At 42.7% G+C, this 72,089-nt stretch overlaps 2 long non-coding RNA genes across 2 annotated transcripts; both read left to right on the plus strand.

Moving 5' to 3' along the window:
• Window positions 1–2,920: 2,920 nt before the first annotated feature.
• LOC120098190 (uncharacterized) lies at window positions 2,921–22,756 on the plus strand. Its single transcript, XR_005496257.2, has 3 exons — window positions 2,921–3,097; window positions 6,817–6,883; window positions 18,677–22,756. It is a non-coding gene; the product is annotated as an uncharacterized LOC120098190 (long non-coding RNA).
• A 6,280-nt stretch (window positions 22,757–29,036) lies between these two features.
• LOC108348808 (uncharacterized) lies at window positions 29,037–44,405 on the plus strand. The gene is made up of 4 exons (XR_005496283.2): window positions 29,037–31,181; window positions 31,658–31,795; window positions 33,488–33,562; window positions 37,733–44,405. It is a non-coding gene; the product is annotated as an uncharacterized LOC108348808 (long non-coding RNA).
• The last annotated feature ends 27,684 nt before the right edge of the window (window positions 44,406–72,089 follow it).

Below are 72,089 nucleotides of genomic sequence, written 5' to 3' on the forward strand. Positions count from 1 at the left end.
CCCCCAAAGTTCACTTGCAGCATTGACTTCGTGTGGTAATGAAAGCTACTGGGGCAAAGACACCTTGGACTGTGAGACGCTATGTTCCCAAGACTAAAGGCAACAGACCTTGGCCAAACTGCAGAGTTCTCTCTTACGGTGGGTAGAGGAAGGTTCTAGTTTGTCTGCTCCACTGGGCAGTTTCTTGAAGTTGTAAAGAAGGACAAAGGAATTCCTGCTAATGTGAGGTCACATTTCACACTGTGAAAGTGATGGGGCAATATGAGACAAAAGCTCAGACATCTGTCCCCTTCAGTTTCAAGGATGGCACAATAAAGTTCTGTCTGAGAAGGACCAAATCCACATATTTATTATATTCCGTTGCCACTGATTTCTCTGATTTGTTCCATTATCGTTAATCTCTTACTGGGCCTAATTTGTCTATTAGACCCTGTTATAGGTCTGTGTGTTCAGGAAATGAACACAGGGAAATACAAGGTTTGGGCATTCACTGGGGTTCTGGGAAGCACTACCTCTAGAGGAGGCAAGGATACTTCTCCATGATGGGTGTAAAGACAAGATACAGTGTGGCAGAAGACCTTGGCTCAGCCAACAGAGGGACCCTCAGAAATTCTCCTTGCTTCTCCATAACTGAGTTTTCTTATCATCAAAGTCACCAGCTTGGCTTCTGCATAAAATCTTGTGATTGTCTTTGACACAACCTATCTTGTTAAGTACTTCAGTGAAACTAGGAAGGTATTTAAAAGAATAGGCCTCCGCCTACCTAGCACTGATGTTTATGGACCACAGCAGTATGGCACAGTAACCCTGAGGCTGCAACAGTGGCACCACCCTTTATGGTAATCATCAATCGACAACCAATGATCTCTAATTGGACTCAAGACTTGCTAAGCAGGAGGGAAACCATGCCTGGTACTGGGAATCTAGCTAAGTCTGCAGTTCTGTGGAAGTCGTGATTATCGGAGGAGAATCTACAGTCACTAACTTACTAACATAATCCCTGACAAAAATCTATAAACATTTGTCCTTGTACCCACAGATAAGTGTAGTTTTTCATCCCTCATCAAGAAAACTTCTCTTTACAGCTGAGGGAAACGATTATAGTAAACACATCTTCAAAACATTCCTGTACATGAGGCTCAGTGAACTTTGTAAAGGAGGAGGAAGAAAGATTTTAAGAACCAGGGTTTTAGGGATTTTGCTGGGAGATTGTCTCTCCTAGTAATATTAGAAGCTATACGTATAAAGTCTCACAGATAGGCTGCTCAAATGTGAGGTGACCAAGGGTGACACCAGTGGACACACCAAACCGGACAGAGACAAGCCTATGAGGCCTTGGCCCTATGCAAAGGACTATGGGTAACTGAGGAAAGCTGGGAATAGGAGAGGTGTTCCTGCTCAGGGAAGATTCCACCAATTGGTTGTCCAGCACCAAATGATCAGCCCTGAAAACACACTTACAGGTAGCATGATATCCTATTCAATCGGTTATACATACGTGTGTATGTCTGTGTGTGTGTCTGTCTGTGTGTGTCTGTGTCTGTCTGTGTGTCTACCTGTGTGTGTCTGTGTCTGTGTGTCTGTGTGTGTGTGTCTGTCTGTGTGTGTATGTACTAATACACATGCAATAACAATTAGTAAGTTAAAAAAAGGCTGTGAATTTAAAGGTGAGCAGGAGGAGTATATGATGCATTTTTAAAAAGACATAGAAAAAGGAAAAATAAAATGCAAACTAAAATTAGCTTAAAAAACAAATTGCAAAGTGGTTGGGGGATTATGGAGGAATAGATCTCTGTACTGAGTTCTACTTTCTACGTCCCGAATCTCCCTTTTCATTGGATGGCAGCTCCCCTCCTTGAATTGCTCTCCTCCGAAGCTGTCCCTGACATTAGACTGGAGGGAGCTTCCTCCTGGGTAAATCCAAGCTAAGTGAGCTTTGCATCTTGAATGCCCCATAATAAAAATATCACTAGTCACGGCAATAATCCTGGGCACTGAAAAATTCTTGCATGACAAAACCCTTTATGGTTTCGGGTTTATTAATTAATTTATAAAGCAGAATCTTTGAATGATTTAATTAAAAGAAATTATAAACAGTACCTGCTAAGAAAGAGTTGATTTGTGTGATAAAGTCGGATAACATAAATAATAGCCCCCAAAGGTATCTACAACCTTATGCCTCAAACCTTTTGTGGTTCTTTCATGTAACAAGTGGGACTTCATAATACGATTAGGGAGCTTGGAAAAAATTATGTTCTGGGCAAGTAGAGTGCATCACAAAGATTCTCAGGAAAGATATACAAGAGGCATCAGGGTCAGAAGACAAGGGCATATCATGACAGGAGACAGGTGGGACTTCTGTAGCCACAAACCCAGAATGCTGACTGCTTTGGGAGTTGGTGGTAGCAACGTGTGGATTTCTTCTGGAGTATCCTAAAGGAACCAGTCCTGTCTATACTTTTTTAGCTCTGCAAAACTCAGTGTAGACATCTCCTTTCTAGAACATAACAGTAAATCATATTGCTTCAAGACATGGTTTATGATGTTTTTGTTACAGCAACAATAGTAAACTAACACATCCTATGTATTTTAAAGCGAAGATTTTTTTTTAAAGCTAGGGCTGTCAAGTATCATGGTACTACCCTGTAGTCCCAGTACTTAGGGGTCTAAGCTAAGGGTTTACATGAGCCTCTGAGTTTGTGATCAGCCTGGGAAAACATAGCAACATCACCTCTTAGAAAACGAAACGTTCCTTTTTTTTTCTTTTTAAAAAATACAGCTAAATTTTCAAATACATATTTTCAGAAAAGCTTGGTTCATTTAGATTCCATTTGAAACAGGTCTTCTAATGAATTTTCTATATAGCTGTCCAACTAGCTGTAAGAGTTCATAATTTACAACTTTTTTTCCCCCTCAGATTTCTGCCAGTCCCTAGAGATTTCCGTAACACACTTCCCCTCCACGGGTAAGCAACCGGCATGCACGCAACAGGATTGCCCAAACTCTCTTCAGAACAGCGGTTCCTGCCCTCAGACTAATGGTAACTTGCAATAGGGCCTCTGAAGAAGCCTCTAAATCCTTAATCTTCAAGCTGCAGGTAAGAAAATTTGGCCTCATTAGACTCCCAGAATCCCCTGAGAAACAGAGGCAGGCGGCATCATTAAGTTCTCTGTTAAAGAGAGAAGGAAGAGGATGTGTCGTGAAGCCGAGAGCCGTCTTTCGGATGTTTGCTTCTTACTTTACCATCCCCCACACTTTATAAGCTATTTCCAATGCCCCTTCCTAGGCTCTTGATTAATCTCAATGTGGATAAATCGCGAGAGTTCACTGCGTGATTTAGGATTGGCTATCAGAAGACGACATAAAGGCCGATGTTAAAATAACTAAAGAGAAACACATTTTAAAAGCGTCCTCCCTTAAAATTCCCAAAGGTCGGTGCCCTTAACCAGAGAGGCAGGTGTTAGATGACAGTGGACGCCTAGAACCCTTTGCAGATGGCAGCTTATAATTCTGGCAGTGCAATTTTCGGTTAATATGGGCTTTGAGATGCAAGAGTTATGTCCGACAGCCTTGTGGTTGATTCTAAATGTGATTTTTTTTTTCACCAAGCTGCACACAAAGTTCACAGTTGATCATCAGAGTGGCTGAAATTTCCTCCAGGAGGCTGATTCTGGAGCTTACTATCTTTGAAGACGCGTACTAGAGAGTGACAATATAATTAATTTTAATAATTATATATAAACCATGGAAATTATTGCTAGCTGAAAGACCTAAGTGTCACTTAGTTGTTTGGTTGGTGTAAACTAGATGCACAGAACTAAAATTTGAGGCTATTTTTTTATCCATTCCCTTCTCCTTTTTCCCTTCCTATCTTTCTTCCTTTCCTTTAAGGCCCTTTGATGTTACAATACCTGTTACAAAGTAGCAGTCAAACCCCCAAATTACAAATTAAAACAAACAACCTTTCGTCAGGAATCTGTGGACTGGGCTCAGAAAGGTGTTTTTTCTTCCCACCTCACACGAGATCTCTCTTACAATTGAGCTCAAAAGGTTTCTGGGGATGAAATATTCTTAACAGATCTTACCATCATAAGGCGAGGAGGTTGGAGTAGATAACTGGAGGAATTTGGTGCCCACCCCGGTCCCTCTCTCTGTCCTTTTTCTTCTCCCGGGTTACTTTGTGTCTCTTTGCTGGGCTGCTAGATTCCAAAGGTGAGCTCAGGTAAAGAGCTAGCTGTTATGAGTGAGGAGTCAGTAACCTTCCACAAGCATTTGTTTGTTTCTATACCACTGATTCAACTCAGAGCCAGTACTGGAGGGGGGCACAGCAGAAGGACAACTGGCGTTGCTTGTGCCCTGGCCACCCCATTCGACCTGCCCTTGGGGGTTGGAGGTGAGGTGGTGCAGACTCAAAGATGCAGACTCCGGGAGCAGGGAAAAAGCAAGCTCATCTGAACACCGCCGCAAGCTCCTTTAATACCCTCCACCTGCACTCCCATTGGTCCCAAGAAAACGTCTCTTCTAAAGAACAGTTCCTGATTGGCTGACATTGTCTGTACCAGATATCCTTGGTCACTCAGGCAGTCCTCAATTAGGTTCTTCTGTAGCGGATGTTTTTGCGGCTGCACGCCCCCGTGGATACATAGAGGTGGCCCTGCCACTCCTGCTACAAACTGGGAATCGTGACTCACTGAGACCCACAGTCTAGTACAGTAGCTCTTAACCTGTGGGTCACAACACCACAGGGATCGCATATCAGATACCCCACATATCAAATAGGTACATTATGATTCATAACAGTAGCAAAATTACAGTTGCGAGGCAGCAATGAAATAATTTTATGGTTAGGGGTCACTATAACATGAGGAACTGTATTAAAGAGTCATAGCATTAGGAAAATTGAGAACCACTGGTCTTCTGCATAAATGGGGCTATAGAAGAAATAAATCTTATTTCGTGCCTCACAGTAAAGCTATATTTATAATATCTGTTGGAAGGAGGATAATTTAAAGTCCTGTGTCAGTATTTAGCTATGTGACTAACATAAATGAACAAATTAATTTGCATTTTAGTGGCCATGTCTTATAGTTGCTAAAACAATAATGTTCATCAAGTTCATGGACGCTCCCCTGATTCTACTCATTTCCTATTAGAGGAAATTTTCTTCTTAGCCTCTCGATTTTTAGCGTCGACTCTTCACAGACAACATTCTTGGACACTGCCTATGAAGCACTTCAGGAGATGCCTATAGCTTGGTCCTCCTCTCAGCTGCGTCCAAGAGAAGTCTTAGAACCTTGCAGTCGTTTATTCTGCCCATAGCACTTTACATAGACTTGTATCATCAAACAACTACCCTGGTACAGAATTTGGGATCAATCCACACATCCTTGACTGAATAAGACAGTAGATGTCTTGTCTCAATGCAGATTTGATTTTCCCCTTAATTTGAATCAGCAAGCCACGTTTATCACATCAAATCTACTTTGACAATATTACTCTTTGGGTTCACCTTAGGATATGTATTGTCTTAAGCTAGAATATGGCAGAAGAGTGAAAATGTGTAGCCACATAATATGTTTGGCTTGAGGAAAATTTTCCCTTTGTCATCAGTTAAGGCTATTCAAAATAATCAAGCAGGAAAAAAAAATCTTGTTAAATTGGAAAATAAAAGTGTCACCCAAGGTAAATGAAGTGACTTAGACTCTGCTATTAACTGCCTTCTGTTTGGGGGCCTGCGAGTGGTCGCTACACAAAAGAAATTGCCAACCGCCATGGTTTTCATCTGTGACTGGAATATACTGATAAAATGCACTCGCATTTTCTTTTCTTTCTTGGGTTATTGGTGTAATTCTGCTCCATTTGTAGCTAAGTTCGAGCCAAATCTATAAAGTCACTTATTCTAAAGAAGCCAGGTCTAAGAAACAGGAAAGTTGACTACACCGATAAAATGTAGCAAACTCAAAGTACACACAGGGAATGGAGTGAAGATTTCATTTGTACTCATTGCAGAAAACTTAGTAAGCAGAAGCAAAAGTTTTTTATTGTCTTGTCTATGAATGACTATTCATAAGTACAAATTAATATTTATTAAAATGAACTTAGCACTTCAGTGTAAATATGGCTATTGTAAATAACGACCCTTTATTATCTTCTCCTTGCCTTAATACCTTTCAAATTTTAATCACCGCTGTAAAGTAACAGCCTCAATTTGCCAAGACTATATAAAAATAAATATCCATTTATGAGTCCAAGTTATGCTTTACAAATTGCTAACCACGTAAAAGGCTTTTGTCTGTAGAATGGATGAGTACTAATTGAGAGAGTGGGGGAAACCCATGATTCGGTTTCTTTACTGTCAGGAACGGTAAATCCATGGCTACCGGATAGCATAAGGGTTTAGACCTTGCTATGTCCTGTCCATGCCAAGGGTGGTGACATTTCTTTGTGGGGGGAGGGACCAGCTTCTAAGATGGTTTATAAGAAAAATGATTCAAAGGGTGATGGGAATTTCTTGTTGCAAAAACATCTGTCTTGTCAAGACACTAAGACATTTGGAATTTTTCTTTTGAGTTCCCTTTATTTGAGTGTTTTTTTTCCTTTCAATTTTCCTCTGGAAGTGGAAAAAACAAGTACCCAATAATCCTGGGAAAGGGAGCATCAAAGTAAAATCATTTTAAATAAATTGTATAAATTTTAAAATTTGTAAATTTTGTAAATCTTTATAAAACCAATAATGGAAATTACTTTCTCAAAAGCCAAATTAGCAATTATTTTTCACTAAAAATGTATCTTATTTTTTCCTTTTGTTCCTAATAGAGGAGAAAAAGACGAAATCTAGAGAGTTCCAGTGGAACCAAAGCTGTGATCAATAACAAGGAGGCAAGTATGTCTTTGCCACAGGTTCCCAAAGCTGACACTGTACACTGGTGCGTCACCTTGGTGATCATACAGAGAATTATGACACATGGGAGCCAATGATAAAAGGAAATGTAATATGAAAAAAATCTTCCTAAATATTTCCAAGTAGTGCTGTTTAAAGAAGATTTAGAACTAGTTTTAGACTTTATTTCAAGTAACAGATAGATGCTGCCTGCAGTATTAAGCCCCAAGGTCTTTGTCATAAGACAGGATGTGGTTGGGGTCAGACTGACCTGGAAGTCCTGACTGGCTACCACAAAAGCTTGCCTTATGATTAAAGTAGAAACTAAATGCTTACCTCATAAGTAATCATAATATTTAATCTTTATGGAAGCCAATAATGAAAACCAACAAAGCCAAATTATTTATCACTGAAAATTTACCTTTTTCTCCTTTTTTCTAAATATACCTACAGTAGACATAATCACTAAATGCATCAATGTAGACATAATGACCATCCTTGTTTATGAATATGACTTATAGAGTAATTTACAGAGATCAAACATATCTCTATCTTCTCTGTTTTTGCCTTTCTGTTTTGTGTATGTATGTACTCCTGTGTGTTCCTGCACATGAACTTGTGGAGAACAATGCCGGCTCTCAGTCTTCTCCCACTGTCCACCATTTTTCTTCTTTATATTTGTAAACTGGATTCCTCACTGTCTTAAAACTCATCATGTTGTCTAGGCAGCACCTCCAAAATGTTCCCAAAGTTGAGGAGCCTTAGTGTCTCATTTGATTTTATTTGTATTTAAACTAGAGCTCTAGGAGTCTGACTCCCTACCTTAAAACAAGGAGGAAGTATGAGCCAATGGCTTTAAGTCCTCAGGATCTCCTTAAAACATGTGGCTAGACAGACAGGAGTCTTATTAGCTACATAATTTAAAAAGCCAGTCTGGGGTTCCCCTTTTACCAGACTAGGCCTCTCCCCATTAGTTTCCCCCACAGTTGTTCCTTGTTTATAAGGCCATTAGATCCCCACAGGTGTTCTGCGTCCAAGGCCATTGACTGTGCTTCTTAAACGCTCTGAAACACTTCTGAAATCAAACGGTGGGGTGCGGCAGCCTTCCATTTTACAGAGTGTTCAGCCCATCAGTTGTGCTGAGTGAGAGACAGAGCTCATGTCTTCCTGCCTCAGGAACCCTGGGGATTGTGCTCCTTCCAGGCTGCTCAAGAAAGGCCCTTAAGCAGGAAGAGATGGTGCTTTCTTCATTTCCTTCTCTCCTTACCCAGGACCCATTTTGTGAGGTCCAAGAATGGATCTCAAGATTGTCTCTGTCAAAATCTACTTACTTGTAAAATTTCACCCCTGTTCTCCTTCGATCTGTCTTGTCCAGAGCCTATGGACACCAGTAGCACCAGGCAATGGTGGCTCTCCCATTTCAAGGCTAGAGGCCAATTCTCTTTGTTCCTCTACACCACTGATTACCTGCATTACACATACTCTCTCCTGGACAACAGTTTTACCTCAGTATTCACCTCACAATCTTCTCGTTCCTAATATTATGTTATCTCCTTTGCTAGATTCTTCTGGAAACAATTACTAGTAAGACACTCCATGATCCATATCTGCCCCTATTTTCTTCCCTCTAAAATTCTCCCTAGGTGATCTTGCCCAGGACAATGGCTTTAACTATATTTGCATAGCTTGTATTTGCATAGCGTGTATTTGCATATCTGACCTGAACTTGTTCTCCACCCTCAGAATTCTTCCCAGCTGACAATTTTGCAACTTGCACTCTAAATACGTCCTCAACAGAATGCTGATTTCCACCCTTAAACTGCACCTCCAGCCATTGACTCCATTTGGATATTACTTACCTTGGGCAAGTTCCAACACTGAACTAGTTTTGACTTTCTTAGACTGAGTGCCCAGGTCCTGTTTGTCCTACTTTTACAATATCTTTGGAACACAACAGCTTCTCCATTGCTGGCAGCTAGTGTTCCAGTTCATGCCTCGTCCACCCAGCTTGCCACAGTAGCTCCCTAGTTAGCTTCCCATCTCCCACACATCACATTCCTCCCTAAAGAGAAGCCACCCATCCCACAGCCCTGTGACTCAAGATCAGGAGAGCCTTGTAGTAACCTAATTTATCTTGAATCTGTTTCTCCACTATGCTTTTTTCTTGAAAAGTAGAATCTAAACATTTTAAAATCATTTTTTCTGTCTTCTGAATTACTAGGCTTATATGGGAATCATTAATCATGCTGAATTAAGAGATTAATTTATTCTGGTTAGAAATGAAATAAGTGTTGTCTTAGTTTGCTTTTTATTACCGCGGTGATACACATCATGATCACGACCAAATGCAACTTCGGGCGAAAAGGGTTTATTTTCAACTTACACATTACAAGTCGTCACTAAGGGGACTCAGGGCAGGAGCCTGAAGACAAGAACTAACACACAGACCATTGGAAATTACTACTACTTACTACCTTGCTCTTTCTGCTTTTTCAGTTTGCTTTCTGCTACAACCAGGACCACCTGCCTAAGCATGGCACCAAGCACAGTGGGCTAGGCCCCTTTACATCAATCATTAGTCAAGAAAATGCACTCATAAATTTGCCTTCAGGTCAGCCTTAGAGAGGAATTTTCTCAGTTGTGTCAAGCTGACAACTAGCTATTGTGAAAGGGTTGAATGGGAATACTTGTGTGTGTGTGTGTGTGTGTGTGTGTGTGTGTGTGTGTTAGGAATAAGCCTTGTCTTTGATTTATCAAAGGCTACTTGCACAGAAGGTTGGATGATTTCTTTAGAAAATCAGTGTGGTTTTTCTCTGCGACTCCTTTTGCCATCATGACCCCAAACAAAGGGGCCCAATAGGTATATATCTGTAAAAGTGGATCATGTTGTAAGACATTTTGTTGCAAAAGGAGTGGGGGGGGGAGTGTACTAGTTAGTTTCTGTTACTATGATTAAAATTTTCTACCCACAGCAACATGGGGACGGAGAGGTTCATTTCATCTTATATTCTTAGGTGACAGTCTGTCACTGAGGGAGATCAAGGAAGGAACTGAGGCATGATAATGGAAGCAGGAGCCAAGAAGGAATGCTTCTTCCTGCCTTACTCTCGACTTACTCATAGGTTCCAGCTCAGTTTGTTTCCTTACACAGCCCAGGACTGGCTGTCTAGGGTTGGTCCCATCCACAGCAGGCCAGGCCCTCAAACATGAGTCATCACTAAGACATTGCACACAGACCCAGGCACAGGCCAATCTGATCTGGGCAATCCCTCAGCTGAGACTCCCTGAGATCACTGTAGGCTGCGTCAAGTGGACAGCGGAAGCTCACAAGCACAGGAAGAAAAACTTCCATTGCTTTTGGTCCACCATGATTTGGATGAAGGCCTGAGAGAGAAACAGAGGCTGAAAAACAAATATGCCGGAGCCTCTTCTGTGTCTCCTCATATCCCCCAGTGGAAATCACACCACTTCTGGGAGGACAGGGCATTCCTTCTGTTTGTTTTGTGAGTCTCCAAGAAGATACTGGAGCAATCCACCCTGTTTCCATGGATCTAGACAGCAGAGTGCAAGGGCTGGTAATGAAACATTGATGAAGTGAGTGTCCTAAAGCATCTCATGGCTCTGCACTCCTTCAAAAGTACTTGGAAAGTCCAGCATGCCTTGTGGAAGGACATGCACGCAGGGTGATGGTGCTTCTGAGATTTCGGAGCATCGGACCCATTACTGTGGCCTTCTGAACAAGTTGCCTGAGCCGAATCCCAAAGGAAAATAACTTCCTGTCTCAGCTATGAAGGGCGCATCAAAGACGGATGTGTAGCTAAGTCACCTGAGAGGACTGAGTTCAAGAAGGAATGGGGCAAAAGGATACCTGCTATAAGTTTCCTCTGGGGATGCCAGCAGGATGCTCACCAACCAGTTTAACGATGAGAGAGTCACAACAGCACTTACAGTTAGTTCACTTGCTAACTGAGTGTCCCCTTCAGCTCATAAAATCCCAAGTTTATATGACTTTCACCATGGACCTCGAGAGTACCACAGGGGGTGAGGTGTCTTGCAATGGTATAGGGTGGATGTTAATGGCCATTTGTAAATATTATTGGTAAGTCAGAAACCAGCCTGTGAGTTGGATATTTTGAGTCTTTCCCTCATACTATGCTCCTTGCTTTAAATTGGCAAACTTAGTCCAATAAATATATTGGCTTGTATAGTGACAGGCGGACATCTCATCTCTCCAGTTTCTTAATAGAACTACAATAGCTTGGGTTGAGCATGAGAAAAGACGGTTGCTTTTCCCACACTAACAGAAGGGAAGTCGAACGTGAGAACCTCTTAAAGCTTGATGCTCAGATCAAGGCGTTGGCATTGTGGCCATACATTTTGTGACTAAACACTAAGCAGTCATTCCGCATCTACGAAATGAATCCAAGTTTCCAAAGCTTTAAGAAAAACGATTAGCGAAATCCCTAGCTTTCTACAATAGGCAAACCAGAGTTTCTCTTAATTTGTTGCTCATCGTTGGGGCCTATAAACTCAAATACTTATTAACGCTGTAAATATGCCTTTTTACTGGCTGGCTGACAGCTCCCGTGCTTTCTGCACTGTCTCCTTAAACATTTATGAGTGCTCATGAATATGCAAATGTACGATATAATGTCTGCAAATGGTTGCAAGTACAAATGCTATGTTAATATTTCATACGGTGATGGGGCAAATCAACAATCATAAATTTTGAACAAATATGCTGCCTCTTTAATAACTAATGAGGCAGTCCGTGGAGCACGAGATTTGGCATTTAAGACTAAAAATGGTAGTTCATGACAGCCCACCCCTCAATGCTACCACTTCTAAAGTTTCTGTAGGTTGAAGTCCTTCCAGGGTGATTTTGGCTAGGAAGTGGAAAAGGTATGTTTGAGGAGAGACAGCTCCTAATACTTATTTGAAAGACAAATTCAAACTCCATGCCAGGAAATGAAAGGACATACTCAAAAGTGGACACAGGCATATGCTGATTTGGTGCTCCCACCAAGAGAGCTGATGAAGGTATGAACAGCAAAGGAGAGAGTAAATGTCTAAAGGAAACAGAGATGAAGACAGTAATCAGGAGGTTGATCTCCTTGGTCCTCCAAGGAATCATACTATGCCAATGGTTTGACATTAGTGTGAGGCCTGCCTTGGGGCTCTGAGCTTATAGTACAAGACTTCAGGGGCAGGTAACTTTAGGGGTAGGTGCCCATGGAGGTTGCTCAGACATAAAAATGCTTTAGCAAACCTGATGATCTGAACTTGACCCCTATGACCCAACTTCACCAGATTGTCTATGATCTATGTACATAGCTGTTCCTCTCTGTCTCTCTGTCTCTCTTCTGTCTCTCTGTTTCTCTAATACAAATATAAAACACACGTATGTATGTATGTATGTATGTATATATGTATGTACATACTGTACATACGCACATACGTATGTATGTATGCCACTCCATACGGTCCTTTCTTTAGACTAACAGTTTTTTAAGAAAATAGTAGTTTGGTCAATAAAACATTGAAGCTAAAATTTATATTATGGGTCATCTGTGAGTCTCTCTTACTTTTCCCGCTGCTGTGAGAAAATACCCTGACAAAAGAAACTTAAGGAAAGGAGGAAGGGTTTATTCCTGATTTTTGACTCCCAGTCTGAGGTATTGCCCTTCCTGGTGGGGAAGCCTAAAAGTCAGAAGCTTGAAGTACCTGGTCTGTAAAAACCCAACAGAGCATTGAATGTGTATGTCAAGTTTTCTCCTTTTGATGGAGTCCTGGATTCAAGCCCAGAGTGCAGCTGCCTATTTTAGGATGGGTCTTTCCTACCTCAGTTAACCGAATCAGGATGATCTCTGCAGCCATCCTTGCGACTTCACTCCTAGGTGACTCTAAATCTTATCAAGTTACTGATAACTTAACTACAACACATCCGTCAACTTGACACCCAAGCTTATCACTTTGTGGTCGTCAGCTTCTCTTTTCCTCATAAGGTCTTGGCCATCTCATATGGGAAAAATACATTCATCCAACCTCAAAAGTGTGAATAGTCTTTCAGAAATGCAGGTCAGATATTCAAAACAGATCGAAATATCAGAAAGAGGCTTAGAGTCACACATGTCTCCCTGATGTTGATCTATGTATAAATAGAGTGTAGTAAGGTCATTTCTGAATTCAGATTTTAAAAGAGATCATGGTCTTTCCTTTGGATGAAATTCAAGGCGTTCAACAACCTTTCTGCTTTGTTTAATTATTGGTAGAGCATTAGTGGCCATTTTGTAGCTCTGACAAAGCAGGATTTACATTAGATTCGATAAACCAGTGTCTATTGGTTTATAAACTATCATGTGTAGCCCGGAAGAACTTTCAAAAACAATTTTGATGTAAGCTTAACTATTTACCATTCATTTGCTGCTTTGGGAACCTACCACACTTTCAGTGTAGCGTTACCATTTTCGAAGTATTTGTTTCTCCATATTATTTCATCTTCACATTCAAGAGTTGCCCTGGAAGTAGGTATATGCATTCCATTTTATAGATCTCAAAAAATAAACCTTGGGGCTGGAGAGATGGCTCAGCAGTTAAGAGCACTGACTTCTCTCCCAGAGGTCCTGAATTCAATTCCCAGCAACGACATGGTGGCTTACAGCCATCTGTAATGGGATCCGATGCCCTTTCTGGTGTGTCTGATGACAGTGTGTGTGTGTGTGTGTGTGTGTGTGTGTGTGTATAATAAATTTTAGAGAGGGGGATGTTCCCATCAGATTAGCCTGTAGGCAAGCCTATGGGGCATTTAGAGAAAAAACAAAATAAATGGAACAAAGCAAAACTATTTTATAGTAAGGTTACCTGTTGGAGGGGAAAATAGAATAAAATTGATGATTTAAAGGCATGAAAGCTGGAATTTGCCATTATCTACAAAACAGTCTTATTCTTCACTTCCAGAAGTGGTTTCTTAGTTATTGGGACATAATGACGAATTTGATTTTCTCTTCTTTTATTCAAGTTCTAGATTTGGTTATTCAATTCTCTTCATTAGTTGGATCCCCATCCAAGTAAGAAACAGAATACTTAGAGGTCAACAGTAGTCTCTCAGATGCTATGTTTTATGCTGTGGTAGCAAATATTAAAACCCCCTTAAGCAAGATCCTTACTACAGTTATATGTCCTGTATCTTAGCCATGAAAAGAAGAACAGTTATTCACAGCTATGATACAGTGGCACAAATGTGTTCCCGCGCCCGAGTGCACACACACACAAACACACCACACACACACACACACACACACACACACACACACACACACACACACACACACCTTTAGGAATGGGGTCACTGTAGTAAGGAGAGTGATAAGCTCAGAGCCCACACACTAATGAACCATTTTATTCTGTGACAATGTGGTTTTGAGCGAGCCCCTTTCCCCTCGGAGCCTGTTTCATCACTTACAATGAGGAAAAAGAGTAGCACAGAGCTAGCCCTTAGCCTACAAGCCACCACATCCTTACCCTACCACTTCTAAACTTGATAAAAATACCTATGAATCAAAAAAAAAGTTGTACTTTGAAAAGTTACTTTTGTACTAGATAAAAGATTTCTGTTTGACAATTACTCATTCCCCGAGCCTGAAAACAAATCAAAGTGTAACCAATTTTGTTTTCTGTGCAACTGCATGGACTCTTCTCCTAGCCCCGGTATCTCCCTTGCACTTAAACACCTACTCAATAGTTGTTTGGAAACAAATTGGCAACATCAGCGTGCTCCACCCGCAAATGTTTCTGAGTGTTTTCTCTGAAACAAAGTTTTCAAAAAAGAAAGCTCCCGATTCCATTATCACATCTGAAAAGTCAGCAACTTCCTAACATCATCAAATATTCCATGTTCAAGTTTTAATGTCTCATGGCTTTTTAAAGATAGATTGCTTGTTCAAGTCATTCCGATGAGGTCAGAGCAGATATGTCTAATGCAAGGACTTTTTCCTGCTGATCAAGCAGTGACTTCAGTCTTTTTCAACAGAGCTCAGCAGGGGACCTTGCTGCTCAGGTCAGAACTACCACACAGAGGAACTGAAACCAATTTGCTATGGCTGGACTGGTGTTCCTCGGAAGCCCACTCTGGCCAAGGCCTCATGAGTAATTGGGAGTCATTAGTGGGAATCCTATATTAAAAACAAAACAAAACAAAACAACAAGAAAAAAAACCAAACTTGTGTTCTTTTCTGCTATGATTGATTTTTAAAAAAGGAACATATTTTTTGAGCTATTCATATTTTAAAAATCAAGGCTTGTATGCATATCACCAGGGATCTAGAGGATCTCAATCACGTTTTTGTCACATACAAGCGAAATGCATGAAAATTATTTTGATCCTACCATGTTGTAGCTGACCCACCTGTTAAATGGAAGCCTAGTTTAAAAGACTTTGGTGAATATCTGTAGACATAATTTAAATAACTGATAAGCATTACAAACAACTGATTGTCAGAAAAATTAGATGCTATAGGCTTGCATAGGCATGGTAGGGCAAGCCTGTAATCTCAGTGGTCCGGATTGGATTTCTGGCGGTTGGATTTCTGTGAGGATGCAGCCAGCTTTGTCTATGTAGTGAGTTCCAAAACAGTCAGAGCTATACAGTGAGACCCTGTCTTAAAGCCTCCCACCATCCCAAAAAATCCTAATGACTAACAATGAGTTGATATTTCTAAATTATTTTGGTGTTTATGTTACTATATTATTTTATAATGTTACTGTAATATCAGTTAAGGAAATCAGAATGAAAATACTGAGTATCTACATTATTCTGGAAACTTCATCCCTTGTGAAAATGGGCATTTCCCTTTAAACTGTAGGGAAAAAAAAATCTTGACTTGCAATGGAAATAAATTTGCTAAGGTAAAAGGTGGAGCATCCCTCACCTTGAGGACTGGAGAGGGGTGGAAGACAGGACTAGAAGACACAGCCCCTACTTGGGTCTTGAAGTCCTGGTGGCACATGACTGTAATCCCAGCATCTCAGTGTTTGAGCCAAGATGATAAAAAGTTTAAAGTCATTCTTGACTTCATGCAAGGTCAGTCCAAAATAGAATAGAGATACAGGAATATATAGAGATATATTCAGGGAGATTAGATAGATAGATAGATAGATAGATAGATAGATAGATAGATAGATAGATAGTTAAGGTGATGGTTTGTATGCGCTCGGCCCAGGGAGCAGCAAGATTAGAAGATGTGGCCTTGTTGGAGTAGGTGTGGCCCTGTGGGCATGGCTTAAGACCCTCACCCTAGCTGCCTGGAAGCCAGTCTTCTCCTAGCATCCTTCAGATGAAGATGTAGAACTCTCAGCTCTGCCCGCACCATGCCTGCCTGGATGCTGCCCTGCTCCCACCATGATGATGGTGATAGACTGAATCTCTGAACCTGTACCCCAATTCCAGTTAAATGTTGTCCATTCTGGTAAAACCATTCTGGAAATCAGTCTGGAGGTTCCTCAGAAAATTGGACATTGAACTGCCTGAGGATCCAGCTATACCTCTCTTGGGCATATACCCAAAAGATGCCCCAACATATAAAAGAGACACGTGCTCCACTATGTTCATAGCAGCCTTATTTATAATAGCCAGAAACTGGAAAGAACCCAGATGCCCTTCAACAGAGGAATGGATACAGAAAATGTGGTACATCTACACAATGGAATATTACTCAGCTATCAAAAACAACGAGTTTATGAAATTCGTAGGCAAATGGTTGGAACTGGAAAATATCATCCTGAGTGAGCTAACCCAATCACAGAAAGACATACATGGTATGCACTCATTGATAAGTGGCTATTAGCCCAAATGCTTGAATTACCCTAGATCCCTAGAACAAACGAAACTCAAGACGGATGATCAAAATGTGAATGCTTCACTCCTTCTTTAAATGAGGAAAAAGAATACCCTTGGCAGGGAAGGGAGAGGCAAAGATTAAAACAGAGACTGAAGGAACACCCATTCAGAGCCTGCCCCACATGTGGCCCATACATATACAGCCACCCAATTAGACAAGATGGATGAAGCAAAGAAGTGCAGACCGACAGGAGCCGGATGTAGATCGCTCCTGAGAGACACAGCCAGAATACAGCAAATACAGAGGCGAATGCCAGCAGCAAACCACTGAACTGAGAATAGGACCCCCGTTGAAGGAATCAGAGAAAGAACTGGAAGAGCTTGAAGGGGCTCGAGACCCCGTATGTACAACAATGCCAAGCAACCAGAGCTTCCAGGGACTAAGCCACTACCTAAAGACTATACATGGACTGACCCTGGACTCTGACCTCATAGGTAGCAATGAATATCCTAGTAAGAGCACCAGTGGAAGGGGAAGCCCTGGGTCCTGGTAAGACTGAACCCCCAGTGAACTAGACTGTGGGGGGGAGGGCGGCAATGGGGGAAGGGTTGGGAGGGGAACACCCATAAGGAAGGGGAGGGGGGAGGGGGATGTTTGCCCGGATACTGGGAAAGGGAATAACACTCGAAATGTATATAAGAAATACTCAAGTTAATAAAAAAAAAAAATGTTGTCCATTATAAGACTTGTCTTGGTCATGGTCTCTGTTCACAGCAATAAAACCCCAACTAAGACCCTATCTATAATAGATAGATAGATAGATAGATAGATAGATAGATAGATAGATAGATAGATAGATAGAACTCTGGAATGATATACGATCTAGTAGTAGTAGAAAAGATGGAGCTGGTCAGTTTTTCACATTGGAGTAATAAAGAAGACAAATGGTAGCGCTCAAATGCAGTGAACAGAGAAGTATGACATTTTTAAGGCATATCTGTAGGGAGCGGCGTGGCAGCTGTATGATAATGAGGTGAATCTGGCACCCTCCTAACAACAGTACTGAGCATGCGTGGGGTTTTGCACCTGCCATCAGTCTGGCTGGGGCGGTACTATGCTAAATGGAAGTTCATGCCGCACCAATCTCTGGAGGACAAGTAGCTGGGATGGCAGTGGGGTGACTCGTGCCCCACCAATCCCTGAAAGAAGATTAGCATACTGTTGTGTATATAAGCCGAGCGGCTTTGCCGCTCAGCGAGGTAACATTTGAAGCTGTAACACTTGGAGCTGTAACACTTAGGGCTGGCTGCCGCCGCCTCCCTGTATCAACAATGAAGGTGTCCTGCAGTAAAGGCTGTTGAGAAGAATCCAACCGTGTTGCGTCTTCCTTGCCGGACGAGGTGGGCGCGACACATATCCTGACAATTTACCTAGGAATTGCAGTGAAGAATGATGGCTAATACTGGCTAGCAGCTTGACAGGTTCTAGATTCATCAAGGAGACAAAACTCTGAATGCACCCGAGAGGAATTATCTAGATTAATTGCCATGGGAAGACCCATCTTAACTGTAGACGACACTATCCATGGGCTGGTGTCCTAGACTAAATAAAAAGTGAACAGTGAGCTGAATCCTAGTGTCCATTGCTTTGCTTCCTGTCTGGACATGCAATTTGACCAGCTTCCTCGTGTTCCAGACACCATGACTTCTCTCCTAAAATCAACAAACACACCCTTGAGTTGTTAGCAACAAACAAGGCCCCCTTTCCCCACTCAGGTCACCTCTGTGAGAGTCTTTATCATGACAACTGACAACTGATACAAGGGGTGTGCTCAGAATTACCAGAGACCTTAATGAAACTCAATGTCGGAAAAGCCATTCCTGCCCTTCGCCCTAATGAACTGTCTGTTTGAAACTCTAGAGCTGTGAACTCATGGGTAATTTCCTGAATGTTTCCTCAGCTTCCTGCTGCGCCCAAAGCTTGCTTCCTGCGCCTTCTCTCTCCCAGAAGAGGAAGAAACAACAACAACAAAGAAGATTAGGAAATGATGACACAAAGGATGACCTCGCTTCTCTTAATTCTCCATTCAGTCTCATATCTTTGCTTTCGTGATAGGGCACCAATTAATCAATTAAGTTTGAAATTGTGGTCCAGGTTGATTAATTATTTCTCTCTGTGTGTCTCTGTCTCTTTGTCTCTGTCTCTCTCTCTCTGTCTCTGTCTCTCTCTGTCTCTCTGTCTCTGTCTCTCTGTCTCTCTCTGTCTCTGTCTCTCTGTCTATGTCTTTCTCTGTCTCTGTCTCTCTGTCTCTCTCTCTTTCACTCTCTCTTGCTCTCCTTCTCTCCCCTCCCCTTTCTCTGTATGTAGAAGTATGAGTGCCTGTGTACATTCAGAGGTATATGCTTGTGCGCATTGATGCTTATAGAAGTCAGAGGTCAACATCATAGACCAGCATACACTTCATATACACCATATACTTTGCCTTACATTCTTTTGAGGCACTGTCTCTCAGTTAACCTGATTTGGTTTGAGTGTCTCTGAGATTCTGTCTCTGCCTCCCCAGTGCTTGGATTAAAGTGTCCATTAACACCCTCAGCTCTTTTATGTGGGAACTGGGACCAAACTTCAGTCCTTCTCTTTGCACAGCAAGCACATCAATGGCTGAGCAGTCACACAGCCCTTGAGTTTCTCACCCCTTCTCAACTCTGTGAAGCATCACCTTTTCTTGTCCCGTAGAGTCTGAGAAAGTTTCTCTGTTGCTAGACTGTGGTGTGCCTTGTAGATGAGGTATTTCCCCCTTTGTAAAGAAAATCAAACCACCTGACAAACCACAGGGCAAGACAATAAAAAGTGTGAAACTTCTCCTCATACTGGAGCCAAGGAGACTTTTCTTTCAAGACCATAGTCCAGAAGCTTCTACTTCTGACTTCAAGCCAGACAATGACTCTGGAAGCCAGGAAGTTCTAATTTGTTCTGCTCCATTTGAACTTACCATAAGGTATATTAGAAGCTCAAGAAAAATATAATACAATTTAAAATGACGTCACTTCCTGATGTCATTTTAGGCTGAACTAGGGGGCAATTGCAAAAAGTAGAATTCAGAGGCTCATGCGAATCCACACGCCCAACTGGCCTTGATGCCCTCCACCTTAGCCAGAAGTGTCCTCCTGTTCCCTAAAGGGCCAGGCTTTCCCAGGCTGCCTCTCCAGACAGAGTCTGCAGTGACCATGGTTACAAAACTGTCTCCTCTGTATCTAGAGCTCTCCTAGGATGATGCTATTTAAATTCATTGAGCTCGATGCCTCATTTGTAAAGAAGGACTAATAATGACTCCCTCGGTGGGTAATTATAAATGTTAAATTACAACATGAGAAGTTATTAATTAATTACAGCCATTATTATTTATAACAATGATAACAGTAAGACAGATCATTTAGCACCTAACATACTAAAGAGTGACGCCAAAAACATTGAGTGAAAATCAGGCCGTAGGAACCATTGGAACAAACAGTAGTCCTGGTCCTAAAAGCAAAGGTCCCTGCTGTGTCCCACATACAAGCTTTGGTTGCTAGGTTGAGGGGTTTGGTGTGAGACTAGAGGGGGATTTGCAGGTGAAGTATTTGTCAGGCTTCAACGTTATATACCACTGAAAGGAGAACTTGTAAAGTATTTCAAGGCCAAATTTGCTCATCGCAAGAGAAGCAGATTAACTATTAACCTTGCATCTACTACTGGGCTTATCATGTTATCAGCACATGACGTGTTCTCACTAGATTACAAGTGAATAAAGGTTGACACCAGGTCATGTGCTCTGACTTGTCCAATAACAAGGTCAGGTATCTAAAGTCCTAAACAGTTGTTGTTTGAGTGCCAGTCAAAAAATACTGTGTATTTTTCCTATGTATCATTCATACTCCAGTACCTTTTAAAAAGGTATTTGTGATGGGTTAACATATAAAAATACTAAGGAGTTGGGAATCCTATTAGTCGAAGGTAACAATAAAGGCATTTATTAATAAAATGCGGTGTGCCAAATTGTGAGGAGTCACCTTCACAGAGAATGGAGTCTTGTGACAACCATAACAAAATTCATATGAAGCTCAAGAAGAAGTAAGACCAAAGTGTGGATGCTTCAGTCCTTCTTAGAAGGGGGAACAAAATACGAACAGGAGGTAGAGGGTGGAAGGGACTTGGGAGGAAGATAGAAGGGAGAGGGGCAAAAACAGGGAAGGATCAGGTTTGGGAGGAGATGGGGATGATACACAGAGGGTCAGGAAATCGAACAGAGGGGTGTAGCAATGGGGATGGAGAACTGGGAGTAGCCACCGGCAAGTCATAGGTGCCAGGAAAGCAAGAGGCTCCCAGAACCCAAAGGGGTGAGATTAGCTGAAATTTTCAGATGCCCAACAAAGGGGAAGGAGAATGTGTACAGACCTTATCCAGATATTAAGCAAGGCCCCCAGGTTGGGGGATGGGACTGCCCACTCATCTCCACAAATTGTTGACCCAGAATTGCTCCTGTCTAAAGAAAATACAGAGACAAAGTGTGGAGCAGAGACTGAAGGAAAGGCCATCCAGAGACTTCCCCACCTGGGGAGCCATCCCATATACAGATATCAAATCCAGACACTATTGAGGATGCCAAGAAGTGCTTGCTGGCAGGAGCCTGATACAGTTGTCTCCTGAGAGGCTCTGACAGAGCCTGGCAAATACAGAGAGAAGGGGGACCCCAACCGAGGAGTTAGAGAAAGGACTGAAGGAGCTGAAGGGGTTTGCAACCCCACAGGAAGAACAACAATATCAACCATCCAGATCCCCCCAGAGCTCCCAGGGACTAAATCACCAACCATGGAGGGACCCATGGCTCCAGGAGCATATGTAGCACAGGATGGCCTTGTTTGGCATCAATTGGAGGAGAGGCCCTTGGTCCTGTGATGGCTCAATGTGTAGGGGAATGCCATGGTGGAGAGGTGGGGGGCACCCTCATTGAGACAGGGGTTGGGGGCATGGGGTTTCCAGAGGGGAAACTGGGAAGGCGGAATAACATTTGAAATGTAAATAAATAAAATATCCAATAAAGACAAAAGGAAATAGGAGTCAAATCTAGACAGAACATGTGGCTGATTGCTGGGTGAAGGTTTCTTCCTTCCTCTTTCCTTTCTTCCTTTCTTTCTTCCTTTCTTTCTTTCACTCTTTCTTTCTTTCCTAAAAGAGTGTGTCCCTTAACTGGTCAACTAATTAGAAAGAAGTTATAGGGTAAGCTTGGAGTGTTCTATTTGGATAAGGATGAAAAGAACTCAGGGTTGGATTTCATTCTGGTCACTATGACTCAGAATGTCAAGCTAGATTTTTCTGAAATGGGGGCAACTATAAAATCAGGGAGTTGCTCAATCAGAGCTAAGCTTTGAGAAATGTGATTGGAAGTCTGCAACTGATGTCTGTCCAGTGGGTAAGCTCAGGAGTCAGTGAAATGAATGCATAGCTTTCAAGGAGCATCGCCCCTCTTATGGCTTGAGTGTGGAATCATTTATTTGATAAGTACTTGGCCCCCAGCTAGTGACATTGTTTTTGGAAGTTATAGAATGTCTGAGTCTCATGACAAAGCTGGTAAATGTAGGTCACCATGGTCAAGGTTTTGAGGGCCATAATCTAGCCTAAGTTCTGTAGGCTTCTGATTCTCTACTCATCTTGATGTGAACAACTTCCATCACATGATAATTCTACCTGGACTTCTGCCATGCCTTCCCCCACAGGATGGGCTGAAACTGTGACCCAAAATCAACCTTTCTTGCCTTAATTTTGTTTTTGTTACTTTTGTCATGGCAACAAGAAAGGGAACTAATAGTTCCTTCAATATCATGTTAGGTTTTCCTTAACTAAGGAAAAAGAGTCTAGCTAACTGATGAGCGTTCCAAGTTCAGCGAGATCAAAGGATGGACATAAAGTTTAAGAGGGAGGAAAATATATGAGTTTACCTTTGATTTCTACACATGCACATCTGGGTGAACACACTTACACTTACATACATGAACATAGGTATTTAACACACACACACTCATCAAAACAATTAAAAAGTAAAAGGAAGAATGAGAGAAGGAAGGAAGGGAGGGAGAGAGAAAGAGGGGGGAGAGGGAGGAAAGGGAGGGGAAGAGAAAGGAAGGGAAAGGGGAGGGAGAAGGTAGGGAAAGGGAAGGAAAAGGGAAGGAAAAGGGAAGGGAAAGACAGGACAGGACAGGACAGGACAGGACAGGACAGGACAGGACAGGACAGGGGGGATCTGAAAGGAATCTTTCAGAATGTTCACCTGAGACATATGCAGGGGCCATTTCACTTCTTGAAAAGGTACCGACTTGAGTGTTTGGATCTTGAAGTTATTGTATATACAGGGATCACTTTCCTCAGGCTCAGTCTTCCTGAATCTGTAACTTCTCCATCCCAGTTCTTCAGATATTTGATTCTAAAAACATGTAAATATAGTTAGAGAATTAACAACTGAAGTTTCCCACTTTGTCCTTGAGAGTCATAAGTAGAGTAAAAATTTGATGAGAATAAACAACAGCCTACTGTACACCTATTTAAAAAACAAAATTAGCCTGTCAAAGAGATGTCAAAGAGTGCTAGTTATTCATGACCTGGAGTACTAGTTATACATGTACCTTGTATTAAGTAAAAACCCAGAAGCAAAAGCAAACAGCACATTGTCTTACCTGTACATGCTCTAAAAAGGATGATTTCGACTGTTTTGTATGGAAGGCCAGGGCTAAACTTGTCCTCTTATCTGGCACTTCTTGGGAAACCTTGTCAGAGACCTAGGTTGTCTGAAAGGGTTCTGTCTGAAAGGTTGTCTGAATGGGTCAGTCTCCCATTATTGAAATAAACAGAGCCATATTAATCTCTTGGTGATTTAAACATACCTTTATTAGTCCACCACAAATATGCTTTAATATATTTTAATTATTAATTCTTGAGAACTTTGTACAATGTATTTTGATCACTTTAAACCCTCACTCCTTCCCTAATTTCTTCCAGATCCACTCTCCCATTCTCCCATTTTCTCCCCAGTTCTAACTTTGTGTTCCCACTGTCTTTTTTCCTCCCAACAAATATAGTTTATGTTGCCCATGTGCTCCTGGGTGTAGGGATATTTTTTAAAGCATAGTCAACCTACTAGGAGTAAAACCCTAATAGAAAACAGGCTCTTGCTTGGTCAGAAACCATTCATTTTTAATATCTCCTCAGTTAGATGGTGGGTAATAGTAAACGTGTCCCCAGTCTCTGCTAAAATGGCAACTGGCTTGATCTTACACAGATCTTGTTCTGCTAACTACAACTGCAGTGAATTCGTGAGTATAACAGACCTGTTGTGTTCAAAAAATGCCATAAAACAACGTTCTGTTGAGGCAGGCTTTTCATCTGTAGTCCAGGCTGACCTGGAGACCATACGGACCACAGAGTCAGCAGTTCTCCTGTTGCAGCTTCACAGATGCTGGGTTATAGGCATGTGCCACCACGGCCTGCCACAAATGCAGTTGTCACTTTAGCATAACTCGGCTCAGCATTTTCCCAAGACTTGACATTTTATCCTCCCTTTAAGCAACAATTTCATCTTTAAATTCTTTCTTCCCTACCATTTTAGCATTCATGGTTAAAAGCAATCTTCAATATTTTATTTAGCTTTTTTTCCCCCTCAAAATATCCTAGCGTTTCAATTTTCAGCATTTCCCTTTTCGATTCTGCCTACCAAAAAGTTCTGGGACATAGACAGGATCCTACCAAAGTCTTTACAGCTATAGTACAAGAACAGTGCTTATCTTATTGCCAATTCTATGTCTATCAAAGACGTCACAACCTTTACTTGTCTATATAGCAACAACAGTTTGATCATCTCCTTTTTAAGTAACCTGTAAAACATTTCCAAATTTCTTCTGAGATTTTGTTGGAATTGTGCCAGCGCTCCATACATGCACTCAAAGTTTCCCTCCAAAAGAACAGTGGATAGAATGTACATCGACTCCTTAAAGGGAAACACAACAATAACAATAATATATAACCAGCCATTGCATCAGTGTCATCTGAGGCAAATATTCATCTGGGAATCTGGATGCAGAATCTCAGGAAACTAGTCACAAGTTGAGCCATTCTACAAGGGCAGAATATCTTTAAAGGTGCAGTCTTGAAACTCTTGGTCAGAAGATAAAACCTGGGTCTGGAGGCCGGAGAAATAGGTGAGCAGGTAAGAGTGTTTGCTGCTGTTCTAGAGGACCCGAGTTAGGTTCAAGTGCCCATGTCAGGTGACCCACAGCTCCTTGTGACTCCAGCAGCAGAGATTGGATGCTGTCTCCTGGTCCTCTCTAGTCATCTGCATGCATGTGACATTCTTGCTAATGCTCCCTCTCCCTCTCTCTCTCCCTCTCTCCCTCTCCCTCTCCCTCTCCCTCATCCTCTCTCTCTCCCTCTCCCTCTCCCTCTCCCTCATCCTCTCTCTCTCCCTCTCTCTCTCCCTCTCCCTCATCCTCTCTCTCTTCCTCTCCCTCTCCCTCATCCTCTCTCTCTCCCTCTCCCTCTCTCTCTCCCTCTCTCTCTCCCTCTCCCTCATCCCTCTCTCTCTCCCTCTCCCTCTCCCTCTCCCTCATCCTCTCCCTCTCCCTCTCTCTCTCCCTCTCCCTCATCCTCTCTCTCTCCCTCTCCCTCTCCCTCTCCCTCTCCCTCATCCTCTCTCTCTCCCTCTCTCTCTCCCTCTCCCTCATCCTCTCTCTCTCCCTCTCCCTCTCCCTCTCCCTCTCCCTCATCCTCTCTCTCTCCCTCTCCCTCTCCCTCTCCCTCATCTTCTCCCTCTCCCTCTCCCTCTTCCTCATCCTCTCCCTCTCCCTCATCCTCTCCCTCTCCCTCTCCCTCTTCCTCATCCTCTCCCTCTCCCTCTCCCTCTCCCTCTCTCTCTCCCTCTCCCTCTCCCTCTCCCTCATCCTCTCCCTCTCCCTCTCCCTCATCCTCTCCCTCTCCCTCTCTCTCTCCCTCTCCCTCATCCTCTCCCTCTCCCTCTCCCTCATCCTCTCTCTCTCCCTCTCCCTCTCTCTCTCCCTCTCTCTCTCCCTCTCCCTCATCCTCTCTCTCTCCCTCTCCCTCTCCCTCTCCCTCTCCCTCTCCCTCTCTGCTGGGTCTCTGTCATCCTGTCTTTCCTTCCCTCTCTCTTTCTCTCTCTCACACACACATGATAAAATAGCTCTGGGATCTCAGATGGAGCTCCATCACGCACTCAGGGTCCAGGAAGAGAATAAGATGAGAAAAATAACCTTTAATAATCTTCTGCAGGAATGTCCCTGTTAGACTTTACACAACTTTATTCTAACAGTGTTTGGAATAAAATATGACTTGGAATGATTTTCATCTCTCCTGGTTCACCTTCAAGTATATCCTATATACCACTGCTATATCATTTAGACTTTGAAGTAGACCTAGTACCTGGGGCTAGCCTTGTGTCTAAGAGAAAAATCAACCATTAGGATCAGATCTTTAGATAAACCTAGAAGTTGGCATTTGTAGGAGTTACCCTAGCAACAACTCCTCTTCCAGCAACAAAGAATGACAAATGACCGAATGATCGAGAGCTGCAAAGAAATAGTGATCTGGTGGCCCCTGAGCTGAGCAACCTTACTACATCCACAGAAAAACAATTCCCTAACAAAATCCAAGACCTGCTCACAACTGGAACACAGATTACAGATTAAAGTTCTGTGCACTCAAAACATGAGCTTCCTTCCCCCGTCCTGCCCTTTTTTAGGATGACGTCAGTGAGTGTACTGGGACCCAGGGACACTTTTTGAAAATAGTGCAGACAAGGATTTTTCTCTTTTCTGCCTTGAATAGCCTTATTTTCTGTCATTGGATTAAAATAAAAATTAGTACCTTCCTCTTATTGGTGCTTTTAATGTTATATTTGTTCTTCTGGAAACTTGAAAGATGACAACCTTGAAGGGAATTGTGACTGTGTATTCATTCATTCATTCATTCATTCATTCATTCATACATGCCTATTTATAGACAACACACATCTCAATGTTAAAGTCCTCTGGATGGAAACTTTATTGATACTTCAGCTTTGCCCAGTCTCTCCTTCCAGCAGCTGCGCACCGAAGAGCTGAGAACAGCTCAGCACTTGACAAACCCTTAATTTAAACATTTAAGCCAGAACACAGCTGGCTTATCTTGAGCTTTCATTGATATTTAGTATTCTTGTGCAATTCAGTGGAGTCTTTTTTTTTCTAGAACAGTAACTACAGTACAGACATCCTTGCTCTGATTTAACACTCTGTCCCCCCAGGGAATCTAAAGCTTCGACCCTATTCCTTAGTAACTTGTAAAGGTCACTGGTAGCATCAGGGTCACCTGCACTAGAGTCCCTAGGGGAAGGGGGCAAGATAATGAAGAACTTGTCTGAGGTCACCGCTTCCACAAGTGTCTCGATTGGGAAGCCATTTGCTTTGTATTCTACCGTCAACATTGCCATCTTCATATATGTAAATCTACCCTCAGGCCTCCGGCAACATGGAACATTTATAATGTCCCTAACAGATTATTTAGAAAAATACAGGCATATAGTTTCAATCAGTTCAGAAGGCTCTCCCCAAACAAAGAACTGTATTGTGTGTCTTCGAGGGGCTTGTCACAGAATGAAACTTGTTAAAAGGAAATCTACTTTATTTACCTTTGTCGGAAGCTCTGCACTCTCATCATGGGAGTCCCTCATTCTTAGGAAGGGAGCAAAGCAAAAAGACTGGGATTTAATCGTCTTTTCTTCCCTCCCTCCCCTTCTATTGTTGGATTCTATTTGTACTACAGATATTGAGTTTTTGGTTCAAGTACATTCCTCTTAATAAAATAGATGCACCCGAGTTTTCTAAATCCCCACGCAAATTCTTCTCAGATAAAAATCCGTTTGCTTACTAAATATCTATTTTCTTTGTTGTTGCCACTCTCTACAAAGGACAGCTCACGGCAGGGTGAGCCTGCAGCAAATGTCAGAGGAAATAGACAGAGGTCAGGGGAGTCGCTCGATTGAACAGACTGGCTCCTTTTAAATTGACCAAAATAACAGCGAATACTCACGTCTTTAATCTTGGGGGGGGGGTGAGGGGGGTTGGAGATGGTGATAAATAAGGGTTGGTTAAAGAAAATGGCAACAATTGTCAAAATCTTTCCCTTTGTGTAGGAATTGGAGCAGGTGTAACCAGCATAATTTAGCAGAATTAATAACCTGTTGTTATTTCTGTTGTTGGTTGGTTGGCTGGTTGGTTTTGAGACACAAATGCTCACTATGTAGCGCAGGCTAGACTGCAAGTGTCACCCTCCCTTCCTCAGACTCCTCAGAGAGGTATGACAACAGGCAGGCATGCACCACCATACCTGACTTTATTTTCCATTCTTTTTAAAAGGGGATTTTCATTTTTTTCTCTAGTGCAACCAAGTTACATGACACTTGTCCAGTGTGGGTTTTTCTTTTCCCCTTACTAACCATTGTCACTCAGCAAATAGCAAACAGGGATTTCCTACCATTCTGTTTTAAATGTCTTCCTTTGAGCTGGCAGTGATTTCTGACACTTTTATTTAACATTGTTAGGAGGAGGAGGAGGAGGAGGAAGAGGAGGAGGAGGAGGAGGAGGAGGAGGAGGAGGAGGAGGAGGAGGAGGAGGAAGGGAAAAGATCATTCATTTGGTACCTGGGTATAAAGATGAGGCTGCCAGTCATTCTTGGAGCACCCTGCTCACATCTGATAGTACAATTTCGATGTTGATCATTTACTTTTGATGCTAATTAATTACAAGTAATCATAAAAACAAATTAAAAGCACTACACTTATCTCAGGTTTTCCTGTGCCTGTGAAATAATGCATTTTTTTATGCATCTGTTTGCTTGCTTTGTGAAAAAAAAGTAATAATCTATATTCATAGGAAAACAGCTTTACGGCTTCACATTGAAGCTGTAAACTGTTCTTGGTTATTTGGCTTTCTTCCCCGCCAAAGATGTTAAAATAGAAGAATGAGGGTAAGCCATGGTAAGTGAAGGGATGACCATATCAAGGGACTTGCTCAGAAACAGGGCCTTAAGATTTTGTTTTCCATTCGTTTCTGTTTGCTTGTTGGCTGAGTTCTCATTCTAAGAGACAAAAGTATTATTTTGAGGCTAGAAATTAGTAAGGAAATAGTGTTCCAGCTTTGGCTTGTGGTCCTTTAAGGGACAGCAATGCACAAGAGACCCTTCTACTGTCAGGGAGTGGGGAGGGAAGAAACTCTTCTTTTTCATTCCAATAAAGAGGCCTTTTCATCCTGTTCGAGGAGGCCCTGAATGAAACCACAGAGAATCCCAGCTAGAATCAAGGCCTATACTTGATTTGCATCCCACTCCCTTTCTTCCCACCCCTTAAAAACTACCCTAGAGGCCCTTGGTGGGGCCAAGTTCCTTCTTCCATGATGCACACCTGTCTTCAGTCAGAGTCTTTTGTTCTACATCTCACTGGCAAGACAAAGGAAGTGAAAGCTTCACTAGCAGGCAGGGAATGAGCAGCCCCCCACCCACACCTGTTGTTCCCTGACGGATACTTTTGGCCCAGGGAAGCAGTTAGGGGGCCTAACTTTAAGTAGAGAGCTCTTTGAAATTGGCTCTCTGATGCTTGTCTTTCCGACTTAGAGCAAGCAGGTTGACTTCCTAGGTTACTTACGGTAGAAGTTCTTATTGCAGGTGGCTGCAGAAGTTGGGGCCACGTTCTCATTAGACACCTGATCCTCCAGTTGTCTGATTGTAGAGAGTGCCCATTAGATCGCTCAAGACCTAAGGCATGTGGAATAACCGTATTGCTGAATGGCCAGCGTACTGTGGAAACTTCTGTTGGTATAGAGACGTTATGCTACTGCTGATGAGTGTGTGTGTGTCCCCCTATATTTTGGTGACATGAAGGAAAAGACCAGAATAGGAATTTGAAGGCCTCTCCTCTCTTCAATGTGGCCTCTAGTTGTTTAGTCTCAGGCAAATTGCCTAATCATTTTCTGTATGTGCTCTCCTCTGTCAAAAAAAGAATTAATGCACATGCTTTTCCACCTGTTCACACTGTGTGCTCTGATGCAATGAATGAACATACATGGACGAGTCCAGCAAGGTGCCTACTCATGCTGGGATTAAGACTCCATCACCATTGTCTTTATAGTGGCTAATATCATTGGAGTGATAAAGACAGGCACCTTCCCATGTAATATCTTCTTCATCCCCATCTTCTTTAGAGGCAGATCTTATCTTCTGTTATAATGGGAACATCTGTCTCGAGTATAAGGAATCTTGAAGAGCTATTATAGTTTAATATCATGACCGAATATAGCATGTAGATGCTGACATAGGCTTGACCTTGATAAGGGCTAATCCACTTCTGCGGAACATTCTGGGGAAGACCTCATGACCTTAAGCTGTAAGGAAGAGTTTTCAATGGCAGGAGTCTTGTCCATGGTCTTCCCCATATCCCCAGCTCTATAGAAAAGGCATGAGTTATTAAGGAAGAAACTTGTAGGGACTGGCTATAGGTTCTAACACCTATGGTTTTCTCAGTGTTTTCCTTGTATCCTATGTTCACCATATACAAAGTGTGGGACAGGTACCAGGAGGAATTGATAAGAAGTATTTCTAGCATGTACACATACACTGGTTTCAAAGGTTTTTACTCCCCTTGCCCAACTTTGTTGCCATGCCTTAGTTCTCGTTCCAAATAGCCTTTCAGCCTCGTCTTCTCATTTCAATATCTATATCCTTGGGAGCCTCGGGCTGTGCTCAGAGAACCTAGACTTTGTTCAGGGATCTCTGAAATATGTTAAAATATTTAACTCTAATAACTGCTGGAGCAAAATACATCACTTCTGTACCCACATTGTATTTAGCCTCCACCCTCTACCACATACTATTGTAAGACACATGTTCCATATTAGATCTAAGGTATAAGTATGGCTTAGTCCTGAAGAGGTCTCTGAAACCTAGTTATTTGATTTCTGCATCTTGGGGGTCTCTGGATGCTGTGAGAATACTGCCAGACTCAAGGACTTCAATTTCTCTGGATAGCTAAAGTTGAAATTGTTAGTTTCAAGTCATTGTTCAGAAAACGGTTGCTACTTAGAATTTTAATTGGGTTCTGTAAAATACGTTTGGTTTATCTGCTTAAATCATTTGCATTTATGAATGTCTGCTTTGCCCTTTTTAGTCCCCGAAAAATCCCAGGGACAACATGTCAAAGCATCTGTTGTGAACCCTGTTTCTAGCCTCGGAGAAATACCAGGGATGTCGGAGCCACTGCAGGGCCATGTGGGAACACACTTTGCAGTCAGCACACCTGGCCCAGCCTGCCTGCCTCACCTGCGACCTTAGGTGGTTTCACCTCTACAGACTGTGGCTTCTGGGTTTATAAAAACCGACGGCGCCTATGGAGTTTAGACGAGGTGAAGTTAAAAGTGCAAACAGGATGTCTGGTGCAGAGTTGGCACATAATAAATGTTCCTTCCCTTTGCTTCCACCCCCTGACTTTTGAGAACATGTAGCTAAAAGAAGGAAGCAATCTCTGTTCTTGCAAACCATCTTGGAGTTGCTCCCCCATGTTCTTTCAGTTCATCCAGAAATGAGTCTACTTCTTACTCTCCTTGTTCGTCTCTGCTGTGTGCTTGCGAAGGGAAAACGCGGGTCTGCATCCATAAGTAGCCTCCTTCGAGTTGCAGATTTTATCCCCTTCCACTTTCTGAGCCATTTCTGTATTCAAGACACTCACGAGGTCTGAGATGTCACACATCCACTCACCTCCCCTCATGCTTACCTCAGAGTCTCTCAGCTCCTACTCTTTCCCCCTCATGATATCTGTGGCCTCTCAAATTCATCTGTTTGGCCTATGCACTAACCACCTACATGTCTTTTGTTCTCACAGAACAACCAAGGAAGAACAAAGGAGTGGACGTTGGTGGAATATGGCCGCGTCTTCACTTAAGGCCACTGTGACTAGCCTAGGCTACCGAAGGTTTGCTTGTGCAAAGAAGTTGATGCTTTCACAACAGGATAGCTTCAGGTCAGGTCGTTTCCTTTTTTCAGGTTCAACATTTTGAAAGCTCCCATTGTCTTCACAATTAGTGTAGCTATTCTTAAAGGCAGTTGGTAGCCACTAGAACAAGCAAGCCATGTTTCCTGTCAAAATAAGCATGTAAGGGCACAGTGTTCTCTCAGTGTTTCACGCATGCCAGACAGAGTAACATGTCAAAGATTACTCTTCAGCAAACGCTCCAAAGGTAACTTTTTGATGCCTATTTCTCTTAATCACCAAGTTGCAATGCGAGAGAAATTTAATCAACTGTCCTACCTTCCTCTGTTGTTAAGACATTCCGTCTTAAGAATTATTTGCCATTCGTGAGCAAGAGTCATCTAGAGTGACTAAATGTCTCTCTGTGTAAGAAATGAATTTAGTCCGAGAGACTGAATGTTTCTCTGAGCAAGAAAACTCTTTGGCATCAACGCAGAGCAGAAGACGTAGTAAGTCTCTATCCTGTACCTGCCATGTTCACCTCCTCTTCCAGCAAGCGTACTATAGCACATAAGCCACTTCCAGGTCCAGATCCATCGTCACAAACTAATGAAAGAAGAAACTCCATAAATGGGGCTCTGTTGCCTTAGCCCTTGGCCCCTCGGGATGGTCATTGGCCGTAGGGGGTAAGAAGGTGCGGAATCAATGACACAGATTCTGGGAGTCAGATGAGAAGCAGAAACAGACTCGTTTATTGTAGGATTGGGGTGTGATACCCTTCGCCAGTGCCCCATTGGTCCAGAACTGCTCACTCCATGCAGCTTGCACTGTCGGTTTGGTTGTTCTGGTCATGATCTCTCATGATTTGTCTCCAGGCATTATATAGGTTTCAGGGTTAGCGGATGTTGAAGGAACTATTGAGCATGCGTGGGCCTCTGTGGGCGGCCAATCAGAACATGCTGACGCATTACTCCGACAAGACGTAGAATCACTTAGACTTTGAACCATGTAACATGTTTTCCCATTTATTGGACAGTTTTTGTTTATGCACGTTCTTGACTAATATCTAAAGCAGTTTGCAGTGTCCTTGGCTGTTATTCCAGTTATACTAAAGGGGAAAGCTGAAGCTTAGAGAGGAGAGCCAATCTTTCAGGGAGACAGGACCAGAATTCCCCATTGATACAATACCCTGAACTTCCCTGGGACACAAGGTGTCTTCAGCTTTCTAAGGTTGCCCGCTCTCAGGGACATGAGGCAAATGTTAAAAGTGTCCTTAAAGAGAGGACAATGGAACTGGAGCGATATCTCATGGGTTAAGAGTGTATTTTCCTCCCACACTAATGGAGACCTGTTTGTAGCATCCATGTGGAGTGACTTGCCACTACCACTAGGGGCTCTAACACTCTCTGTTGGGCTCTATGGACACTGCGTTCACACTTGCGCATACCCGCATGCTGGCACACATCTACATATAATTTTTAAAACTCTTAAAGTGGGGAGAAAGCAACTGTGAGGCAGCATTATGTGTAACCATGACATTCACAATTGGAGAATATTCTCCCTTTCCTGTACCAAGCCACCACCACCGCCCGTCTTTTCCTTGTCTTCTTCACCCACTGAAGTCACTCCAATACGTCAGCAAACCCCACAAACTAAGGGGAAAAAACAGATAGATAGTTTTCCCTCAGTCGTGAAATCCTGTCATCTAAAGAGCTTCCCTAGTAACATTTATGTACCCCACAGCTGGCTGCCTGATACGTCTTCTCAGAGAATGGATATAGCACCCAAGCAACTACATGACGACAAAATGAAACAAAGGTAAGCTCATAAGGAATGGTGGACGGGCAGTCTTAGCTGCATTTATTAGACCAGCGACTAGAGCTGTTGTAGATAGTTTGCTTGTTTCCTCCCCAGAAGCCACAGACCCCATGTGCCGTATCCTCAAAAATGGATGCATACACAGAACAGTTTTTCTTTAAGTGCTCGACAATTTACAGGCAGAAACATAGTCAAAGCTTGAATGGGCTTGACCTGAGAGGACAGTACTCTTAGCGCCATTCATTTCATGTATTAGAGCTTTGCCTCACCCGTAGACGCTCCTGAAATTGCTCAGGCTCATTTAATCTTTTGAGTCGGTCTGGCCTAGAAAAGGAAGAATACTTGGGGGAAAGAAAGGGATGTACCCAGAAGAAATGCTGCATTTGTCATGGTTATGCTAAGGGCCAGGCTTTCTAGAAAGAGAATTATAAGCCTAACAGACAAGCAGAAAATGAAGGAAGCCTACGCGTGTTCTGGAGGTGAGGTCTTCAGAATGGAAAGTTGTGCTCAGAGAAACAAAAGAGGCTGGCAGGCTAAGCCTCATGAACAGAACAGTGCATATACCAGAGTCTGGATACCAGTGCATATACCAGTGCTTGGATAGTTAGGATGTATTTCTATGATGACAGACTTTGAGGCAGGATTAGTGAAAGGGCTGGGACCTAGGAAGAAATGTAGGAAAGGCTTGGAGTTGAGGCTCACTCTTAGAAATGATTAGGGCAAGCCATGTGTGGTAGAAAGGCCAACAGATCCAACGGTAGAAAGGACCTTGTATTTTCTCTGGGGCTCACATTTCTCCCTTAATTGTTGGTAGCATGCTGGACAGTGCCATGGCAGGAGCCCTTGAGAGCTGGCTGTTTAGGGCTTCCTGAAAAGCCCCATCTATGAAACTGTTTCCTATCATACAATAGGAAGCTATAGTTGGCATCTTAAGGCTGAGCTGTAAAAGAGCAAGCTGAAGGCCATTGGGCTCATTCATTTGTCCATCCATCCATCCATCCATTCATTCATTCACTTTGTTTTCTGTTTTCCAGGGATTTAACCAACAATAAATGAGTAAATACCTTATGACAGGTATACAATGAAAACATCTACAAAAAATGCTTAGAGAGAGTCCATCTTGAACTTAGATGGTTATAAAATGCTATTATAAATGATAGGGGGATTAACTGGGCACCATTATGATAGATAATGGGGAGGAAAAGTTATAGGGCTCTAGAAATCTAGAAAATAATTCTTTTTCCCCTAAGACAATGTTTCTCAACCTATGGATTGTGACCCTTTTGGGGGTTGCATAAACGATGTCCTTCATTATCAGATGTTTACATTATGAGTCACAAAGGTAGCAAAACTATAGTCATAAAGTAGCAATGAAATAATTTTATGGTTAGGGGGTCACCTCAATATGAGGAACTGTACTAAAGGATTGCAGCATTAGGAAGGTTGAGAACCACTGAATTAAGGACCTTCACCCATGCTAGGTAAGTCCTTTTCCATGAAGCCATACAAGCTACCAAGTTAATTACTTATTGGCCTATGATACAGGTACAGTTAACCCTCCAAGTGCCATGGGCCAGTTCAACTTTCATATGAACAGTCCTGTGCCTCTGCAACACAGTTCAGAACATTTCCATGTGGCAGAGAAGGTTCCCCCACAGTCTCAGCCAATGCCATGTGCTTAGAGCTAACCACAGCTCTGACTCCCGTCATCTTAGATTAGTTCTGACTGACTTGAGCGTCATGGAAACAGAATTATATACTCCACCTTCTCTCAGGCTCTTGGTCTCTACTCTTCATTAACTCAATGAAAATCATCCAAATTATGGCTTTATACCAACATGAGGTAGCAGTGAAGGACATGGCTGGCTTTTGGGCTTTTCTTGGGGGGGGAGTTAATTGGCTGAGAAAGGAAAAACAGATGGTGGAGTGGGAAACAAGCATAAAAGTTTAGACTCCATGGGCACGAGCTTCTTTTTCGGAGAGGCCACTCACAAGCTGTATCCTGGAATCGTTGCTTTGAACTCTCATTATTCGTTTTTGTCTCTGCACAATACCACCTACCTTACAGGGCTATCAGTGTATGTGAAAACTCACTTTTAAACTGTCAAGAGCAACACACGTCAATTTTTAAAGCAGTCACTGGCTTGCTGTTTGTGCAAAGTTTATGCGTGTGTCTTTATGAATGACTGAAGATACATAAAAGACATTTTTTTCTATTATGCTTTTTATAAGCTTGCTCCTAACAATCAGTTGGGTTTTTATTACTCAAAGGCAATTTAACTAACGTTCAACAATTGCCTTGTTAAATTTAAATTTTTATTTGACTTGCATGTAATCTGAGGCTAAAGCGTGAATTGATATTCTAAGTCTGGGGATCTGGTTGCCAAATCAAACAATACTTTGACTTTACCAGACTCGCTAACACCTGTAGTAATACACATTAAAAGGTGCCCTACTTTGAGCATCTATTTCCTTCTGTTACAAGTCCTGCATAGTTAAACAGCAGGGGCAAACATTCCACAGAAGGAAGGGAAGGTTTTAGATTTCTTCCCCCACTTTTTTTTTTTTCTCCTTTCAAATTTGCAGTTTGTGACCACAAGGAGAAAAGCAGAGATGAATGTCCCCCTAGATAAGAGGTGATAGGAAACGGCTGACACTGAGAACGGACAATGGAAGTCGTTAGACAAAGTAGAATTCTGAGGCGGACTCCGTCCCAGCTTTTCTTGAATTAATTGGTGAACACCTAACCTGCTTCTGTGCGAGAGAACATAAGCTCAAAATTAGAAAACAGATTCATTCAAATTCTCCACTAACCATTATAAGGTTTTTTTTGGCGATGGGAAAGATGAGGAATTCATTTTCTCAATGAACTGCATTGCCAGCCATCATCTGGACTGTTGCATCTATAAACATGAAACCAGAAACACTGGTGGGAGGAGACATTAACCAATCTCCTACCAGGCTGTAAGTAATACCACATCCTCCACCTGGCACCATTAATAATCCTACTCAATGAGCCCTTTATTATTAATATTACTGGTATAAAAAATGAGCCTGCGCTTACAGGTGTAACTTAATGAGGCCCATGTTGTGGCCAGATGTCTTTACAAGGCCAACCCCACTGCCACAGTACACATCTTTGTGCACATTTCATAAAAAGAACCATCTGAAAGCGTTCATTTCAAAAGCATATTCATCACGTAGCCTGGGCAGTTTGAGTGAGGCTGATGCTTCTTCTGCTTAAGTTTAAACAGATGGACGAAACCTGGGAGTTTATATTCAACATACCTTTAAAAAAATTATCTGATTTAAGCTGCCAAATCCATTTTCTTCTTTCCACCCCTTGGCTGAAAATGTCAAATGTTGGGCAGTCAATCAAGCCCAGAGTTCAGAGGTATATCTGCCATTCAACTGGCCTCTGCCTGCTTCCTGAATGGGGATCTTTGATGGGCTTCACCTTTGCATTTCTGCACTGGCTAAAATCTAGAACGAATTCTTGTCAAACCCTTGAGTGGCTGTTGAAAGCTAACTTAAGTCTGAAGAACGGCACCTAATTGTAACCATATAGAGATCTTATTTGAACTTCCTGACACAGGTCTTCCAGAGGAAGGAAAGGGAGGAATGAATTTGCATACACAGTCGGTGTTCATTTCACAACTTAATTTGTTCAGATGGGCCTGCCTATAAATGCCAGCCAGGAACGTGACGATCTGCATTAACTGTCATTGTGGGGATTCCATTAGCTTACAGGTAGATTGAGTATCTAGTTCTCATTAATCCTCCTGGAGAGGATTCGAAGTAGTAGAGATGACGGTTTAAGTGGATGTAGACAATATATTAGTCCTTGAAAGAAGAATGTCAGGAGAGATAGGGAATGAACCCAAGAAATTTGAACAGAGAACAATGTCACACACAGAGGTGTTAACACGAGGAGGGGTCTAGGCATGTGGGCTCACTGTTATTGCCAATGTGACTGAATTTAGGATCATTATTAGGAGACAGTTCTGTCTGTGATGAGGGCATTTCCTCAGGGGGTTAACTGAGATGAAAGCCCTGATAGTGGTGGGGGAAAGCACCGTAAGAACTATATTCCCACATTGAGTTAAAAGAGAGAAGAGGACAAATTCAGACCAGTGCCATCGTTTATGCCTCCCTGGTTTGTGTTTGTAGACGTGAAGAGACTTTGCCTATGAAGGACCTTACACTCCTGTTACCATGTCTTCCTGCCATAAAGAACCCATATCCTCTCTTAACTCAGCAGAAGAAGCTTCTCCCTATTCATTTTAATTTTTTCCAGTTATTTGATCATATCAACAAGCAAAGTAACAAACCGAGAAAGTTAAAACCAAGATCTCGGACTGTTTCCCTGCCAGCCTGTCTGTGTGGTTCACAGGCTTTGGAACCAGAAGGAAGAAAGGAGAAGAGATTTGGACATTGAAGACTTAGAAGCCCTAAGGGTTGGAAGCAGATGTCAATGGGTCATTCAGGTGGGGGTGTGGGAGGTTAAGGATGATAATAGAGACGGGGATAGTAAAGTCTCCCACCCATCAGTTTTCAGAGAAAGAGAACAAGTAGACTAGAAGCCATTCATGCTACTCTCTGGCAAAGAATCTAGCTTTGTTCTTTCAATGGCCTGAGAACCTGAGTGAGGTTGAATTCAGAAGTAATGAACTCAGTTGTTTGGCAGAAGAAATATCAAGACAGAAGGACATTCAGGCTATGAAATTGCTACAGTTCTTTCCTCCTATCAAGATTTGTAGTGAGAAACAGTAGGTAGAGCATGATGGGAAAATGGCAAATTCAGCATGTAAGAGCTTCCAAGTGAATTTAAAGTGGTGGACAAGAAGAGTGCAGAGAAAGTATTGTTATTGCTAAAGAGGCTGGTGTAATGGAGGAGAAAGCTCACATTTTGCATTTGGACAAGAGAAAAGATATCTTTAGGGAAAGCCTCCATCTGTGAAAATCTCGTTTGTTTAAAAAAAAAAAAAGCAAATTCATTTGAAAGAAATCCAAACAGAGAATACTATGGAATGTTTTTTTTTTTTTTGTTTTTGTTTTTTTTTTTTGCTAAAAAACAACCTCCCAGAGAAGTGTTTCCCCAGCATTGGCTATCAGTACACATAGAGGCCACTAGAACTATGGATGAATGAGGCCAGACTACATCTCAAGCTGTCTTATTTGATCTTACGTTCCTTGCTTTGCATTATCTTGCCTGTGTGGAATGGACACTTTATTTTGCAACTTTAGAAGATTATGGTTTCCTTTTTTAAATTTTACAAAGGCTCATGGGTAAGAGAATTCCTTGATTCATAAAAGATATTTTGGGCACTTGAACAACGTTTCAGCAAACAATCTTACGACCTTTAAGGCTTTAGATACCCTTACAGGGGAGCCAAGTGAATTTTTGCATCACGAGACTGACACAAGCTCTTGAAGAACCGGGATAAAATATTTTATGAATTAAAAGTAAAGTTGATAAGGGGCGGACTTGCAATCATTAACTTTCATTGACAACTTGATTTGATTTAGTATTCCCTCTGCATATGTCTGTGAAGGCATTTTCAAAGGTCTGTAACTGGAGAGAGAAGATCTACCCTGAATATGGAGACTGCCATATTCTGGGAGCTGGGGTCCCAGACTGAACAAAAAGGTTGGGAAAGAAAGGCAGATGAGTGTCAGGGTTCATCTGTTTCTGAGTCTGACTACAGATGCAAGATGAAGAGACACCTATCCTCCCATTACTGGGATATCCTTCCCACCATGACGGAGTATACTCTTTTGTAAGTGATGAGCCCAAATACAGCCTTTCCTGACCTTGTTCTTGTCAAGGAGGAAAACAACTAACACAAGTTTTGGATTTGATTCCTTTTGAAATTTATGTGGTCTTAGTCTGCTTAGAAAAGGAGACCGTGGCACTGTAGAAGGGTGGGAGCAGAAGGTAACAGTACCCGGATATCTTCACTCTGAATGACTTCAGCTGGGTTCGCCAACTGTTAAATTTCCCTTAACCAGTAAGACCATTTATAGAGTCTCAATAGTATGCTCTTGGGGAAACTTCCTCCCAACCCACTGAGAAGAGTTTTAGCAATGCAAAACTCTGACTCTGTAGAACTACGTGTTCAGTGTCATTTGAATATCCATGGGGTATTCTAATGTTGAGAAAACATGTCTAATAATCTTTCAATACACTGGAGTAGCATGTATCTATCCACATGTGTGGTTCACTCTGGTCCTGCTCAGAGGTTGGAATGGCTGACAAGCAATAAAGAGATGAAGAGAACCAGTTTATTAGCTCCACTAATTCCCAGGACTTGAATCTCCTCTTCTATCTCCTGGTTACTGACCTCTGACATTTACTCGACAAGGTAGGGGCACCCTGATTCTCCCTCTCTCTCCTGCCATCTCTGTTAGGATGCCTGCCGGTCGATCTAGCCCTCTTCTTCCTCCTCTTCCTCTCTGTATCTTTTCCTCTTCCAGTTACACTTCGTACTTTTACATACATCAAACAGCAAAAGCCATATCTGATGCTACAGCTTCTAACAGTCCTATATTTTCACCACAGTCATCGGACAGAGAACAGTGTCTCTTTGTTGATTTTAGCTGTAAAATTTACCCAGAAAGGACTCTGGTGGCATCTTCTCCCTACCAGTTTCTCTGTGCCTCAGGGAAAGTGATTTGGATGCTAGTCTAGAAACCAACTGGTAGATGCAGTCAAACGTCAGGAGGCAGAGCCTTGGGAGATCCTGGGGGAAACGGGAGATTAGAGTTAGATGGTGCGGGGTTTGAGCACAGCCAGAACATCTGATGATTCTGGTTGGGGCAATGGTACTGTTTCCAAAGAGAAATCTGCTGAAGACAGGGGTGGAGTGGATTGATTAGCCCAGAGGGAGACTGGAGCCAGGGAACCAAGTTTCAAAGATAGAACTTAACTATAGGCATGCTAGCCCAAGAATTATTTATAATAGCCGAAAGAGCGGTAAGCACAAACTATGACAAAGTGAAATGGTGGAATACCGTGCACTCAGCAAAAATCATGTTCTTGGCTACTATTAGAGAAGCATATTTCAAAGTCAGGATTTTATAATATTTACCCTCGTGGGAGACACAGACATTACATAGCACAAGTGAAATCACTGAATTTAAAGAGAGTTGCATTCTAGATTCTTCTTTGCCTAACCAGAGCCAACTTACAATGTTATTTTCTAAGTCTGATTATCCCTCTTCTGGCTGGTCTTACAAGGTCACAACAGTGTTCAAAATATTTGACTAAAATTATTTGTCATTAATTTCTGGCACAAAACACAGTTTAGTATCCTATGTACAAAAGATTTTCAAAAATCCTTTAGTATGGATCACTTTTGATTTGAGATTAAAATCATTTCTTTCTTTCAGGACTAAGTTTGAATAAACATGCTAGGAACAGACTACACAAAACTCATACATTTCTGCCTGAGGTGTTCCTCAGCAGTGGAAAAACACATTTGAGATTCCACTGTTATCTGTGTGAGCATTCTTTTGTAAGCACCAGTTGGTTGCACTGACGATTCACTGTTTAAAGAAATCCCGCACTGAATCATCTTTTGAAGCCAGTCTTAAGAAGAAAACACAGTGAGCGAATAAATAAAGTTCAAAGGAGACTGCGGTGGCCAATGAAACAGTCAGCTGACAGATCCCTTAAAGTGCCCCAGCCTGGACCCGCTGCATCCCGCCATATCCTCAGAGAGTGAAACACTACCCTCTGTGAAACTGCTTCAATCACAGCTCCCCAAGCTGGCTTGGGAAGAGACATCGCTTTAATTGCGCTGCGAGAAAGAAAACAGTGCTATGTTCTCAAAAGGACAGAATCCTTGTAAAATTTATGTAGCTCTTTAATACAATGTGCTCCAGTTTAAAGAGGTGGGGGATTTACATGTGTTAAGCGCTCCTACAAATCTACTTTACCCTTTTTTGGAAAAGGGCAACACAATAATAGTTAAATTTATGTGTACGATGTCTATAGTGGAGAGCTGCTCAAATCGGTAAATATTACACGGCAGACTTGCTGCTTCTGCTTTTAATCTCCAAATATCTCTGACATAACACTGCATTCCGAGTGAGGGCCACTTAGCCACACTCTCTAAACTTTTGTGGCCTGGCTCTGGATCATGAACAGAAGATTATAAAATCCAAACTCGAAATGGGCTCCTTACTCTCTGTCACTTGCAGATCCTTCCCGCCCTGTGTGTAGATGTCAGTAGATTCTTCCCTAAAGAACACTTTCAAAGTGTGTGCTTTTCTACCAAATCCTGCATTTCGCCTATTTTCATCTCTATCCTTACAAGTCTCCAAAAAGTTCGTCTTGCTTTTATTTTACCACTGGGAAACAAACTCATTTTCCCATTTTTCTTTAGCATGAAATGTAGGAGCTAATACTTCAAGGATTAACTTGTCCACTTATTCACGTGGATACTAACAGATGGGCACTCACGAACACCCACACTCACACATAAACTCACACACATGCATACACAGAGATATGCACACACAATGTAATATGATTATGATTTACCATAATGCGCGCACACACACAGACACACACACACACACACACACACACACACACACACACACACACACACACACACACAGACAACTGTTCTGAGGCCAGCTTCCTGCATGGCTGAAGTATTAGGTCCCTATCTTGTTTTGTTTGACCATGAGATTTAAAATGCTTCTTGGAAATAGTTTTTGGGCCCAGGGCCAGCCACCTGATCCATGACTTGTACCATTTAGAATTTCTCTTTTGTTTGAAAAAAAAAAAAAAAGAAAGTTGAACTATGAGACAAGAGACTAGAGGTCATGGTGATTCCTGGCCCATGAAAACTTGGTGCAGAGAGAGCGTCTGGCACGAGGAGCAAGAGAAGGGAGCAGATGGTGGATCATGTGGCCCAGGAGAGAAAAGCAAGACTGGGAGAGTCACTGCTTTAGTTCCTGATGGTTCTCCAGGTCCCAGTTCAGGCTTCTGAGGACTGGCTGTGCTTCCTGCACCAAGGCTCTTTGTGACATCTTTGTGTCATTGTAAGAAATGCCATCAGCTTGCAGTTAGGTGAAGATTTCCTTACGGAAACCCAAGTGAATACTAAGATAATGCCCAAATGTTCATAGGGCCATAACCTACATTTGTTACCTACCTATACACAAGTAGGCTGCATTCATATTTAATTATCATGTATGCCCAATGCAAGAGAGTCATTGTCTCCAGAAAGACAAGATAAAAGCTCTCTCTCTCTCTCTCTCTCTCTCTCTCTCTCTCTCTCATTATTTTATGTGTATGAATGTTTCATCTGCATGTATCCATGTGTGCCACATAAATGCATGATGCCCATGGAGCTTAGAAGAGGGTCCGCATCCCCCGGAACTGGAGTTACAGGGAGTCGTGAGCTGCCATGTGGGTAGTAGGAATGGAACGAGTGACCTCTGGAAGATTAGCCAGTGTTCTTAACCACTGAGCCATCTTTCAAGCCCCCTGCTTTCTCTTTGTATAAAGACATTCAATTACATCACTCAATCACATTGTTAACAAAAAAAGGTATTTGGCTGAGTTTAATTTTTTTAACAAGTTCACACGATGTACTGTGATCCTATCTCCCCCGTGCCTGCCCCCATCTCCCATTGACCCCTGTCATTTCCCAGTCGGTTCGCCTCCTATTTTCTCTCTCTTGGTTTAATAGGGTTCTCTGTATGAACAGGACTGTGGATCATTTATTAGAGCATCAGCAACTTGACTAATGGCTCCACTAACTACTAAACCAAACACCACCACTGGCAACCATTGACAGTTAACAGCTCCTCGAGGAGGGTGGGGCCCCGTGAGGCTTCTCACCTCTTCAGGATGAAATGCTAAAGGGCCCAGGATCTCCTGTGGGTCTGATGCAGGTAACCCCACATACCTATTCCTAGCTTCACTTGATTTTTATCCATCAAAATAGGTAGGGGAGATAAGTGTTCCATGAGAGGAAACAGCATAGGTTCTAAAGAATCTGGGAAAGGGAACCCGTGTTTCCTACAGACCGAGCTGGTCAACTAAAAGAGAAGACCCATGGGAAGAAGGCTGAAATATAGGTGTCATGACCCAATAGTCCAATGTGCAGGGTATATTCAGTGATATAGGAGCAGTGAGAAGCAGATAGAAAGCAGGAGAGAAGGAGAATAGGGAGGATGAGAAAGGAGGTGGGAGGGGAGGAAGGGAAGGAGGGGAAGGATGGGATAGATGGAGAGATGTGGGGAGGGGGGATGTAGAAGGCAGTAGGGTTATCAAACTTCTTCCTCTCAAAGACGTCCAGCATCATGTGCGGTGAGCTCCTTAAAGGCTGAAGCTTTCATTTTCTGATTCAGGGTTCAAAGGATTAAGCTGGGAAAAAAAAGATTCTTAGCTCTGCCAATTGACTTTTCCTCACAGAGGCTAAAATTTTGGTGATTTGTAGGAACAGTTTTATGAAATATACCTTTCAGTGGTTAATTTTGAAAACCATGTTTGGATGTTGTATCAACCAGCCATTATCTCTAGGTTTGATAGGACAGGACTGTTGTGTTTTATAAAACCAAGGATGTGTGTTATAGAAGGTATGGTGAGTTGGGAGGGGTACCTCAGTGGGCCCAGGCTCAGGCATCCTTCCCACCAAGGTACCAGTCTTACCACACGTGTAGTACAGAATAGAGTTTATTCAGGGGCATGGGATGGGGAGTTGAGAAAGGAGTAGAGGCAGAACACTGTGGAGAGAGAGGGTAGGGGGAAAGGGAGAGAGGGAGGAGTGGGCCAGAGAAAGAAAAGGGGCAGAGAGAGAGAGAGAGAGAGAGAGAGAGAGAGAGAGAGAGAGAGAGAGAGAGAGAGAGAGACACCAAATGGTCCCTTTTTTAGCAAGCCAGGCTTACCTGGTTGTTGGTAGGTAACTGTTGGGCAGAGCATAGAAGGAATGCCAACAGGACCTTTGGTTTCTCTCTCTTGAAAAAGATGTAACTCCTGATTATCTTCCATGTAATCTCCCTCCCTCCCTCCCTCCCTTCCTCCTCCTCCTCTTCCCCCTCCTCCCCCCTCTCTCTGTACACACACACACACACACACACACACACACACACACACAGGCACACACACAAACACACAAACACTCACATGCTCAAGAGGGCTCTTTTGGAACTGGAAGAAATAAAGGACTCTGAAGTTGGCATTCATAGAGTTGAGCTCCTGGGAGCTGTAGTTCACGAGCTCATGTCATTGTAGCCAGTTGGCCTCAGTGGGCTAAGCTATAAACTGTGTTTTGGTGAGGACTGAGACCATGCATGTGAGGTGGTTAGTATGTTGCCATGTGATACTCAGGGCACATGTCTCTTGTTTTGGGATCTTTTCCTCAGCCATACGTCATTTTCTTTGATTGTACTGCTATGCTTCAGAGACTGGATGTGCCTTCCCCTATACCCACCCCTGCTCCTCCCTGCTCCTCCCTTGCCCTGTTTGAAGTATATACTCCTCCTTGGGAAGCCAAGGCTGTTTTCAAAGCAGGTGTAAGTGCTTCCTCACCGGACCTCTGGGGCGTCTCTCCTGAAAGCATCACACAGGAGCATATTTACGCTCTAACTACTGCCTGGAGGCAGAAAGCGGAATATCATACCTCAAATTCCCTTTGGTATTCTGAATACTATTTGTTGCTGGGTGCTTAAAGAAAATGAATGTATGGAAGTGTGTTTTTTTTAATGCCTTTGAATAAAAGGGATAATGCTGCAAAGTCGTTGCCTGTAGGAGGGCAGATGTGCTTTTGAAGCAACTCTTTTATCTACTTGTTGCCTTTGAAATTTCTGGGAGGGGGATCGACATTCATTTAAACACACGACAAGGTAAAAGAGAAGGATGCTGGCTCCTTTGAGACAGGTAGAACGGGAGGATATTGAGAGTCCTTTTTTGTTTACTGGAGTTTAGAGAGAGGAAGTAGATGGTGAGTACAAGATTTGTGTTCAGTGACAAATTACGGCTGAGCCCTCTGAAGACACGTTTTCCTCTATTCCTGCCCTGTTCTGTGCTGGTCCTGAGCACGGTCTCCAATGAAGCAGTGACTTCTGCCCCAGGATGGCAGCGTATCCATCAACCTTCCTCAAGGCCTGAACAGAGGATTTTTGAATTTTCTTTTCCTTTTTTCTCCCTCCCCCATTTTCTTTTTCGAAATTTCACCTTGTAAGGCTGAAACTCAACCTCTGCTCTTGACGAGACCAAGACAGATTCTTCTGACATTTTCGTGTATGAATAAAAACATTTTGTTCTAACAAAATTGGATATGCTGCCTGCATTGGTCAACAACGAGTTTCTATTTTGAATGAACAGCATAACGTGACATCTCATATAAGCACCCTTTAAGTTAACCTCTTAGAAATAATTCTGCTGTAAGCGGGGCATGGTGATTCATGCCTTTTGCCTCAGGATTCAGGAGGCAGTGGGTCTTAGAGTTCAAATTCAGGTTGATCTACAGAAGGAGTGCCAGGACAGCCAGAGCGATGGAGAGAAACCCTGTAGTAAAAGCAAACAAACAGAAGGAATAATTCCATTGTAAGGTAGCAAGCACATTTTTGCTTTTGTTTTGTTTTGTTTTAACCAGTCTGAAATTTACTTTGCCCACTGTACTTCAAGCTGATTCTAAACTCAGTAGTCTAATTCTTCTCATCAAGGATTGTGGCTCAGAGAAGAGAGAACTCCTCCCTGCTTCCATTTTCCCTTGGAACTAAAGAGGAGTAACCCCAGAGTCAGATAGAGGAGCTGGCAAGCTCTCTTCCCTGGGATTTTCTGGTCGTGTCTGCTGATCCCTGGATAGCACTGGACAGGGGATTCGACAAGGACACACTTCATTACTTCCTTGCAGAAGGTACCTGAACAAAATCCAATCTCTCTGCATAGAAAATGGCCCCCGGGACAAAGAGACGGTAGAACATCATGGTTGAAATCTTGGTACTTGTAACAAAAATGCAGTTTCAACATCTACCAGTTGTGCGATATGGGGAAAGAGTACCCTTCCAGAACTCAGTTTCGTTATCCTTAGAAAGGACCAACTCTGAAACATTAGAGCAAGAACTAATGACTGAGAACCCGTAAAGTACTCACAAGGCCCTAAGAAATAATAAATATTTATTTAAGTGTTAATCTGGCCTTGATAACTGCACAAGAGGGAAGCCTAAGCAGGCAGCAGCTGAGAATGCTAGTGCTAAGAAACGTGGACAAACATATTGCCACATTTCTCTCTAGTTTTCAATTTCCTTTTTCAGATTTCCTCTCTGATGACATCACCTATCCTTTCGCCCCCACACCCATGCACCCCACACCCCTTACTCCCTGTTCTTGAGCTGAGTTTCTCCACAGCAAAGCAATCCTACAGCAGTGCAGTGTGTACACTCCATTTTACTTCCTTTGGGATCAAATAATCCCTTGTGATGAAAGCTGTCCATGCATCAAAGGATGCTGGGTAGCATCTCTCCCACCAATGCCAACAGCAAACCCTCCTTCATAAGCCAGGTACCATCACATCACTTCAGAGGCAAAACTACCATCGCATGGGAATCACTGATGTAACCTCATCTTGGATCTAGTAGTTTCGTTTTCCAGATGTTTCTTGCATGAAGCTTTGTCCATTTTATTGGACCTTAAGAAATTTCAGGCAAGCACCACAGCTATATCTTGCCTAGCCACCAGCTCAGACCTACTTTTGCAGATTTCACTTGAGTACTGACTGGTTAAGTCAACACAAACCCTCATGCTAATTAGTGAATATTGTAATTTCTCATTTGTGCTAAGATTGATCTAATAGAGACACACCAACAAGAGGTTACTTCTACTAACTCGAGAGCAGATCCCTCTCCCTTAGAACACATTACTATAACAGAAAGTGGTTTTATTGGGTTTATTTATTAATTTATTTATTTGTCTTTTCTGGAGTCTTAATTCTGTGTTTATTCCACCCAGTAGCTGGGCTCTGTGAAGTTTTAGGGGAAATTTCCATCTATTTCTTCTCTATTCCTGTCTATTCCATCTATTTCCATCTATTCTCTACAATGAACCAGAACCATCTCAGATCCTCAGAGACTTTGTTCTAGAGATGACTTTGTAACTGAAGCTCTGCTGTCTGAATGCTCAATCACAACGACGTTTCGTCAGAAAGAAGACATGGGGAATTCTACTCTGAGCTTTGGACACAGTCTGGCAGTGTGTGCTCCCAGTAGCCCTCCAAGAATTCCAGAGGCGACTGCTCACTCTCTCGGGAGGCTGCTTTGTCATTTACCACACCCTGATAAGTACATTTCTAGTTTTGTAGCAGTTTCATATTTTAGACTTCTTTTTGTTTTGCAAATGGAGATACTCCTGTGACCATGAATACCAGGGGCACTGGAAGAAGTAGTCAGCATTCTCAACTCATCTCTCACTAACAACCACGGCTTTGGGTACCCAGAAGCCTGACGCTGAGACTAAAATCAAACTTCTTGTGTCTTTCCACTGGAACCATGCACACATTGCTATCACAATCGAAGGGCTCGCAGGACTCTGAGGGCAGTGGTTAATGAGCAGGAGCATAGTCCCTGAAGCTTTTTAGAGGGTGCAGGAGGGAAAGAATACATTCTGGACTTGCTATGGGATCAGCTGTGAGTCTCAGGCTAGGTCTCAGAAGATGAGCAGTTGTACTGATGGGAGCTTGTGTCAATGACTGTCACAGGAGCACAGATCCTGACGGGGGTCCTTGAAGTACTCCAGAAACTTGCATACATTGGAAAGTGGAGCCATCATCTAGAAAACATATTTCCCCTGTAGGTGTGACGATGATGGACCAGATGTCATCATCAAAAGGCAATCAAGGAGGCTTAAATTAAACAAAGAGTGATGAATATATGTCAAAAAGATGGGCCATTTTAAAGTTCAGATATCTGAGCTATCCATACTCTAAGAATACATACATGTATTAGTTGTACTTGGTCAGGTAAAATTCAGTTCCATGGAATTCTCTCTTCCAGCTTCTCCTTGGTAATATTCCACTCAAGAATCCACTGTCACTGTTTCCACGGCGAATATCATTCTTCATATCTGATACTCTCTCCCTTAAGAGAAGTTGTCGTCTAGGTAGTGAGCCTTCTTCTGGCATCCCGCCCAGGAAGCACTAAATATGTGGAGAGCCCCAAGGCAAGGGAGACTCAAGGATTGAGAACTGAATAAAATATCAGATCAATGTGGGTGGAAAAACAAAGGAAAGGCATCTCTTTTCAAACTATTCAGAATATCTCTGCTTTGATTTTCCAAGTGTAGGCTGGTAGTTTAACATGCAAAAGACAGTCTTAGTTCTTTCTCTTTCAAAATCTTCATATAAGGAGGAGAGGGGATTACACTGTTGACCACTATAGGTAATGAATATTCCAGGTGTGAAACATGTATTAGGTCCCAGGGAAGCCAGCACTGCCCAGGAGTGAGGAGTGCAGGCTCTTGAATTCCCAATGAAATCCAAGCTTTCTTCCTTTCCTACTCTGGACCACTAGCCCTTCTTATGACCCTCTTTCTTCATCATCGCTAAAACAATGTGGTAGTTTGAATAAGAATGTCCCTCATAGGCTCATACATTTGCATGCTTAGTCCCTTGGTTGATGAACTCTTTTGAAGAATTAGAACGAGTTGTTTTCTTGGAGTAGGTGCATCCTCATTGAAGGAGGAGGGGACTTAAAGGCCCAGTGTCTTTCTTTGCCTATTGCCAGAGGACCAGGATGTAAACCTCTCAGTTACCCTTCCAGCACTATGTCTGCCTGTATACCATCATGCTTCCTACCATGATGATAATGAGCTAGCCCTCTGAAACTGTAAACAAACCCCCAATGAAATGCTTTTTTTTTATAAGAGTAACTGCAGCCCTGGTGTCTCTTCACAGCAACAGAACTGGAACTGAGACAGAGATGAGCTAACAAGAATTCCAGGCACATGCAGTAAGAATCAGATAAATTATTATAGGTAGAGTCAAGACCTTGCCTCACCTGTTGCACAGCCCTTTAAAAATACCATTGGGGGGGTGGTAAAGTCTATCAATTAAGTTGAAAAGGAACATGTAAAAATATTCAAATATGTGTGCACAAATAAATAAATATATCTACACGTGCATAAATGTATAGACACCCATGTGTGAGTGTAAGGCATACACCTGTGCATGCACAGGGACACAGAAGAAGGTGCTATGATGTCTGGCTTTTTACATAGCTGCTAGGTCTGAATCTTAGTCTTCTTGAAGCCCTCCTAGTCATTGAGACATCGCTCCAGGAAAAAAAAAAACAAAAACAAAAACAAAAAATCAAAACCTTGAACGTTTTATTTTTAGGAAAAAAAGAGTTCTTCACATAAATTCATTTCAAGTGATTTACATGCAAGTCTATAATGTTTTCCTCTCAAACACGGAGGAAGGTGTAAGAATTGCAGGTTCTACGAATTTTCAAGATCTTCCTCACTCTCCTCCCTGCATGCCTAGTGATGACATAAGACTATGTGCTGAAGGCCACAGAGCTGGCAGCCACAATGAGAGAGTAAGGGGAGGAGTAAGAATCACTTGCCTTGCTTCCTAACTTCCCACCAAAGAACTGTGTCAGTCTATGGTCTATGGTCTACGGGATGGCCACATCTGGTGACATTCACAGACTAATTCTACCAAACAACAAAATCAGCACTTTAATAAATCCCACTTTCTTTTTATTTGGCTTACAGAAAGATGGGTAGATGGATAAATGGATGGATAGACAGAAGGATTTACCTGTGGACCAGTGGGCAGATGTGCAGACAGTGTGTTTTCTTCTCCTTAACTGAGCCTTAAAATCTGTGCTTTATTGTGTAATACACCAGTAGTGACAACAGTAACCTTTGCAACCAAGGAAAAGACAAGAACGTTCGAGGCCACTGGTATGACACTGTTAAGTGAGACATCCTTGCCCTGGGATTAAACATTCTTGCTCGCGTCAATACTTGGAGAGCAGAATGGCACTGCAAATAGATTGTCACCTGTAAGCATGGTGTACCAGGATCACTCAGAAGAATTCCTTAAGGTTTACTAAATTCTCTGTGAGGAAAAAGTAAATCTTTCTGCCAAGCCTCCATGACCAGGGAGAACGGGAGTGTCTGCTCAGGAACACACAGCATTCCTACATTCAGATTAGGCCAGGAAGTAAAAATAAAATAAAATAAAATAACACATCCAATTGAAACTGCAGGAGGACACAGTAGACAGAATGTAATTAGTTGGGTTGACTGTCAGCCAAAACCTCAGGCAGCCACCCCCTTCCTCTTATGAAAACTGCCTGGAGATTTTTAATGATGTCGAGCAGTTAGGATCTTGATTTTAAATCTTCCCTGAAATGCGGGGCGCCATTGCTCCCTCCAGCGACACTGGGATATTGGTTGTCATTTGGCAGGGAGGCGTTCTCAAAGAGGTGAACCCTAATTCCATAAGCACCAGTGATTCTGTCTCAGTGTTTGGTACTGTCAGCTCTTTAACCCCAACCCATCCAGCTGAATTTGTCACGGCTTACACGATTGCAAATTCAAGACACTTTGCAGTGCAGAATCGGTTTGAGTGTGGCTTCGCTCTCCCGCTCTCCCCCAGAAGTGTGGGGCAGGAGGGATTCAGGAATGGAGTTATCAGCTTGTTAGTTTCATGTCCTGATGTGAAGCTCAATGGTGTGACATACCAAAACAGGTGCCACCAAATTCTCCTGCTGTCCCTCCTCTAGATCCCCTAGAGAGCCCCTGATGGAGAGAAGAGGGAAAGGGAGAAGGAGAGGGGGAGAGGGAGGTGTGAGGGAGGGAGATAGGGAGGGAGAGAGAGGATGACAAACAGAAACACACAGAGAGAGAGAGAGAGAGAGAGAGAGAGAGAGAGAGAGAGAGCGCGAGCGCTCTGGACAGACAACCCAAAATGCGAGCACTGACTTTAAGGCCTAGCTCTATATTGTATGTGACCCATGACCTTAGGCTTAGACAGTGCTGTGACCAAACTGACCCCTCTCACTGAATGAGCAAAGAATCAGATCTTTTCTTTTCCCCTGGTATGAATGTACTGTTGACACTGCTTTCCTGAGCTAGAGAGTGGGAAGCCGGAGAGGGTCCAGGCCTCTGTTCCTCTAGGTTGTGTGTTGAGCCTGTCCTGTGGCTAACGACTACACCTGCTTCCGGCTGAGGCCGTTATGCCATCTATAAAAAGGCTGAAGTACTGTGGTTTCAGAAGCAGGTAATGAGCATACACTGAAACCACTTGGGTTTTTTTTTTTTTTTCTTTCCTTTATTTTTTTTTTTTATTTATTTAGTTTTTTTAGTTTGTGAGCTCTCTGCACAGGAGTTCATGGGTACGATGCCAACTCTCACAGACAACAAGGATTTATTGTATTAATAATCTGCAAATTATGGATGGCAAAAACAAAGACATTTGGGGGATTTCATTGAACTTCTACCAAAAAAGATGCCCGCATGCTGAGGTTTTCGAGTTCTTCACTGTGCCCAGTTGAAATTAATTATAAACTATACATCTATTTGCATATTAATTATGAAAACATATCATGGAATGCATTTGCGACAAAGTTCAATGGAGAACAACAACAAACAAATCGTGCATTCCTGGATACAAAGCATGCGAACTACACAATCAGTGTGATCTTCCAATACTGGGCTTAGTGATGTCTTTTTTCAATGATGTAACCATCCAAATAGATAAAAGGCAACTCAATTTGCATTAAAAAAAACGCAGAGTATTTGTAACAGAATCTACTCAAGCAAGGACAGAAAACCAACTGTAAAATGACTTGGGGGGAGGGAGGACAGCTCAGTCAATAAAATGTTTGCTTTGCAAATATGAGAACCTGAGTTCAATTCCTATAACCCATGTAAAAGAGCCAAGCATGGTGGCACATGTTTGAAGCCACGGCACTTGGGTAGGCAGAGCCAGGAAGATCCAAGAGGCTTGCTGGCCAGCCAGTGTAGCTTGCTTATGGTGCCTGAATCAGTGAAAGATTCCATCTCAGAAGGTAAAGTAGGCGATTCCTAAGGAACGACCTGACACTGACTGTTGCTCTTTACAGGCACAGACATGTGTGCCCTCGAGCACAGCGAGCACGCTCATCCACATGGGCACATGCAGATGGCTCTCTTGAGGGATGAACCTTCATGTTGCAGGGTCTGGTTATATGCCTGTCCCTCTGGGTGGGACTCAAAAGACAGAATACCAAGTTGTGACAAGTTCTTGCCTTAAACGTAAGCTGTTTTTGTCTGGAAAGGGGGCTTGGCACTGAAAGCATTTGTTGTTTTACAGAGGACCTCCATTCTGTTCCCAGCACGCACATCTGCTGCCTCACAGACACCTGTATATGTCTCTCTCTCTCTCTCTCTCTCTCTCTCTCTCTCTCTCTCTCACACACACACACACACACACACACACACACACACACGCACATAAAATAAATAAATGATTTCTTTTTTTTAAAGTGAATCTTTTAAAATTACAGATTACCTTTGATGCAAAGTATGTATTTTGAGTTTGTATAGGGCCTGCATTTTTCTCTCTTAGGATGCTTCTCAGAGCATTCCTTTCTCTGGGAAATCCTGGTTTGATGACTTGTCATCTCCATGTGTCTCCATTCTCTGGTTTCCTCTTCACGTCTATCCCCAGGGCCATCACCTGGGATGGGAAGGAGGCAAACGGAACAGACACCAGCAGAATCACATTCCTTGTTTGTTCCATCAGAGATAGGCTGCTCAACACATTACCTCTTTCTGGCTAGACCTCCATGGACCGCCCATACTGTTCACCTATGCCCTGAAACTATAGGACTGTGTGAGAGAGAATGGAAGTGTTTTGTGGTCAGACCAACTATGTGTAGTTCATGAAAACATGTTTTTTTCCTCTGTGTGTGTGTGTGTGTGTGTGTGTGTGTGTGTGTGTGTGTGTAGACTAGTGTGTCCTACTCCATCACCCTCCATTTGGAGGGTAGGTCTTATATTTGGAGACAGGGTCTTTCTCTGAATCTTGAGGCTCTACTTTTAGTTATACTGACTGTCCAGGGAACTCCTGGAATCCTGTCTTCACCCTACCCAAGGTGGGGTTACACATGTCAGGCTTCTATATAAGTGCTAGCAACCCAAACCCAGGTCCGTTTGCTTGGACATGAAGCGTGCTATCCGCTGGGCTATCTACGTAGCCGCCCATGAGGAGATTTTCTGATGGACAGCCTCTTGTCATGAGTGGAGTGGAGGAATAGAAGCCAATTGCGTCTTGCAGTTTCTTCTACAGTCAGTGTGCCTTTGCTCCTCGATGTGTCCACCTCAGAAGCTCCATTCTCTCTATGAGGAAAGAGAGTCATCCAGCCCACAGAAGGAAGAAGCAGAGCGAGGAACGTATGACTTCGTTGTGTAACCAGCACAGTGCCAGGTGCTGTGAGTGAAAATCTCAGTCACAATCCCATATTAGGGCTGACTTTTAAAAGGCTAGAGAGAGAAGGGGGAAGAGAAGGGAGGAGAACGGGGAGGGTAAAGAGAGTGTGTTTGCTTAGGGGGAGGACTGCCTCTTCAGCTTGGTGGTCCATATGGGCCCTTAGCTATCCCTTCCCCCAGAACAGCAAGCCTCCCAGCAGCCTCACCTCATCCTACGCCTTTCTCTTCCTCCTTTCTGTCTCAGACTCAGCTCCCCAGGCTGTCCTTGGCTCTACCGTGCCAACCCAACATTTATATGGCCCTTCCGCGCTCCCGAGCAAATCTAGTCTTGTCATTAGTAGACATACATCCCCGTGTGGCATTTCAAGTACTTTAACCACTGGCTGTGACCCCTTTTCAAGCTCATCTCTGCTAGCCTCCTTTTCAGCTTCTCACTAAGACTTACGTAATTTAAATCTATGGCACTGCTCACAGCACCCTACAAACCCTAGCTTCCTTCCCTTCTGGATACAAAGCTTCAGCACTTTGGCCGAGATCAATTTCCTCCTCCTCCTCCTCCTCCTCCTCCTCCTTCTCCTCTTCCTCCCCCTCCTCTTCCTCTTCCTCCTCCTTTTCCTCTTCCTCTTCCTCCTCCTTTTCCTCTTCCTCTTCCTCCTCCTCCTCTTCCTCTTCCTCCTCCTCCTCTTCCTCTTCCTCCTCCTCCTCCTCTTCCTCTTCCTCCTCCTCCTCTTCCTCTTCCTCCTCCTCCTCTTCCTCTTCCTCCTCCTCCTCTTCCTCTTCCTCCTCCTCCTCTTCCTCTTCCTCCTCCTATTTCTCCTCCTCTTCCTCCTTCTCCTCTTCCTCCTCCTCCTCTTCCTCTTCCTCCTCCTCCTCCTCTTCTTCCTCCTCCTCCTCTTCCTCCTCCTCCTCCTCTTCTTCCTCCTCCTCCTCCTCTTCTTCCTCCTCCTCCTCTTCTTCCTCTTCCTCCTCCCCCTCTTCTTCCTCCTCCTCCTCCTCTTCCTCCTCCTCCTCTTCTCCTTCTTCTTCAAGACAGGGTTTCTTTGTATGATGTTCTGGGACTTGCTCGGTAGATCAGGCTAGCCTTGAATTCAGAGATTCAAAAGCCTCTGTCTCCTGAGTGCTGGGATTATAAAGTGTGTACCACTACTTCTGGCCTCTACACATTCTTCTAGACCTACTTTCTTGCAGGAGTTCCCCAAAGCTGTCCCCCTTTCCTCCTCTGGGTTCTGGGTCTCTCCGAGCTCTTTCTGCACACATAGGGAGTTCCAGAAAAATTGTCATGTGTCATTGGGATCATCTGACCAAGCATCAAATTTCCTACTAGATGCTTGCTCTCTGTGGCCTCCAGCACAGGCTACAGTGCCTGCTTCATGTTATAGGTTTTCCTCAGGGCCTTTGCTTTTCCTGTGTCAATGACGTGCAGGTCTCGTGTGCCTCATGGCTTTGCTGCCTCCCCACAGCAAGTGGAAGGCATGAGGAGTCTCCGGTGGTTGTTCTCTGTGTGACTCCTTATCACTACCTGAGGGAAAAATCATAGAATTCAACTCTAGGGGGCAGTCAGAAAGAAGAAGCATTTTACACTTGCCTGGACCATAACTGAGCAGTAAGTATGAGCGGTTGGTAGTGCTTCCACTTAGCAAATTTGTTTAGTTATTTTTTTTTCTTCAGAAAATTTAGAGGGTCGGATGTTTGTTTAGAGAATAGAGGGAAAGACTTTAAAACTGACCATAGCCCATCAAAAGTCATCCTTCCTCACAGTTCTTTATATTGGGTCCCATTGCCCCTATTTTTCTCTGTTGTTAATTCCAAATAACGGGGAAGTTTTATTTTAGATTTAGCTCTGGCACATCATTAATTTGTCTAGTCAGCATTTTTTTCATGAGCGCCTTGTTTGTGGGGGAAAAACTTACGCCATTGCAGGTATTCCTACTTGGATGTCAATCGAAGTGTTCTTGCCAGCATCACCCACCACTCATAAAGTCAGAACATGATGTGGCCCAAGTCTGAGACTCTCTGACGACCAATATTCTTGAATGTTGACTCCCACAAAGTCAGTGCTTTGTCTGATTCTGAAGTTCTCCTGGCTTCAAACTGTGAGCATTGATCATTCTGGGCATCGTGCGACTCTTGAATTCTCTGTCTAATCAATCTTTCCCATAAAAAGCCATATCAGGATTATATCACTTACAATGAAATATGCCCAAGAAGGTCAATGTTACTCAAAAACAACAAGGCTTGAAGGAACTATTTTTTTTTAATGAAAATTGAAAGAAAAATACTTGTAGGAAGTATAGGGCACAGTCCTGGTTTTCAAGAGATTATAATCTATAGACGTGAAAGCAAACACATTAAGGGGAAAAGAGGGAGTGAGCATCAGGCACTATGGGTGAGACAGCTATTGCCAACGCAATAGAATTTTAATGGATGATAAGAAAAGGGAGAAAGAGCACTGTAAAATGAGAACCACCCCATGCATGAGGCAGAACATGACTGACCCTGGAAGGGAGGTGGACTTTGAGAGGAACAAAGGCCCTTAGCCAGACGGAAGAAGCAGTCTAGAAAGGCCACAGGGATGGCACAAAACTTTTACTCTGTGGGTCAATGAGCTCACACCAGTGGCAGCAATAGGAAATGGGTGGAAATTACTCGAGGTGATTCTGTGAATTACAGTGGATATAGACTCTTGAACCGCCACATATGTCTATGCCCTAATGCCTATAGCCTAGGAATATGTGAGAAGACATACTGACATTCAAGCAAAAGCTGGAATGAAGGTTGATAAGGACAACCTTTAAAACAAGGAGATGGCCAACTGTCCTAGGAGTGGGTGGGACTTCTAAGCTGAACAGCCAGCCACACTAGAGAAATTTGGAGTGACAGTGTGTGAGGGCTTGGCACACTGTTGCTTGCTTTGAGGACAGTCAAAGGGGGCGCTGAGCATAAAAAGGTGAGCAAATTATGAAAACACACAGAAATGTACCCTTCTCTCTTACCTCCAAACTTCTCTCTCACTCTGCCAAACATTGAATTTTGCTCACAGAGACTCAAGTGGAACATCTTATGCAAAGAACTTAAAGAATATAGAATTATTTCACCTCAAGCCACTGAACTTGGGGTTTTATAGTATAACCACTTTACGACTAGCAATAGTGGTACAGTGGTAGCTGACGTGAGAATTAAAAGAAAAGCTTAAGCACCAGACTAAACAACTGAGTGGAACTGTGCAGAACCAAGCAAAACAGTACATGTTGAACATCCCTCAAGGCTCATGGGATACAGACTCCACAGGAGGCCTAAACTTGGTTCTGTATGCAATGTGTGGAAATTTCCACTAGGGTTCTGTTCTCATTAAAAAACAACAACAACAAAAACAGAAAACAAAGCAAACAAACAAGCAATGAAGAGCAGTGTAGCTGGTAAAGGATTGAAGTTCGTATCTCTAACATAGAGAGATCTGTGTCTCTAACATATCTCTGACCACATTTGGAGTAGAATTTTATTTCAAAGTTGCCTCATTTAAACATAGCAGCATTTTTTTGTAACGCTGTATGACTCACCTGCGGGACCTGCCAGATCATTTCTGTTTGATTATTTATGTATAAATTATTAATGAGCCAGATCCTGGTGTTTATTGCTGAAGCTTAGGCACAACACTTTGGCAGCCACTTTCCTCAGCGAGAGAATCAACGAAATGAAAAAAATTAAAAATTCATAACATTTAAAGGCTCCTTTTTTTGTATAACAAGTTATAAATTAGGAGGAATGATTTAAAAAAAAAAACTCTTTCCTCTCAAACAAGTAGTGAAATAGCAGAGACTGGAGCGTCAGCCAAGCAAGCATGAGCCCCATAAGCAAAGTTGATGTGGTTCCTTTAGAAAGTTGTTATGGCCCATTAGTGAGCCTCACTCTGGATAAAGGGCAATTTTTTTCCACTTTCTCTTCCTTTTCTTCCATATAGGCAATAGCACAATCACTTTCGATCCAAACTAATTTCACCCACTAATTTATGCCATTAACATTTTTTTAAATTTCTTACCATTTAAGCATATGTGAAAGAGACTTAAACATTAGGAAGTCTTTAGTCTTGGGGTTCTATGATGTCATCCATGTACTCTTGTAATTTTTGTTATTAAAAGGGGAGCCATGCAGTATAGCAGATGGATATGGGTTTTAGATTTGAATGGGTGGAGTCTCAAGTCTCAGGTCTTTGATTTATCTGCCATGAATCTCAAGTGTGTTGACTGATAATTTTCAGTCTTAGGTTTCTTTCTATAAGTCCATGATGAATGTAATGTTGTCAGGAGGCCAATAACTAGAAATCACACACACACACACACACACACACACACACACACACACACACACAATTTCTTTATGACAAACAGATCCCTCTGTAGGTTGATCAGCTCATTTAGGACTCAGAATGCAGCCATGTGTTTGGCACATTATAAAGATGAAGAACCAGCGCTATGGTTTGTAGATGGTCTGGGGATGCATCCCAAAGACGTGTATTGAATGCTTCATCAGCATGTGGAGGCTGAAAAGTGAAGGAACTTTCAAAAGGAGAGGCCTGTGGCAAAGATATTAGGTTACTAGTACACTGCATTCAGGGAGGACCAATGTACTATGTAGTCCGTGGGAGATTCCATTTGGTCTATACAAAAACAGATCATCTAAATAAATAAATAATCAAATAAGTAAGTAAGTAAATTAATTAATTAATTAATAAAGTAAGCAAGCAAGCAGCTGGTCCCCGAAACGTCTGCCTCCCCTCTCTCAATGCATCATCTGTCTCTTCAATGCTATCTCCCATGCCAAGGGGATCCACACTTGAAATTGAACACATCAGGTCAGCCAAGCTTGGGCCTTTCCCCCTAAAGTAGTGAGTACTAGAATACACTCAGCAACAACAGAGAATAGCACAGGTCACTCAGGCTCTAGGAATTCTTTAAAGTTTTCCCCGAATCTACAGCAATACACCGCAAAACCCAGCTCTGAACCCAGACAGTTTGACTCAGGGCCTACGACTTTAACCATTTTTTGGAATTATTGGTTTCCTTCATCGATGTATGCCTAATGGATTAGAAAAGAAAAGAAGAAAAGAAAAAAATGAAAAAAAAATACTCAGTTAAAAAGTGATTCTAATCCCAACATTTCATTGAGGTTGGCTATTTTGAATGCATTTTTTCCTAAAATTATGATATAAAAGTATAGATCAATTCCAGGTAATTTAAGGCAATGAAATATATACAAAAACAAATTCTAAGTGCCAATCAACAGCATACATTTGTAATAATAAATTATATAAGGATAATGCTAGAAAACACAGGATAAACGACACAGAAAGGTAATTGAACAGCAGGTCATTATGGGAGAGGGTAGGAAGTTTGGAAGAGTCAGAGGTAGTGAACATCTGCAGAAAGGCAGTATTGCAGGACATGTCAAGGTCCTTGCACACAGGAACTCACAGTCCTTGTGGCTGCAATAGATTGGGCTAGCCAAAACCCTAGACAAGGTTGAGAAGGGGTTCATGAAAGTCCACCTCTAAAGTAAGGGCTCCTATAAACTGATGACTGCTGGGGCTTGCACAGTCCCTTTAGTTTTCCCTGGGAATATGGCTGCTGACAGGCTACTCTTGTTTCAACAGAGGGCCCTCCACCCATTCACATACAGAGAATGTCAGGTGGACCTTGGAGATTTAAACACCAGAAATAAAAGAGCACATGGAGTTGGGAAGAAATTGTTCGGAAGACTAGAGCAAGGATTGGGGGGAGAGGGGTGGGTTTGATCCAAACACTAAACAATTAAAAAATAACAAGCACTGTATATTTAAGATTCTAACTAGATAAGAACGAGGATGAGAGAGAGAGAGAGAGAGAGAGAGAGAGAGAGAGTGTGTGTGTGTGTGTGTGTGTGTGTGTGTGTTTAAAGGAATTCAACAGGACCAAGTGTACTTGGTGACACATATGCCTGCCTTCCTTTCATTTCCGTTTAACATTTGTGAATTTCTTTACCCCTTAGCATTGTTGGGTCACTAGCTCTGGTTTTAAGATGGTTTTCTTCAGGAGAGAGAAGGAAGAGAAATGGACATAGGAGACGGTAAACTGTAAGAGGTCAATGAGCAGCGTCAGTTGTCCACAGAGTGTAAAGGTGAGGCAGATCAGGAGTGGACATTGCTCTTCGGCATGGTGTGGATATCAAACGAGAAGAAAGTAGGCATTTGAGCTGTGTGGTTTGAGTGTAAACTGTTGCTTAGCCTGTCTGAACACTGGGTCTCTGATTGGCAGTTTTCTTCCAGGAGTTTACAGAGCATTTAAGGGCTGATGCTTCATTGGGCAGAGTGGCCCATATGTCTCCATGGGTTGGGGAAATGTCAGTGCTCCAAATCAGCCTGGATACCTGCTCATTCTCTCCCTACAATGTAAGAAGCAGTTTTCCATCAGAGAATCCCAGTCACTGCGCTTTCTCTTCCATGATGGCCTGTTTTCTTAAACCATGAGTCAGAATAACCTCTTCCTCCCTTAAGTGGCCTCTCGCTAGTGTTTTATCACAGGGATAAGAAAAGTTAGCTAACATGGTGGCCGATTCATTGTCTCCAAACTTGTAAGTTTAGTTCAACACACACCACACTATGACTCTTTGGTCTAATGATGGTAGAAATATTTTCTACACATATGCTATGGTTCAAATGATATAAATTAGCAAAGTAGTATTTTTTTAATGTAAGCCAACTCCTGCATTATGTTTCCTGACATTGGGTGAAAGGGAATCCCAGTTATATGTATGGATAGATATTTTGGTTAATAGGCATTCTCTTGTGCTATCCTAAGTTAAGTCATCAAAGATCTTCCAGTCAAAGAAAGCTAGTTTTCACAAATCTTCAGCACTGGGCTATTATAACTAGGCTAAGTTCAATGGCCACTGTCTCATCTCAAGGTCAAGGACTTCTGCTTTCTCTTGGCCAATGTTTGACTTTCATACATGGCCCTTGAGGAGTCTGTATAATGCTGAAATCTTCAAGTATACTTATGAGTCTACACTTAAATAAAAAAAAAATCTAGGACCGGGTGTGGTGGTGTACACTTATGATCCCAGCACTGAAGAGAACAAGGCAGGTGGATCTCTATAAGTTCCAGGCCATCCTGAGCTATAAGGTGAGTTTCAGGCCAGCCTGGGCTACACAGTAAGACCCTATAGAAAAGAAAAAGAAAGTTCACTTGTTTGGAGCTTCGAGTTTAAATCTCTACACTCACTATCTTATAGAGGTCACCCAATTCATTCAATGCGCCCTGACACTCCACAAACCTTGAAATAACCACCTTGACCTTCAATCTACTGCTGGGAAGGTCATGTTCAGAGCCAGTTGGCCCTCTGGTACACATGCTATATGAGTATTTTGATATAACTAGCCACATTACTCAAGCAGCCACCAAATGCCAAGAAATGCTAACATTTCCTTCAATCAGCAACACACCGGCTTTGTATCTAAACCCTATAAATGTTTGAGGGATGAAAGACAATTCAGAAAACCCTTTATCCACCTTCCTGTGGCTAGCCAGCTTGTATGGGTAGCAAGACCGAGAAAGGTGGTCCTGGAGGTGTGGAAGAAGTAAAACCGTGGGGTCATCTGTCACATCTTTCAAATATTCCCAAGGCAAATGCTGCTTGGCAGTCCTTGATGGGACTGAAGTGTGACTGAATGGAAGGCAGGCTTCTGATGATTCTTGTGGCTTTCTAAAATGCCTGCTGTGTCCTTCTGCCTCCCATATTGGGCAAGCCTTCCAACACCGTGGAGGCCTGCAACGGTAGTTCCCATTCGTGAGCCCTGATGGTACCACAGGCATCACTGACTCCACAGTCTGGCCCTTTTGCCCTGTGGTCGGAGGCCATGTGTATGATGTGGTCTGGGGCTGTGGATGCCTGCTGCTTCTGCCTTGATCTTGACCACAGCCTCAGACATGATTTGATGCGCTGGGCCTGAACATGTTTTCAGTTACTCTGTATTGCACGCACATGCAAAACAAATCTGGGAGCCCGCAAGTGCGTGACCAATTATTTTGCTCCTCTGCAAAGTGTTTATTAAATTTTGAAAAATGAGATGATACAAAGAGGCAAACAACAGAAGCAACAGCAAACCCCAGTTTTCAAATCTATAAACACTTTTTTGACAAGCATTCAAGTAACTTTGCAACTGAGCTGCCAATGCCGTGTGGGAAACAGATCCCTGAAGAATCAGCAGTTTTTAAAAATGTGTCAGAGTGACCTGTGCAGGCCTGTTTGGATGCCCCAACTGGTAAACAACGCGTGGAGAAGCCCTGGCTTCTGATTCTTTTGACACAGTGATCCTAGAAGCAAGGATGTGCATCCTGGCCTTTGGTTCCTGTAGGTCTCTCAGAACCTGGAGTCAAGGGAGCTAGGTTCAGGGTCAAGGTCTGCCTCTGTTCCTATAGAGTATTATATGAACAACATTAAGTCTTATTTATCTATAAAAATGAAGCTTTATTATGGGGGCTGGAGTTGCTAAGAGCACTGGCTGCTCTTCCAGAGGACCCCAGTTTGAATCCCAGCCCCCCCTCATGGCTGCTCACCACCATCAGTGTTCAGAGGATCTGACACCTTCAGTCTTTAACAGGCACCAAGAACACATGTGATACAGACATAGGTAGAAGCAAGCCATGTATGCATGTAAAATTAAAATTGATTGAATCAAAACTTTATTTAAACAATCTTAATATAATATATTTAAATCATATTATTTCCCTCTCCATCTTCACCCACATTTTCTTGTTCCTCTCCACCCATTCAACTGCATATACTTTCTTTAAAACCAAACCAAATCTTAAAAAAAAAAAAAAAACCACAAAAGCACAATACAAAAACAAACTTTGGAATCCATTCTGTGTGATACTCCTATACATGGAGCTTGCTGGAGAATGGTTGATATACCCATGTTCCACTGTGGGGGAAACTGATTTGCCTTCTCATAACAGCTATTAATTCCAAGTAGGTTTTTGGTTAAGGGTGGACTTTGTCTTTACTTCTCTGTACTGGGATTTTGTCTCCTTGAACTTGTGCAAATCCCGTAGATGCCCTCAGAGTCTCTGTAAAGTCATATGTGCAGATGCTTTGCTGTATTTGGAATACCATGTTTTCTTGGAGTCATTCACAGCTTCCTCTTCCTCCTCTTCTTCCTCCTCCCCCTCCTCCCCCTCCTCTTCTTCCTCTTCCTTCTCCTCTTCCCCCTCCTCTTCCTTTTCTTCCTCCTTCTCCTTCTCTTCCTCCTTCTCCTTCTCTTCCTCCTCCTCCTTTTCCCCTCCTCTTCTTCCTCTTCCTCCTCCTCCTTTTCCCCTCCTCTTCTTCCTCTTCCTCCTCCTCCCTCTCCCTCCTCCTGCTCCTCCTTCTCTTCCTCTTCCTCCTCCTTCTTTTACAATCTTTCTGCTTCCTCTCCCCTGAGCCTTGAGGGGAAGGATGTTATTCGGATATCCCATTTAGGGCTGAGTTCTCCAAGGTCTCTTGTCCAGTGGTAGGTCCATGTTAATCACCATCTCCTGCACTTTTCGGATGAGGGTTCAGTGATGTCGTGATCTATGGCTGCATCAATAGGTTGTCAGCAGTCATTTTATTGCTATGTTCACTAAGCAGAATGGCTGTAGTAGGATTTCCCTTAAGGCCCATGACCTATCTCATCACAGGTTCTGGGCTTCATCAACAGGCTCCCATCTCATGGAGTATGCCTTAAATCTCATCAAAGTTGGTTGGTAACCCCACGACATTTGGGCCACTGTTGTACCAACGGGTATACCTTGCAGGCAGGTTGCGTTTGAAGCTTACAGGCTTCATAGCTGGTTGATATAATCGAGTACTTTTCTCCTTCAGAAGCATATTACAGCTCTATTTCCGCATGTTCAATGACGTATGTATATGGTGTCAATAGGGTCTGATCACGTTGAAGAGTGTAACAAACGGCATCATTGATAGCCTATAATGTCGGGGCAGGGTATTCTGAGACCCACCTTGGCCAATCACTAAACATTACATAACCCATTTCAGGAACTGAGTGTTTCGTTTGATAGCATATGATACCCATTTGGGGCATCGTCTCCCTCATTATAAGGGAATTCCATGTAAATTCCTTCTGTGTATGCATGGACTTTAGGGAACTTCTACAGTAGCAGGTTTTACATGGCTTTTCACAGGGCCTTTAGTTATCCCTCCCCATATCTCCTCTTCTACTCTATCCTCCAACCCCACCTCCTGCAATCCTCTTATTCTTGCTTCTTCTTTATCCCTTTATAACACTATCTTCTATTTCCACTTTGTTGGAGTCTGTGTTTCCTCACTCAGAATGATTGCTTCTAGTTTCATCCATTTGCCTGAAAATTCCATTCTTTTAACAGCTGAATAATATTTTACTATGTAAGTATACCACATTTTCCTTATCCATTCCTCAACTGGTGACTGCACATGCAATAAAATGAATTAATTAATCACGAAGTTTCAAATGTTTTAAAAGTTTGTTGTCTATACCATTTTTGTCCAGACCATTAGTGATGAGTTAGGAGGTTTTGGGAGCATGCCGAACAGTCACAAGCAACATATAAAATAAACATAGCAGCATCGCACAGAGGAGGCAGCATCATGGAGTGCTACCAGCATTAAGACTGTCATGAAACTTGTTTGCACATTAATGTCCATTGACACAGACATTATTTTATTCCTCCATAATATACTTACTATAATTTTCCAGTGATGTAACGTTAAAAGCAGTACTCAGAATCACAAGCAAGGCTCAGTGTTTCACCATTTCTGAAAATGTCAGCTTCCCACTCTAATGCCAAATAATTAAAATCCACCTTGTTGGCCATTGTTATAACTCAGTGAGTAAAAGTGCTTGACACATAAACTATAAACATGGTAATCTGACTTTGAACCCCAGAATCCACAGTTGAAGAGGAAGACTTAAGCCCAAAAGTTGTCCTGTGATCTCCACACTTGAATCTTGGCACATATGTACCTACCCTTTTACACACGTAAGCTCATTCACATACTTGCACACACACATATGCACACACATACACACACACATACAAATATATACACACACATACACACACATACACATACCTACACACATATACATACACATACAAACATACACATACACACATACATACACACATACACACACATACACACATACACACACACACACACACACACACACACACACACACACTAAATAAGTAAAACATATCTAGTTTGTCCTAAGAATTTTGATTGAGAGCTTTGAAGACCTCTCCTGGAAGTTTCTACATAACTCTGATATCCTGTGATTCCAGGAGACAGACAGGGCATGCTCACTGAGTCCAAAACGATGCTAGGGATGTGAGCGGGTTTGGAACGCTTGCTACACTTTCAGGCACATGCTAATTGCTTTCCATGCATCATCTCACCGCACACACCCATCATCCTATATATTAGGCAATCATGATGCTGTTTTACAAGGACTGGGGAAATTAAATGATCTTGGAGAGGTTCAGAGCAAATAGTTGGCAGGAGGGCCTTGATTTGAAACTTATAGGCTGACTCCCAAGTCTTTCGTTTTTTTCCCCATGATTTGCTGCCAGACCTGCAAGATTTTGAGCATCAGTTAGCAAGTGGTACAGATGAGCAGAGGTCTCATGCAGAGTCTGAGAGTGAGTCATCCCAGTACCTGGACATTTAGGTAGGAGCACTGTGCTCCTCAAAATCCTCTCTAGGGCTGGAAGATGGCTCAGAGGGTAAAAGTACTTGTATATGCTTGAGTACCTCTCTCTCTGAATTCCCAGAACCCATGTGAACACACATAGTGGCAGGCACCTGGAGTCCAGTGCTGGAATCCAGTGAGAGAGGAGCGTCTCCAGAAGCTCTTAGACCAGCAAACATGATTCAGGCAGCATTGAAGATACATTGCCCCTGTCTCAGACAAGAGGGAGAGCAGGAACTGATACTCCGTGTTGTTTTATGACTCTTATACATGTGTGCCATATGCATGAATGTACACACACACATGCACACACATAAACACATAAATACATGCACACATACACATACACACACATACACACACACATAAACACATACACACATGTACACACACACATAAACACATGCACACATACACACACATAAATACATAAACACATAAACACATACACATATGCACATACACATATACATACACATACACACATACAAGATAAAAATAGTCTATCTCTTTTAATCATTTATATACAAATTTCTGTTTTGGTTCCCAGAATCCTTATGAGTGTAGAAGAAAATACAAGTTGCAGGCTTGTATTTTCATACACAAGTTTCATATAAAATTAAACTTAGGCCTCGAAATTTTCTGAATGGTTTCAACCGTTTCAATGAAAAGAGGAATTAGAACTGTGCACCTTGAAGCAAGGAAGAAATGTAGCTTACTTTGAAGACTACAGAGGAGGGAGGAAGGACTCAGGTACTCAGAAGCCTTGCTAGAATCTTCACTATTTACTTGTCATTCCCACACATGCCCAGGGATGGGGGGGGCCAACATACCAAGGAGGCAGAAAGAAACTTTTGTGTGTAATCCAAATATCTCCTCTCTCAAGTTATTTAGTCCAATTGAACTGTATGGAGTTTTATCTTTCAATAGCCATTCCTTTTGTCTTATGGCTTTGTGTGTGCAGAAATCCCCAATTGAAAGAAAGAGAAAAAGAGAAAGAAAGGAAGAAAGAAAAGAAGGAAGGAAGAAAAGAAGGAAGAAAGGAAGGAAAGGAAGGAAAGGAAGGGAAAGGAAAGGAAAGGAAACAAAAGGAAATCTTCCTATGGGTCACGTAGGAGCAACAAAATAAACCAAGCAGCTGGGAGATCATCCTGGAAACTAACAGGGTTTTGATGACATGTATACAGTAAGTGCAATGGGTGACAGTAATGACATGTATACAGTAAGTGCAATGGGTGACAATAATGACTTGTATACAGTAAGTGCAATTGGTGGCTCAGACAAAAGATTCACTGTGGTTCACATAGGGACTCTTTTAAGGCAAAGGTTCCAAGGTCTCATCTGGAAAGGCAGGTTAGGTCAAGGGCTAAGTGCAACAGGAAATTAAGCAGACAATTGTCAGAAAGCAAAGCCTTGAGGACTCCTCTTTGTCACGTCTAAGATGACCACAGTCTTCCCACAGAGCCTGTTCCCGTTTTCAAGATATTACCCGGTTAGCAGCCACAGTGTCCCTTTGCAGGGAGACAGTCTGAAAAGGAAGCTAAAAGCGAAGAGGTCAGTGACCTGCCCAAGGTCACTCAGTTGGGAACTGCCATTCGTTCCAACTCTGAGCTATTTGGTCAACTGTACTGTAATGTCCAGGCAGGGGGACGACGACGACAACAATGATGATGATGATGATGATGATGATGATGGTGATGATGATGATGATGATGATGATGATGTTGTTGCTTGGCAATTCTCCCTCCCATGACAGGCGCCCCCTCCCCTTTTGACATGTGCAGGGAAGTAAGAAGATGCACAGAAAATAGCAGGATACTACCTTAAGACCTCACCGCTGCAAACAAAACTGGGCCTGTGTGTGTCTATGTCGCCGGCAAAGACACAGCACAAACAAGCACACCTCGCACAGAGGGTCGCTGGGAAGAGCGACATCTGTCCTAGGTTCATAATTTATCCCGGAATTACTGGTGATTAAACAACTGAGTTGTGCTACCATCTCAGATTTCCTCTTGACTTTCAGCCCTGTGCCCCCCCCCCGCCCCCCTCTCCCCGCCCACTTTTTAGTGGCCTTTGTTCTTCATTCCTGAGCCATCTGGTTGCAAAGTAAGGAAGGAGCACAGTGCAGCACGCTCATGAAAAAGCAGTACAGGGGGAAAAAAAAGATAGTAGGAGTGAAAACAAAAGACGAGGAAGCTCCTGAATTTTTAACGTCTCTTTTCAAATTGAAATATCACGGCTCCTAGCTCGCATGTGAAATTGGAGAGTGCGCAGGCCATCCACTAAATGATTGACAGAGGCCGAAAGCAGGCGGTCCACTCCTGGGCTCTGTGCTGGGTCAAGGCTGGGCTAAAGCAGGTCTGACTAGGCTCTGAAACCTCTCTGGACCCCACCACGTTCCTGAGGACGATCGGAGAAATGGCCTCCCTGCACCTGCTTCTAATGGCTCCCCTGACTGTGCGAGCCACCCCCCTTCCACCAAGGAAGTTTGTCTTCCCGAAGCCAAAGCTCTGAGTCACATCGCCATACAGAGAGCAGGGGTGTTTGTGTCCATGCTTTCTGCCGCCGTGTGAACGCATGCAACCACTACCTCAAAAATCGTAAATTCTCTCTTTCCCCGTTTCTGTCTGCCTGTTTATCTACAATCTGTCTATTTAAATTCTTTTTAAACAAGAAGGGAATATCTTTATGCCTGTTTGTAGGAATATTCTACATCCATCTGTTATTTACATCATTCGTTTTCCTGAGGTGTCTCCAACAAATCCTGGCTGGATGCACTGTATGTGTTATTAATAAAACAGCTGTAAAAATATTAACTGTACGGCCTAATTGTCAGGCCTGATTACGAGCCAAGTTTATCCCCAGATGGACGGGGAGACTCAGACTTGGGCTCCCTTCCAGATCTGACCCTTGCAGCTCACTTTATGCTGTGTTCTTTGACCATTTAAGCTGCTTTGGCTTTTTTTTTTTTTTTTTTTTGGTCTCCTAGGAATCTGTGCACATCCGGATTCCCAGCCTCCAGGATCCTGCAGGTGGCGCTGCTCCAGCTTCCTGTGTGTTCCTGGCCAGGTCTCTCTCTGCCTCTCTGGATTTGTGAAACTCCACAGACCTGTGCTGGAGAATCACCCTCTGGTAACTTACAAGAGGCGTATAAATATGGTCAGCATCGCCTTGCCCTGAACATTGTTGGGCTATAGCGTTTAGGGAGCCTACAGTGGAAATACAACCGTATTATAAGCATCAGGCTAGGATTCTGAAACCCAGAATGATATGCAGACACCCTTTTGTATCTGCAATCAGGTAAGTTTTTCAGCCACACCTCCTGGAATAGAACATAATGAGGTTATGAGCAGATTCTAGCAATACGCTTTTGCTGTAGTTACCTCTTCGGGCTGATTGGCTTAGCCCTGCCTAAGATATTACTGACTTAAGTATCACTGACCGAGGCTAAGATGTTTACTGCAGGGAAAGACAGGGCGTGAGTATGGAGGAAAAGCTCAAACTTGATTCTCCAGATCTCCAGAAAGTCTTGGCATCATCTGGGTCCTCTCGTTCTTAGCTGAGGACAAGTAACAGAAGACCTACTCGTTAGGCTGGGAAGGATGGTTAGCTCCATTGAGTGCAAACTGCTCAAATATCATCCAGTGTTCATAAGGCAAGAGACAGTGATGTTCTGGAGGGCACAGACCTAGCAACACCTCATACTGCTGTAACTAACTCTTAGAACATTAGATGGAGTTAACATTTATACTACTTTGCAATTGGATTATGGGGGAGGGGGGCCTCTTGAGAAATTTATTGAAAGGGACTTTAATTTTCCTTTGCTTTCTAGAAAGATTCTGTCCAATTGTTTTTCTGTTGCTAAAATAAAATATTTACAAAAAGGAACTTGGGAGATAAGAGGGTTTATTTAGCTTACACTTCCCAGTCACTGTCCATCACTGGGAGTTGGGCAAGACCCAAGCACAAACTCGGAAACAAGATCTGAAGCAGAGGCCGTGGAGGAATGCTGCTGACTGGCTTACTCAGTTTACTTTCTTATATATCCAAGGGCCACCTGCCTAGAAGTAGCAGTCTCCTCTGTGGACCAGGCTCTGTGACCTCAACCGTTAATCAAGAAGATGCTCCAGGGACATTTCACAGGCCAATTTCATGGAGGCAGCTCCTTATTGAGGTTCAATATTCCCCGGTGACTAGTTTGTGTAAAGTTGACAATAGCCAACACAGATTCTGGCATGGTTTATTGCCACAGAAGACTTCATGATCTCCTCTTGCTTCAGGGGTTGAAAGCAACTCCTGCAATGTTTCCAAAACGTCAGGCCAGGATGGGATCACTGGTGGGTGGGATGCTCTGGTTTGTTTGACTTTTGCATCTTCAAGCAACTAGTTGTGAAGGGGAAGCTATCCCATGATCTATAAAGTAGTAATGAAATTTCAAGGACAGAAAGCAGAAATTCTCATTACTGTCCTTCAATGAACCATCCGCAGGATGGCAATGAGACTGTGGACCACATGATGGTACAGTGGCCCTTCCTAGGAACTCCAACTCTCTACGGTCTTTGCTTTAAAAATATGTAATTTTTTTCTCTTGACCCCAAATTGTCTGCATTGTAAACCATTTCTGTCAAACAATCAGCCTAAATTAGAATGACTTCGTGAAGACCAACTGTGTTTAGCGTTGAAAGAATTACTAATTGCTAGGTGTTCTCACGGAAGCTACTGTCCCCTCCTTTGTTTACAGTTATCTGGGTTTAAAAATGGTGGTATTCTACGGGCCATATCTAGTAAATGTATGGCAAATTAGAAGTATTTACAATAAACCAAAAGAAAACAAACACTTCTAATTTTCTTGAGTAGAAAGCACACCCTGATATCCTCTTACACACAAATGTATACCAGTGGTGACTATTCAACTAGTGGCCTGGTTAATCAAATCCTTTGCTTGGCCTATCAAGGGAGACTAAATTCCTAAATTCCATCCTGTAGTTCATCTTTTATAATTCATTCTCAGGTTATAAAAAGTATTTAATTTGTTAAAATATTAAGCAGTCTTTGTTAATTCTTTCTAAGGTAGTTAGCACTGTGGTAAGTAGGAAGAGGGATCTAAAATAAACACGATACACAATCCCTACCATTATCTAAAATCTAATCTGTGTGCAGAGAGCCAACATTTATCCCTCGAAGGAGACTTTGTAGAAGGTACTGTGGAACGTTAGTCACTGAGTCTAGCCAGAGAGTATTAACAAACAAGACAAATCTGACATACGAAAGACAGCACAGAGATCTAAAAAGAGAGATAAAAATAGAAGATAAGCTGTTTAAGATGGTTGCTTCTAGAATACACAGTGTCAAGCTTCTTTTCCCCGTAGCCTAAAGTTAAATGATGTTTTTGGAGCAGCAGGAGACAGGCTACTGAGCTCCAAGTCAGATGATAAGACAAGGTTTTCTTATCTTCAAGGTTTATGATGTGAAAGAGATCCATTTGAGTGTCTGTTGTGCCTGACTAATGCACTGGGTGCAGGAAGGACCGAAACTGTAAGTCATCATTACTGTGCATTACAACTCAACATCCCAAGATGAACACAAACCCTTATGAAGACTTCAAAGACAGTGTTAGATGACCAAAGAGAAGACTAATGATAGGCTAACTCATGTTGTTCTGGAAATCCCAAATGAAAAGAATTTTGAAATCACTCATTCAGGAGCTATTGATCATTTTAAACAGTATCAGCTTTCGATTGCTTCGGCCTGGCATAGCTGCAAGTACAATCTTAGGGATCTGTGTGTCTTGATGGTCCCCTTTTCTATAAATGGTAACTCTGTTGGCTTAGGAAATGGATGAGAAGGAGAGAGGGAGAAGAGAGGGAGGAGGGAGGGAGAGGAAGAAAACTAAATTATACTGCATAACACATTTCCCAGAATGTGGAAATTGCTCCTTGGTCACCGATCTTTCCTGGCTGTTGGAGAAGGCTTACCCATTTGGCATGAACCTGGCGAGAAGTCAGGAAAGATCCAATGGAAGAACTGGTAGGGGAGAGTATTGAGAAGATAGCTCTGTTAGTACCTTGGGAGCATGAAGAGATGAGTTCGACTGCTCTGCAAATAGGGCAATGTGTGGTGCTGGTACATGCTTGTAACCCTAGTTCCACATGGGCAGAGACAGGAGGATCCCTGTGGCTTGCTGGCAACTTCTTTCCTGCTTTGGAAGTCCTAGGCTTAGGAGAGACACTGTATTAAAAAAAATAAATAAAAGAGGTGGATGGCACTTGAGGAATGACAGCCAATATTTTCCTTTGACCTATACTTGTACACAGGTACATGCATATATGTGCAACAAT

The sequence above is a fragment of the Rattus norvegicus genome, chromosome 18 (assembly GCF_036323735.1).
Source record: "Rattus norvegicus strain BN/NHsdMcwi chromosome 18, GRCr8, whole genome shotgun sequence".
In the NCBI taxonomy this organism is placed as follows: Eukaryota; Metazoa; Chordata; class Mammalia; order Rodentia; family Muridae; genus Rattus; species Rattus norvegicus.